The sequence below is a fragment of the Mercenaria mercenaria genome, unplaced genomic scaffold, assembly GCF_021730395.1.
Source record: "Mercenaria mercenaria strain notata unplaced genomic scaffold, MADL_Memer_1 contig_3712, whole genome shotgun sequence".
NCBI classification, from domain to species: Eukaryota; Metazoa; Mollusca; class Bivalvia; order Venerida; family Veneridae; genus Mercenaria; species Mercenaria mercenaria.
Window position 1 is genome coordinate 1 of NW_026461878.1, and position 68,613 is coordinate 68,613.

Here is a 68,613-nt window from a genome sequence, read left to right on the forward strand (position 1 = left end):
AAGTTCTTAAGACCCATTCTAATCTGACTGACACAGTTCTTTAATGTAATTGTGAACTTTAAGTAGCACAAAAAAAAACGTAGCTTCTAAATTCAAAATACAGTCCCTTTAAACCGTGAATACTGATTCCGTGTTGCTCCCTATGGTGGTGGGTGATTGCATCCCTGAGCTGACTTAAAGGGGATAAAAAAAAATCATCGTCTTTGGGGTTTTAAACGGCACAACCAGGGAACGTAACCCTGCGCTGGAATATCACATCCAGGCAGTGAAGACAATGAACCTCGGCATTGTACTTCCGGGTTATGCCCTCACCAGGTAAAATCGTCTGCGGAAGAAGCTAAAATATATAACTTTATGGTAAGCACCATAGCAAAAAAAATAAGCAGGGCATAAAACGCTCCTTTGGGTAAAACCATACCTCCGTGGGCTCCCATAAATAATACGTGCTACTTATACAAAATATATGTGCTACTAAGTTCAAACTCACATGATTAAAATACGTCACTTATTACTTCCATTATTACAAAGATTACTTACTTAAAAGACTAAAGTTAAAGTATGAAAAAGATATGAAAAGTATATGATGAAACATTATAGATACGGACATGATAAACTGCACTATTATTTACAACTACAAATTAACAAAATTCAATATAAATCAAACGTTATATATAGTTGGCATCCATATAATATCAAATGCCATACACTGCAACGGACATAATTGTATGTTATGCAATAGCCTGTCAAAACAATTTCATATTACAATAATATATACATGGTACTAGACTTGCCATATAAATTTATACATAACAATACAATGCAGTAATGGCGTTCCATAATAACGAAATGTTTGACATAAGTTTTTGAAACAAAGTACTTTATAAAAAACATGTTACAAATTTCAGTACAAATTTACATCTATATAAACGAAACATTTTAGATTCCTCTTTCCAAATAATTTAAAAAAAGTCGAAAAATTTAATAAATTACCTGATATACCAAAACTAGCCAAAATCACATGCTGAAAAGTAAATGTTACAAAATTCTGTAGAATGACAAAAATTTACCAAATAAAAATCGTAATGCAAAAATCATACAAAAATCTAACAAATAAATTTCTTACCCTCGATCGAGCATAAATTCTAGCAAGAAAATAATTCAGACATAGATTCGTCTATAATGTCGGAAGGTGGTGTGCGCAAGGCTATCTAGCCCAGTCTATTTAAAGGATAATGTCCCGGGCCCAAAACTAAAATTTTATGGGGTTCACGGCTAAGCCGTGGACTCCGACTATTTGTGTTTCCACGGGATTCACGATATACCGGGGAACTAACTACTTTTGGGCGGATTTAAATTGACAATTTGAGGCCCATTATAGTGGTTTTTGGGGGTAAAAACATAAATTACTGAAGTTTATAAAATATCAACTTTCTTATTACTGAACAGAAAATTTAATGAAATTTACATGGAAATTTTAAATTATGAAATACAGAAAAACATGAGAGGTATTTCATTTCGTGAAATCTGACATTTACCTCAATAACTCAAAAATTTACAAAAAGATGATGCAATACCTGCATTTATACTGCAGATACAATAAGGCCCGTATGTCAATTTGTGACAGTGAATTTACCTCTTAAACAGAAGGGGTAAAGTTAAACATCTTTAAAAATATTGAGTTACATGCGGTAAAAGTTCTCTATTTTGCTTTTACACTTTAGATTATATATTGTGGGAAGAAATTAGGTAGGTTTTATACGTCGCCCCAAGATTATTTTTGAATGAAGTAAGCAAAATTCAAAAAAGAAATACAGGATTTCGGCCTTAATTTTTCAATGTTGGAGTAAGAATTCTGTCTTATTAAATCCGTTTACTTTAGGCACACTAGAAAAAAATGATATTGACATTTTATTTTGTGTTTAATAATGTTTTACCAATAAGTTGATGTTTCTTTTATTAAAAGTAATGGTAAAATGAGTTCTCTGCAAACGTTTTGGATAATGGCCATAACTTTGAGATTTGTCACTACTTGAGCTTGAGAAGATGCTATTAGTTATACAAAATTTAAAAAAAACGGCACGGTAAAAGTTGTTTTAAAATTGCAAAACAGCGCGAAACACGGTCACCTTTAAGAATATACCAAGCAAATACCATTTTGTAAACATTACTATTAGGGATCTAACACAAATTAAGGTAAATGTCAAAGCTTCCGCATAAAATACCTGCAGAAATTTATGTTTTATCCCCAAAACCACTTTAACGGGCCTTTAATTGTCTAAGTTATTTTCTCACCGTAATGGTCCGAGTTTACAGCCATGTCGTGATTCCCGTGCAAAATCCAATATTTGGCGGGACATAACCATACAAATTGACTTTAATTTTGCTCGATCGAGATTAGAAGTTTATTTGTTTTCTATAATTTTTGAATTATGATTTTATTTATAAAAGCTTTTATTTCATTCGAAAGAATTGTGTTAAATGTTTACTTTTCTGCAAGTTTTTAGCTAGTTTCGAGACGTCTGTCTAATTTACTTATTTTTTTTTTTCTTACTTTTGTAAATTATTTATTTTGAAAGAAAAATCTTAAGATGTTTCATTTGCCTTAGTTGTAAAATTTATATTGAGAGTTGTGTAACGTGATATTTAGCAAGTAAACCGTATTTGTTAATCTTTTCGTTGTAAATTATGGAACGCAGGTACGGCATTGGATTGTACGTTATATTAGAAAAATGTATGGTTTGACAAGTAAAGTGCCGTATCTTTAATATTTCATTGCAATTCAAAGATAATGTGTGCCAGTGTATTGCATAACTATAAAGTGTCCGTTTTGTTACATGATAGTCGATGCTACAGCGTTATCGTTCATACCAGCTATTACACCAGCTATTGTGTTATATTTAATTTGCATTGCATATTTGTTAATTTGTGGTTGTAATAGCTGCCGTTAATCATCTTCTTATCTTTATAATTTCATCATAATCTACTCATTACTTTATTATACTTTTCATTTAGTTAGTCTATTAAGTAATTATCTTGCGAACTGATAGAAGTAATAAGTGACGAATTGTATTCAATTAACTTATGAACTTAATAGCACGTATACTATGTATAACTAGCACAGATTATTTATGGGAGCCTGTGAAGATATGGCGCACCCAACGGTATTTTTATTTGTATTTTCTATGGTGCTTACGATATGCTAAATAGTTTAGCTTCTTCCGCCAGACGACATTTTCCTGGTGATGTCACGACCCGGAAGTGATATACCCGTGGTTTTCTTAACTCGCCTGGATGTGAATTTCCAGCGCTGAGAGTCTACGTCCCATGGTTGTGCCTTAACCTCCAAGCGGTTGACCTTTGTAAACGACTGAGATAGCTCAGGAATAAAAACACCGGATATTGGGAGCCAGAATGGGGTCAACTTCTTCACGATTTGATGGGTCAGTTTCTTAACAAGAATTCAATATTTATCGTGCTACTCTAAGTTTAAAGTGAAACTGAAACATCTGTAAATCGTCACTTTGACATTGTATGGACATCTTGGACTCGAACATCTCTTCTACAAACCAGTATAGACATTCAGCTCATTTTTTCTTTTCTTCTATTTAGTTATTTTTTCTATTCATTGTAAATATTCATTTTCTGTAAATACATTTGTAAATATTGTAATGAGTGTTAAATTGTTCGTATGGTTGCTGTCCCCGGTTCGACAATCCTGTCACAGTTTGCGATTTTCTTGAATATGGGTTTCCTCTTGGAATTGTAGGTGAAGAAATATGGAAATATAAAAACTATGAAGTGGCAACTAAATATTCGGATGCAATCAATAACTATTTGAGAACGGAGCTCAGTGAAAAAGATATTTTTGGGCCTTTTAAGTCAGATCCATTTTGTAGTAATGCAGTGACTTCCCACTAAAATACAGTTCCAAAGACATTGCTCACAGAAAGAAGAATTATTTTAGATTTAAGTATGACCAAACCTAACTATTTCAAAGGATTATATAGATAAAGATTTCTATCTAATGAAACAAGATTCTTTATTGTATCAAAATAGATGTTAATTTGATGTTTTGCTTAAAGGTCAAGGAGGGTTAATGTTTAAAAAGATCTTAAAAAGCCTCGGCAAATATGTTTTTGTCCCTCTCTATACAATCAGGAAGCCTTTGTAGTTTTTTAGCTTTAAAGTTTTTGTTCTGAATTAATTGGATGACTTTGCAGGGGTTGAAAGACCCGACATCGCACACTCAGCTTACTTGCCTTTAGAAAAAGTTTTGTATACATGTAAGTGTGATATTGAAGAAGCCCTAAACAAAGGTTGTTCGCCAACTACCACTATGACATCTTAGATGTACTATTTAACACCCTAAAATGATAATGGAAATAATTCCTGAGAGATTATCAGAAACTCGATATCTCGTTCACCCATGGTTATTCAAGGATTGTGTTTCAAACAAAGAGGTTCAGTCGTTACTTACTAAACTGAATTTCTTTGGAGCGTGTGTCAAGTATTAATAAGTCGTTTGCTAAATTGGCTAAAGCAGACGAATGTTAAGAACAGTACAGACTTATAATATTCCTCAAGAGGTTATAAAGGACATTTTATGGTGGGATTTATTTTGTCTTTGTTGAATGGCGTTTCTTTAATTTCACTTGGTGCTTGGCCTTTTGATGTTGCGTTTTTATTTCCTCTTAAGCTTGCTAACAAGCTTGTGGTGGTTTTTGGACAGGAAATTTCTTCCATACACAATTCCAAGAGAGTATTTCACAAAAACAGTTACATATAGGTGGTTTAGAGATGTAATCGGTTGTAGTTTCACTTATGTTGGAACAATGCAGACAACATAGAATTGTCATTTTGTGTGATAACTTGTCAGTTTGTATCAATGTGAATACAGGTTGGACAAAATGTCCATTTCTGCAAAGTTGTTTGAGAGAAATCTGTTATTTTTCTGCAGTAAATGAGTTTGAAATCAGAGATCAGCATTTAAGGTCAGCTGAGAAACGTATTACTGATAATTTATCTAGATGTCTTTTAAGCAGTTACCATGAGCAGGAATGTAGAGGACTAGTCATTGGCTTAGAGTTAAAAGATTGTCATGTTCTGGAATCTGAATTTCAGTTTATCAATAGCTGGTAAAGTTACAATTTATTTGTTCAGTAGTTTGTCCAGATTTGAAGTATTCTATTTTGCGGTTTAGTTGAGTACAGTTTTCTTTTTAAACTTTAAGAGTCTCTATTGAATGTCTTAAAGCAAGATCTGAGAGCTACATACAAGGCTGCTTATGCTTAAGGCTCCAGAAGAAATCTCAATATTCCATGGACGACATTTTTAATGTTTTGCTCGTACTCTAAATTATGTTTTATCCAAGTGTCTACTATGATTCAGACTCAATCAAACCGAGTCTGCAATTTTTACTGTTTGCCTTGTTCTCGGTGCTTCCGAGGGATCTACTTTCCAGATTTTATTTACTTCACAACAGCGGGTGTTAAGTGCTGTGTGGCGGCCGTAAAAAGTCACCCCGACTTAATCTCAGTGTTGTTATATTTTCTGGTCCTTCGGGATCATTGATTTCAACTCATTTAGATTTGAAGATTGAATACTGCTTAAGCCGGTGCTAGGGGGGCGTGGGCAGTGTTGCATTTTCCATTACTGCTCATGAACAGACTCAATCAAACCGAGTCTGCAATTTTCACTGTTTGCCTTGTTCTCGGTACTTCCGAGGGATCTACTTTCCAGATTTTATTTTCTTTAACTGTATGCTCAGTTTCGTAGCAGATCCTTTAGAATCATATCAGTGGCATAAAATTATGTATTAGATGTTAGGTTGCGGTTCCAGTTATATTAAAACCTTTCACTGAATTTATCTGTACAAGGAATAGCATTCAGTCAAACAAGTTATTACTCCAGTTATATAAAAAATATGTATTTGGTATTAGATTTTTCTACAGCAGATTACATCACTTACTTGTGTATTTTTGTTTGCTTTTTTCTAATGGCCAAAAATCAAATTTGGTTTCTACACTTAAATAAAAAAGAAGATGTAGAAGTGATAGATAACATATTGTTGGTTTCTATGCATTGGACCAAGACTATTCAGACAGGTGAAAGGGTCTTAAAAATTCTTTTATCTTCTATTGCAGACTCTTGTTTATGTCCTGTGACAGTTTTCCGTAACATGGTTAAATTTTTTCCTGCTAGAGATGATGCTCCCCATTTTATTTTGACTTTTGGCAAAGTTGTTACTTATCAGTTGTTTCAGACTAATTTAAGATATTGAATTCAAAAGGTAGGTATTAACCTTGCTGATGTTTCTACTTATCCCTTCAGAAGAGGTTTCGCTACTGATTTCATTCAACACATGAGAGACTGGCGATCTGATGCATATAAGAGGTACATACAATATTCACTTAATGACAAGTTTAAAATTTCTCGTCTCGTAGGACCTGAACGTTAAATACAGTATGAATACTAAGACTCAATAGTTTGTCGCACTCAGTCGTTTTAGCGAAGAAATGTGTCTGATGTCGTTTAGATGTTTTCAGTTTCCGGACATACTTTTCTGGAGTGTGCAGGTTTCTAGTTTAGTTGTTTACATACAGTGAACAAATTTCCTAACCGTCAGTTTAATATTATATTACTATTTTGTTAAAAATGTATGTATCACAAGAAATTTCACATACCGACATTGAAGATACTGCGGCTAATTATTCATTTAGTTTTTGCGACTCACGACCAAGGTAACCGCACTATGCGTTTTTACTAATACTGCATATTTTGCACGTGTTTGCATTACTGACGGAAGTCCTACTAGAAAAACACATTCCATGGTGAAATTGCTCGAGAACAACGCAATCGAGTTGTCGGAATGTTGGTAGCCGGGACACAATTACGACACGTGCGTAATTATTTTTGCATTTTTAAAAGAATTTTTTATATAATTTGTTTGCTGTTGTTACTTTGATCGTTATTTCTTTTTAAACCTTATTTCCGTTTACAAGAACCTTCAATCGTTGGTTATCTACCATCCGTGATCTTTTGGCCCAAGTACATTTCATTGAAGTAACCGATTTTGAATTCCGTGCATATTGGTGCACATTTCCTGTACGTGCAAAATATGCAGTATTGGTCAAAACGCCTAATGCGGATTCATTGGCCGTGAGTCGGTCAAAATCAATAATTAGCTGCAATACCTATTCAAATGACCGATTAGGGATTTTGTTGAGTGTACTTTGGATATTTTAGTCTTATTTTTTTCCTTCTTGTACATAATTATGTCAGTACTTCTATTTGATTTTTTTTAGTCTTAAACATAATGCATAGGCATAGGGGTAACTCTTTTATTCAATTTGTATGGTTACACAAACACTGATTACGCATAGGCGTTTCAATTTTAAAGATATATTGTAAATTATACATCTATTACTTATGTTTATGTTACAGACATACAACGTGTTTACATTATTGTTCCTTCTCTTGCGAATGAACATTTCAATTCGGTAAGTCACACTTGACGGCGCTACTGATATCGAAAGCTGTTGTCATTACAAGCTGGCCAATTAAACTCCGTGACCTTAAAAATAAACTCTGACGTTAAAGTATTCTTTCTTAATTGAGGCGACTCTCTGACTGAACGCGTTCAATGGATTATATATTACTAAACCCGAGGATGATTGATTGATTCTTTTATTTCCTTCATTCTTGAAGAACATAACATATGTACATTCAGTCGACCAGATAGATATATATCAGCAAATTTAAATGTAAACAACTAAATATTATCGTTACCTTCAAATGCATGGTTAATATGTGAAAACAAACCCCATTGCGACCCTCTAATTATGCGCAACAAAATCACGCATCGAATCGTAATGGATTGACCGGGTCAATGTCTTTATTGCCGTATTTACTCTACTGAAAGTGGTAACAGATTTAATTTGTTGTTGGATTTAACAATTTATGTTAAATAACTAGCGTAAATACTTACACGACATTTTTTGGCAGTATAAAACAGACATTGCAACCAAAATTTTACAAGAAGGTCATTTTATATTTATATAGATGTGCCCTAGAAGGAACTTTTGCTATGCTTTAACTTGTTCTAAATTCTGTTATTAAACATCTACCTACCATTCACGGTGTATGTGTATTTGCCTTTCCGGGTGCTACGATTGGCAAATTATCATTTCTGGTCGATCTGAGGGCAGTCCCAGTCGAGTACTTTAATTTCGTGATTATTCACATGGAACTAACAATATTGCAAATGGTAATTCGCTGGAACACATGTCTTCTGATTTTGCCAATCAGGTGGCTTCGATTCGCAAATATAACAAAAAAATTGTTATTATAGTGTCTTCCATCTTACCCAGGCCGGTCGATCACTCGCATACTCGACACAGTTATTCACCAGTTCAACTTCCATTTACAAGTTAATTTGGCATCTGAGTTGAACTTCAATTCATCAGGTCTTATAGACCTTTTTGTTACAAAGGCGACATCCAACGTTTATATTCGCCACACGGGATGATGGTTCCTAAACACAGAAGGTTCGAACCGTTTAAGATTTATTTTTCTTAGAGTTATATCTACTTTGACATAAATTTAGAATTATTTTTCTTAAGTCATTTTGATAACCTTAACATACAGAGCCAAGCGTCTATTACTTTTATAACTGTACATGATTTATTGTGTTTCTTGCAGACTAGATGAGGTAGGAACTTTCGTCACTCAGTTATTAATTTTGTATTGTTTTCTTGTCTTTATTTGCCTTTGTAAAACACTTTTAGTTTTCGTTTGGTTTGGCTGAGGGTTAGCGGGTATACCAGTATTCAACTGATTTAACAGAAATTTTATCGACCCGTACTTATTTAATTGTATTGGTGTGTCGTCTTTACATGCCATAAGTGACAAGTTTGCTGACAATAAATTCCTGTCATTATCATCTGACGTTTATTTATTTATTTATTTCAGTTGAGTTTTAATTATTAAGGTGGTTACTCGCTAAGAAGTAACGAATTAAAGTGCATGAGTTTAAGGGTATATTTTATTGAATTACAATACGAAACACGTATTTAAAATCTTTCAATCTAACACCGGCATCGCACAGTTGGATCTATAGAAACATCAGTTATATTAGAAAATACATTAGCTTACCTTTTGTTTCCCCCAAAGGCTTCAACTCGTGCGTGTTAATGTTGTCTTGTCGGATCCAACAATATCAGAAACACTTGTGGAAACTGATTTGTTCTAGTACTTTGCGAAACTAAAATTTTAAAATGTAAATCCGGCAGATTAGTTTTTGCTGAGTTTAACGTCGCACCGACACAGTTATAGGTCATATTGACTTTCCACCTATTAAAAATGATGAAGAACTTAAAAAGGAAGAATCTCTGTTTAACATTGGTAAACAATGTCAGAAATATCGTCTACTACACCTTCCCCTTTCTTGTGCCAAAAGCTTTAGGTGTGAAATGTACGACACAAATTCTACACTTGAATGTAAGAAAGTTTACGGATGTATCTGTTAATATCACTTTGGTATTAGAAACCAATCTAAGCCCTATCGAACTCGTTTAGTCTATATAGACAAATTTTGACAGAAATAAATACATAAGCACTATACTAATAACAGATTAGGTTTTACTCAAGATATAAAAAGGACATTGCCTGTATGTTTCAACATTTCTGAAACTGCACGCTAGTATTATTTTTACCAATCAAAGATATGTTACACTCTTGTAACAAGGCATAAGCAGTAACACATAATGTAGACGTTGCCAAACATGCATCGCAAAAGAGGTAACAAAACAGATTTGCTTGGCAATATATTCTTTGAAATAGGTCTCACATATACACATATATTTAATTATAAATTGTACTGTTGCAACTGTATGTATAAAGCAGAGGAATAGGTTTTGGTTATTTGATTTAGTTTAGTGTGTTGTAATTCTATCTTTTAAAAATGCGGGATTCTTTCTCTACATATATATGCAAAGAGATCTGCATAATTTGTCCAAAGGTTATAGTAGATTTTTGTACTCCGGTTATACCTGCATTAGTTCTAGGAACCACAAAACTCTATCTTAAAACAGCTCGTAAAATTTCAAAAAGACTGAGAAAAAAAAAGAAGCTTAATTCTCCTAGAGTCCTTTCAGCATGTGCGCACCGAGAATTTTTAGTCAATAATTTCCGACTGCCTTTTAAAACTGTTTAGTTTTACTACTGCACTTCGTGAGCGTCCACATATCAATAACAATAGCTGCCCTGCCATTGTGACAAAGACAATCTTATTAATAACCAGTATCCATCTATTCCGTATTATCCACAAAGTTTTCAATTATCAACGACATCTCTCTATTATGAACACATAATAGGCGTGCACTGAATATGAACTTCTTTCCCTAGGGTCAAACCACTCGGATCAACTGACAATCTGGTTATAAGGACAGCAGATGGTTACAGCATGGTGAGCAACTAACCTCACTCAGTAAAAAGAGAGTGGGCGTATATAAAAGGTGGCTATAGGAGAGAGGAGAAACATCAACAACAAACAAGACGATATATGTAACATACATTTCGAAAAGACTAAAAGAACATTAATAAGTTGAAAATAGGGGCAACGAAAAAACGGTTGTATTCTAATATATGCAAGAGAAAAGACAGCCATTAGAAATTCTTCTCTTCCTGGTAGACCTTAATCGATTGCGCCTGAAAACTATAACATGCAGTACGTACTAGCTATACGATTGTATACAGCTCTTTTATATAAATTTGAGAAAAGTTTTATATTTATTAGACATACTTAATACTTACATATCCAAATATCATTGTTAAATATATGGACCGACACAAATCTTTAAAGCTGTCAGCTTGAGCTGAACGCTGTATCATATCACACAGCGTTGAATAAGACACGGAGTAAAAACATTAAATCCTTTCACCTGATTAGTAAGACTGTTGCATAAATCTTTCCTATAGCTAAAAATACTATGCATTAACAAGCAGCCTGATTTGCCAGTAGTCACGTTGCATTGGTCATTGAAGGTCATGAAAATGAGGAGATTAATACGGCTGTGCCGAAAAACACAATAGTGTTCGAGCCTATCTAAAGCTGTGTAAAGATGCTTTTTATAAGCATGAAGTGGTTTATGAGTATTAGTTATTTGAAATGTGGATTTCAGTCGATGAATAACAGAGAAAGGTGATGGACACCGGATCATTCACCTATAACAATTTATTTTCAGCCCTCAATTCAGATGAGATAGAGGTAAAGACCAACGAAAGCCTTAAAATGTATACCAGCCAGTACTAACATATTCTCCGCTTTTAACTTCCAACTTCTTCACATGAATCAGTTACGTCACGGAGAATATATGCCTTGTCAAGGGATCTAACGTACGATCAATAGGTCTGCGCTCTTCCTTCTGAGCTATGTTGGTGGGTGACCGCGATCTTTACTATGGAGCGCCCTATCAAAAATAAAAAACAATCAATATATTTTACAAACGCTTTATTAACAAAAAGCGTAGATATTTCTTTGAAACATTTCTCGTCAATTAATCAAGCAAGCAAAACAAAAACACAGACAGATAATTATCTGCACTCTGCAATATGTTACATTGATGACCTTTATGACAAGAAACCATGACAAAAATTTAGTTACGTCTTTTCAACAAAAAAAAATCAAGTTTCATCTTTTATGACAAGAAATCATATTAATTCTTTTATTACAAGAATTCATATTCGTCTTCTATGACAAGAAATAAAGTAACACCTTTTACGGCACTATACAATTATGTCTTATTTCTGCTCTCTACTGCATTCAAATTGCAAACAAAAATATAATATATATTTTATAACTCGCCGAAAAGAAACAAATTATACTATAAGTGGTTATATGTGCATTTTATTGAATGTAATACATACAAATATGAAAGAACTAAAGACTTCAAAATTTTTGTAACAACAATACTATTGACACTTTCTGATTCTGATTAATAAGATGAAGTAAAATATTCGCCCTCGTCGTCTCTAACCTGTAATGAAATCATTTTACCATTAATGCGTCAAATAAATTGTGGCAATGGTTATTTATCACAATCTTAATTTCTCTATTTAATCAATATATAAGATAACATATTTACTTATATAATATACGATAAGAATATCATTATTTAATACATAGTTTGAAAATTAAAAGGAATTTCGATTAAGTAACAAAGAGAACTTCAAATAAACCTACCGACTATAGGTGCTCCTTGGCTTCCTGTAAAATCGATATATTTCAGATTTTATTCAATCGGCAGCAAACGTTAAAATTAAAAGACAACATTTCCTCCTATTTCTTCCTATTCCAATTATCTTTTATAAACCTAAACTTTATCTACAGTTCTAAAAACTCCTAAATTATGATAAACACATGCTAGCTAGTATATTAAATTGAAATAAACAGATAGATGTTTCAAATAATTTTTCTACTGAAAATAACGAACAGACGACAGAAATCATTGAGGAATAGGCTCGAATATTTAGTGCATAAAACTCATTCATTCAATAATGAAAACCTGAGTTTCTCATTTAATTAAAATGTATTAAATACGACGTCTTATCATTTATGTGTATGTATTTGTTCACATGTATTTTACACCATGTAAACTGTGACTCTGAATAACATAAAAGAAATATAATCAGAAACACACAAACGCAGCATTCAAATTTAATGAATTCTTCAAACATACCGAATACTAAACCCCCTTTTGTCAATTTAGTACTCTTTGTATGGGATTTAAACATGCGCAGCGTACTCTACAATGATATAGCCCTCTACGACCTCAACCTATACGATACCTTGGCATGGTCCATCATGTATGATTAAATCGTCTACTGCCGTATCTCCATGATATGTTGCTCCGACGTCGGCCATAAGGACGATTTTGTAGTCATTTGGAACAGAATCTCTGGCTATTGTAACAGAAGCTTTATTCCATTGTGCCCCCTTGTCCCCTGCCTCCTTAAACAACTGTGTTTCCATTTTCCGTACACGTGTCCTGCATTAGGGTTAGGGTTTGTTTTAAATACAAAGTTAAAATGTATACCCTCAAATTCTTGGTAAGGGTTAATTAGAAATACAAAGTTAAAATGTATATCCTCAAATTCTTGGTTTAAAGATATGGATACGAATGAAATTTAATCAGACAATGCAATTCAGGTAACAACATAAGCGGTAGCAAACACGGTATTACGCACGTTGAAACCCGGTACAGTCTTGTTACTTTTTTTATTTAAAGTATAAATCAAGGTTTCTTAACTACTTTTAGTTTAAATATGGACTGAGCTTCCGGCATCAATACAATTATATGTGAGGGACGACTGTCTTTATGGAACTGTGATCATATTTCACAGAATTTAAACACACACGTAGTTCATTGTAGCGACACATGTAACTCTGACATTCCGACGTAAAAATATATTATCTATATGTTTAAGTGACTCCAAATCGAAGAAGCACTGTAACTGGCCATATTCATCAAATGTGCCCATTTCATTACCTGTCATAAACCAAGCCTGCTACTGAAATATGGTGTGCATTGAAGGAATTATAAGTGTAGAACAGAATTCTGCTTAATCCGGTACTAGGGGACGCAAGGATGGAGCTCATTTTATTACCTCTCATCTAAGGACTCGGTTTTTCATTGGTTGATTGCGTTTTATGCTTAAAGTATTGTTTTACATATTCAAAAGACATTAGAGAGTTAGAGATTTCAACCTTCGCCTTCCCCTTCAACGTCTCTCATATATATTTCGGATAAAACGTCACCGATATGCGTGTATTTTATTCATATCAGACGTTGCTACTAAAGTTTTCCATGTAATATCAAGTAAGCCTAAGACTTCTCTTTATTACTATGTGAAGTAAAAAGCTTAGTTTCAGGATTTCTGCTTATTACCTTATTTGATTATCCATATATATAATTAGACTAAATATGATGCGAAACACTATCAATAAGTATAAAAATAATGATGTTTTATGGCTAATGATTTTGACTAAATACATTGAATTGAACCTGGAAGTTTGAAGTTATCAACTGATTTTCAGAAACTTTGAGATTTTGTTCAAACTTTAACTTCTACGGCATATTTGTGTCCCTAGGCGGTATCGATTATACCAGATGGGCCTTTTTGTCGTATGAAGTGGAGTTTTGAACGTCCGAAGATGTGATATCATGAAAGTCAAAACCTCAGTCTTTTTACATCTGCTCTGTCCATATACTCGGCATCAAAGACTGAAATCTGGATGGAGGCACATGGCATGACAGTCATTTTTCTTGAAAAATAAATAATTACGCGCGATAATCATTTGGTGGAACATTTTATTTTCACATCCAAATAAAATCAATCCGTTTCTGTTGGACACTTAATACGACAATTGCGTTTTAATTATAAAAATTAAATGGTACTTGTAAGTCGGAATATTCTTCTGAAGTATCAGACAATTTCAGATCTATGATATCTTGATGTGAGAAGTTTCCTGTTAGCCGTACGGGATAACTCCATTCTTTACATGCACGGACCCAGAGCCTGGAAGAGGGGCATTTTTGGTTAAATCCCCCTTTGATTCTTACATTTTACGAAGAAAATCGGTCTTGAAACTCGGTGTGACCCTACACCCACGCCCACCCCCTCCCCCTCCCTGAAACGGGTGACCCCCTCTTTAATGTTGGTGCCCGTCTAACCAAAATTCCTGGATCTGCAGATGCTTTACTTATGAAAAAGTATATTTTAAAAAAAAGGCGTGTATATGCCCACATGTTACTTTGTGCTATAATATTCGTCTCCACCTAACATTTCTTGACTGTTTCGCCATACAATTGGTGACTTGGCACGACTACATTGTGCTGTTTGAGAGTTTGGCATTATACAGAATCATACAGAGTGTCATGATGCCAAAACGTATGATATCACGAGTGTATTTTACATTTGTTTCAATTCGCTTGTTAAATGTATTCATATATTGTGTACATTGTCTCAAATTGACATACGGGCCTTATTTTATCTGTAGTGTAAATGCAGATATTGCATCATGTTTTGTAAATTTTTGAGTTATTGAGGTAAATGTCAGACTTCACGCATAAAATACCTCTCATGTTTTTCTGTATTTCATAACTTAAATTTCCATGTAAATTTTATCACATTCGGTTCAGTAATAAGAAAGTTGATATTTTATAAACTTCAGTAATTTATGTTTTTTTCCCCAAAACCACTATAATGGGCCTCAAATTGTCAATTTAAATTCGCGCCAAAGTAGTTAGATTCCCCGGCTATATCGTGAATCCCGTGAAAATAGAAATAGTAAGAGTTCACGCATAGGCCGTGAATCCCATGAAATTTAGTATTTGGCGGGACATTACCCTTTAAATAGACTGGACTAGATATGCCTTGGGCACACCACCTTCCGACATTATAGACGAATCTATGTCTGATTAATTTTCTTGCTAGAAATTTATGCTCGATCGAGGTAAGAAATTTATTTGTTAGATTTTTGTATGATTTTTGCATTACGATTTTTATTTGGTAAATTTTTGTGCATTCTACAGAATTCTGTAACATTTATTTTTCGGCATATGATTTTGGCTAGTTTCGGTATGTCAGGATAATTTATTAAATTTTTCAGACTTTTGTAAATTATTTCGAAAGAGGGATCTAAAATGTTTCGTTTATATAAGATGTAAAATTTGTACTGAAATTTGTAACATGATATTTATAAAGTACTTTGTTTCAAAAACTTATGTCAAACATTTGTTAATTATGGAACGCCATTACTGCATTGTATTGTTATGTATAAATCTATATGGCAAGTCTAGTACCATGTATGTAATATATTATTGTAATTTGTAATTGTGTGCCAGTCTATAGCACATCTAATTAATGTCCGTTGTAGTGTATGGCATTAGATATTATATGGATACCAACTATGATATAACGTTTGATTTATATTGAATTTTGTTAATTTGTAGTTGTAAATAATAGCTGCAGTTTATCATTTCCGTATCTATAATGTTTCATCATATACTTTTCATATATTTTTCATACTTTAACTTTAGTCTTTTAAGTAAGTAATTTTTGTAATAATGGAAGAAATTAGTGACGTATTTTAATCACGTGACGTATGAACTTAGTAGCACATATATTTTGTATAAGTGGCACGTATTATTTATGGGAGCCTACGGAGGTATGGTGTACCCAAAGGCGCAGTTTTATGCCCTGACTTATTTGTTTTGCTATGGTGCTTACCATATGTTATATATTTTAGCTTCTTCCGCCAGACGATTTTACCTGGTGATGTCATAACCCGGAAGTACAATGCCCGAGGTTCACTTGTCTTCACTCGCCTGGATGTGATATTCCCAGCGCAGAGCTTTCGTCCCATGGTTGTGCCGTAAACCGCAAAGACGATGATTTTTGTTATCCTCTGAAGTCAGCTCAGGGATGCAGTCACCTACCACCATAGGGAGCCAATACGGAATCAACGTATTCACGGTTTAAAAGGGACTGGATTAGAAGATATGTTGTCATATATTGTTTGTGCTACTTAAAGTTCGCAATTAAATTAAAGAACTCTACCACGTCACATTAGAATGGATCTATACGAACTTTGTATCTGGTGATACTGAACTTTTATTTTTTTTTCTTATCAGTTTTTTTTTTTTATATCATCTATTCACTGTAAATAATCATCTTATGTAAATAAATTTGTAAATATTGTAAAGGGTGTTGATTTGTTCTGATGGTTACTGTCGCCGGTACGGCCATTCCTGTCACATACATGTTATCAACATATCTGTTTTATCAGGTACATTGTTATGAGTGTCTACAAGTAAAACGCGTCTTTTAAGGAATTCGATGTACAAAGTACCAATTCAAAGTAAAAAAAAAATACCTTTAAGAAAAACTATAAAATACTAGTCAACAGCATGACGGCTGAATCTGTACTTTATATTTTATTGTCATGCCTTTTGTGTTTGCTTTATCACATTTATTTAACTTAATTTCAAAGTATATATCGAGAAATGCGTTTGTAATAATTGGTGTCTCGTGTTTTTGTTTAAAAAAAACAATTAACTGCATTATCTTTCAAGAATACAATCGACAATAAAATACGTTGATATGATCATCATTTTTATTTCCTCTCACGTATGATTTACAATCGTGCATTGTATACTGACATCAATTTATATGAAACCTAAATGTTTGGAGCAACACTAACGAGTGTTTACATTGTTCACATTGTTTCTTTTTTCTTGTTTTTTTTGTTTTTTTGTTTTTTTTTTTTGTTTTTTTTTTTTGTAATCGCTCTAATATCCATGCGATTATAATAATTGAAATGTTTTGGTTTTTTTGGGGTTTTTTTTATTTAATTTGGACATCGGACATTATGCTAGGGATTTTGCACTAAGTTCAATGCTATTTCTTGACTTCAGTAGTTGATAGTTTTATATTACAGCTTCAAATCTGATAAATAAGTTATATTCCTATCAAACTGTCACAAAAAATAGTTTTATTTTATATTCGTTTTCTTGAAATTCGAACAGTTTGTAACTAAGGGTCATATTTTTGAAAAATTTAAAATGTGTATTTTTAGTTAAAATAAGCATTGGTATTTAAGGTATGTCTACTATGAAATATTTTAACACAATAAATAAACTGATACCATGCAGATTATCAGTTTTATTGACATTTTTCAAAATAAATGAACCGGAAAAAATAAAAGTGGAACAAAACATTTGGTCCCTAACTGTACTTCAGTTATTTCCACCCGAGTGCCCATGATAACACTGATGCATTGATCATATCCTATTGTTTGTTTTCTATACATCTATTGCTATACTGTATTTATACACATGTACAATACTGACCGGGCATTATGTGGAGGATTATTATTGAATACATGCAGTGGTGTAGCTGGCCATACATTGGCGTAGTTGGCCTTTTTCAGTTGAAACGGAGGGGTGCAGGAGACTGTCTATTCTACTGCGGGTTCAGGGATGCCTTGCTTTTAGCATTTTATATCAGTGGAACTTCACTAGCTAGTATCAACATTTATATAGATATTCTTGGGGTGTCTGTGTTAGTTCTTTGAGGTCCTTACTAGTATTTTGGGTGGCTTCGAAATATGTTTCAGACGTGTGAGCGAATTGATGTTAATTCTGGGGGTGTCAGTGTTAGTTATGGGCGAGTCAGTATTAGTTCTATGGGTGTCAGTGTAAGTTCTAGAAGCAATTAGGTTAGTTAATGAGATGGTGTCTGGTGTAGTTTTTGTTAGGGTATAGGATGCTGGATCGAATAAAAGCAAATGTTGCTCTTAAAATACATTCTAGGTTCGCTTCAACTGTGTCCTACAAAAGGTACAAAAGTTGCACCTAAGTGGCACTATTCCCATAGAAGTTCGTCTGTATTTCTTTGTCATGTTTACATTGAAGACACATAATTATGTAATATGTCGAAGCCACTTGCTCGGTTCTTGACTTATGACAGATGCAGTTGTCTCAATCCTGATAACACTCAATCGACGGACTTACACTGTCAAGAGGTAACAGATCTGATTGAAAAATTCATAAGATATACTTATAAGGATCTGTCTGCTTTCTCGCTTCACTTTCTATGTCCCCTATTTATTCAGTTTAGTGTTTTCTCTTCTTGAAATATTTACAAAAATGAATAAAGCTGTATATATGTAAGGTTTAGGAAACACATGCAATAAGTGTCAAATATTTATGTAAACATTTATTTGCTGACACCCTGTACGTAGTTTTTTTTTCAATTTTAAACACTTTCCCACCCGTGACCAAGTGCCATTTTTGCAGCATACGTATATAATAATAATTTACAAAGACATGTGAACTATTTTGTTGCATCACGGGTGGGAAAAATGTTTAAAACGTAAAAATGATTTATATTCATATTTTAATAGAAAAGAGAATGAGAAATGTCTGCAAAGTCTTCTTTTTTGTTCATAAACTTGTAAAATGAAGTCGCATTTGTCAAGAAATGGTCTTCAACTATCATAACTATGCAATTTCAGAAGTCTATCACGTTTTCCTTAATCGGATAGGCAATCCGAATAGGAAAATGTCCGAGGTCCTTTGCATTTTTAAAACCTCTTGTTAAAAGTCCTGCCCTTTCGGACAATTGATATCACAATGCACGAAAAAAAACGATTATAATCACGGATAAATTGAATGGGCGGATTAAAAGAAGTAAGGTTCATTCTAATGTTTGAAATCTGAAGGAATTTTAATCGAACTTCAACTTCATACGTCAACTTCGCAAGAGACGTTGAAGGGGAAGACGAAGGTTGAAATCTCAAACTCTCTATTTTCTCAATGGAACGTTACTTGCGTCTAAACTACCAACTAGACATTTTAGACTTCTTAGCTGCAGTTTTAGATTTAAATAATTTATATAGATAAATGTTTCAGTTGTCAAATATTTACCTGTACAAATACGAATAATCGTCCAGATCCGTCGCCAAACATATAATACCAAAACTCGAAACACATCGTCCCGTTTGCCGGTAGGACAAGCGATGAAATACTGGCATGTTCCCCAAATTTTCTTGGTGATGACGATTCTACATATATGTACTTTCCCTGTGCTGTAAAATAATCAGTTTAAGCATTATATTTATGTTTTGTTTCAATATATTACTGTTTGTTATAGGATGCATATTCTGCTCATGTTTTCAATATCATTATCAAGTATAAAAGCAGAAAATGGTTTTATCAACGTTAAAAACAAGGAAGACTTGCAGAACAAATTGACATTTGAAATTTCTGCATCAATTCATTATCTTAATATCAGGTTCCAGCTTCTCACTTAATTAGTTTTTATCACATTATGTTGTATTTGTATTATTTCATAATTGAACTCGCACTAATACTTATACTAGAAATGTTCCGTCTTACACTGTTTGATCCACTTTTTCCGTAACAAGCTTCTTTAAACATAGGACACTTACATTTACATTATACATCGTTAGAATGGTATAAGAACTTTTCGATTTTTTAAAATATCTTGATTAATTCACCAAAATGTTTTAAAATTCAAAGGTTGGCTTTACTTATGTGAGGACTATTACACATTTTCCTGGAAAGCATACAAGCAACCTTTCTACAATAAAAGCTGAACACATCTTACTTTTGATATTGTCATTTTAGCCATAAAAGTTACATTTTCCAAGATATTTTGAAAACCCGAAATGTTTCAAGTACATGTACCAGACTTGGGCAATTTTGTAATGTTGTGTACATGTAATTTAAATCAAGATCTTGCATATTAAAACAGGAATTCAAGAAAACTTTAATGCGGAATAGGCGGAACAAACAGCAAGACCTTAGCCCTTTTGAATCGCTTTAGCTGCTTTTGCTCACTTCATTAATTTACAAAATAAGTTATTTAATGTCGAAAACAATATTTAAAACACAGCCACTTATCCACATATCAATTTGTTTTTCTTAGTGGCACTACGTTTAAGCGTAACTACAAAAATATCTGCAGAATTCTCTAAACTTGTCACATGTATAGTTGTTGAGTTCTTCACAACCCGGCGCTAGAGGGCATGGACGGTAGCTTGCATTTCCACATTTCCACAGTCGTTTTGGGTAACCTGTGGTTTTCCACTTTTTTGTATTTCGGAGATATTCCTGGAAAAATATGCTTTGTTATAGGAAAGTAAATAAAAGTGTATAAATCATTATCCGGAAATGTATCATTAAAATACAACACCTGTTTCCAGTGTATGATCGACATCTTATCATGCACAAACAGACTGGAACCATTCCCATTAATATATACTACATGTTCTTAGCGTTTGATCAGCATCTGATCCTGTACCAACAAATTGTGCTGGCACATTCCCATTAATATATTATACCTGTTCTAAGTGTATGATCGACATCAGGTCCTAGACCAACAGAATAAGTTGGATTATTCTCATTAACATAAAATACTTGTTCCTAGTGTGTGATCGACATTAGATCATGTAACAACAGATTGTGTAGGGACATTCTCATTAACGTATAACACCTGTTCCTAGCGTATGATAAGGTCCTGTACCAACAGAATGTGTAGAACCAATCTCAGTAATATATAATACCTGTTCCTAGTGTATGACTGACATTAGATTGTCAGTAATTCTCAGTAGTATGCAATACCTGTTTCTAGTGTATTATTGACATTAGGACCTGTACCAATAGATGGTGTAGAACCATTTCCACTAACAAATAATACCTGTCCCTAGTGTGTGATCGACATCAGGTCCTGTACCATCAGACTGCGTTGGGCCATTTTCAAAAGTCCAGTCAAAATTGTCATTCTTCTGTTGTTCCCAGCCACACAATGTTCCATCATCAAAATTACAAACTTCTTCTTTGTGTAAAGCTTTAAAGAAATCACTAAAAAGTAATTACATTGGTTTTTTGCATACTTTTCTTTATATAAATTTAACAGTGTTTGCCGTGTGGCGGTGTAAAATGTCGCCCTGTACTTGGATTCGGTCTTGTTATATTTTCTGTTTCTTTGCGATCATAGAGTCAATCCAATATATATGTTATAGAGTTCCGCTTAAGTCGGTGCTATGGGGCGTGAGAGGTGTTGCATTTTCATTACCTCTCATGAACAGACTCAATCAAACCGAGTCTGCTATTATAATTCTTGGTTACATTCTTTGCTTCTAAAGGATCTTTTTTATAGATTTTATTAACAATCACAACAGCAACATTTTAGTGCCGTGTGGCGGCTGTAAAATGTCTCCCTGTACTTAGATTCATTGTTGTTATATTTTCTGGTTCTTTAGGATCATGGAGTCCATCCAACATATGTATAATAGAATTTCGCATAAGCCGGTGCTAGGGGGCGTGAGGTGTTGCACATTTCATTATCTCTCATGAACAGACTCAATCAAACCGAGATCTTTCTTCTTGATTGCATTCTTTGCTTCAAAACGATCATTTTACATAATTATTTAATTTACTTCATTTTCTATTAGCTAGATAATATCATTTTACAAAAAATGAAACTGAAATGAAAACTAAATATCTTCAGTTGTTGTGAAGTGCACCGTTTAATCCCAAATATATTTTTGTTCAATTTTAATGATTATTCCAAGAGTAACGTCCTAGTCCACAATATGGCATATATGATGGTTCTGCAATGTGTTATTTTTCGAAGAAAGTCAGTGTGTACTTTGTCTAAAATTGCAAGTGTAACCAACATACCTACCACCAAACTAAAGAGTTATGCGTAAAAACAGGCAACATTCTTTGGTCAAAAAGATAAAGATAAAAAATGACAAATTCATCTTATTTATATTCATTTTGAATTCCTAATTTTAGAACGCAGTTAATCTTGAGAAGTCATCTTGACAGTCTGTCTCAATGTAAATGTGATATTGCTATTTTTGAATTAATCTAAATTTTTCTGAATATAATATCATTATAATATTAACATCTGTAATATAATAACTGAAATCTTTTACATCATTCTGTTACAGATAATTTATATTTCGATTCTTAGGACTTACTTTTAATCTTGGTATCAAAGACTTACCCGTAATGTCCACATGGAAATATCTGGTAATATTAGGACCAGAACCGTCTGAACCAGCGCAGATATATGTTCCAGAATCCCCTATTGACGCATGTGGTTGACGGTACACTGAGGCTAGATGTACATACATAGCAACATTCATTGTAGTTATATAGAATGTTTCATATTAAAAACCTTTAAGCCTTTAAGATTCAAAAACATAGTTTAGATCAATATGAACAGTAGTTAACAACTATGAAAGTGGGAACGTTGGTGGCAGTTCTAAGTAACAGAAAGAGGGCATTCAAAATTATTTCAATTTATCAGATACATAGTTGTAGAAGACTTCTTCAAACATTATTTCTAGTATATGTTCTAGAATTCATGTATGTGTTTAAAATATTACGTAAATCCTCAAACCTTTGATATTTTCATATTCGAACCCGCAACCATTTACTTTTGACCAATACAGTATAGGCTGATGCAGCCAAGACATGCTGCAGTTCAACGTTAGTTCACTACCGACAGGTACTTTCAAATATGTTTCTTTTGGTCCATTAAGCGTGTTCTGTACTGAGGGCAAAAACAGATGTTACAAAATTAATAACGCTCATAATAGGCAATATTTAAGAGAACATTTATGTACAAATATTTGTTACACGTTCATGTCAAATTACTTTTCCTCAACTAAAAGTAACAAAACGGAATTATTATTACATTCAAATGCAACATGGTTCATTGATTAGTTGACATTCTTTGTGTTAATGTAGAGGTATGACGAACAAATAAATTGTTCTCTTCACACTGAGCGCCAGATGGTCTTCCCTAATGGAGATATTAGAATTATGTAAATATGATAACAATTAATTCGAAGGAACCATTACTGATTGGTAGTATCACATAGCCCTCCCATAAATCCCTTCGGACATTTACAAAGGAAAACCGGGACACATGGGAAAAACGTATTCCTCTTACACAAGGACTACTCATGCAGGGATCAACAACTAAAAATAATGCGAAAAAAACAACAACATTTAAAGCCATTTAAAACTAGCAGAACGAAACTCATTTTTGATTGCTTGTTAGCATGTCTTATTGTCTCCAAAGGAAACGGCTCCTAGGAAGACGTTTAGTAATTTTAGCTTAAGAATAGTGCAAGACTTAAAAGACGCTCCAATTCAAAAAGTTTCCCTGATTGTTTTGGGTTTCAGGTTTGAAACACTTATGCAAGGAACTCTTATCCCAAGGTAAGAAATTTTAGTTCGAAGAGCGGAGCCTTTAAGTCACGATACCTGGTTTCTAAGTCAGGCGATGTAACTATTGGACCACTTCACTCGCTTTAAATAACATACAAAAAATTGACGAGGAATTGTATTTATCATTCAGGCACACCATCAAATCATTTTTTCTTTCAATTTTATTTTTTTCTTTTCTCCTTTATAACATGCATACGTATTTTACAGTCATGTTATTATCTTTAAATCAATTTTAACGATTTGTCAAACAGTAAATTTCCCATTCAATTTTTTAAGTAAAAATGTGTACCAACTTAAAATGATAAAATATTAAAAATCACAAAACTGTCATAAAGACGAAGAAAAACCCCTATATATGTGACACCACCACCCACCATATGCCAAACATCTAAATCCCTATTAAACAGGATCCTGTCTGGTCCAGTCTGAGAAGGGTCTATAAAACCCCTGTAGACTTGACATGTAGTCCATGTCAGAGGATCATAACTTTTATTGACATGTACAGATAATTGGTTATTTCCTGTGTTTTCCATTTTATTGATTAAAATGCAGCTTTTACCAGAATATGCACAAATTTTTAGTTGATAGGATACTAATTGTACTTTCTCAGTCATTGCCAAAATAAATTATAACTTTTACAGCAAATAGAATCTCTTACCTTTATTTAATAATAATAATAAAAAGTAAAAAGTATTTAAAACTGAATATGAGAAATGACAAGTATTTTTATTCAATTATTATATTTTTTTTTTATCTAAGTAATAAAATAAAACCAGAAAAGTTGATCATTGCTGGGTTTTATTAGAAATTAAAGAAGCGTTAAGATGCATTTGTAATAGATATAATTGTAACAAATTTTGATTTATTAAAAGATAAAAATATTGTTGTATTTTATCACTTTGTTTGTTCAGCCCTGATTTAATCAGGCTTTCTAAATTCGTTATAAAGGTGAGAACTGGTTTGCTATAAAAGGGAGAAATATCGCATGCAATCTATGTGTACTGCATAGTAACTATACAGTAGCTCATTATCATAAAAGAAGCAAGTCTATCAATGGTCCAGTCTTGTGTATTGGTCCTTACCGCGAATACGCAGATATCATTCCTATAGGCCACATACCTTGCATACCAGAATCAGTGTCTTTAAGTTAAAACAACAATAAAGAAATGAAACAAAGGGGCCAAGACGGCCCTAGGTGGCTCTCCTGAGTAACACACCATAACATGTTTTACCTAGTGATTTCATGGAGAAAATTAATCTGACCAATTTTCATTGAGTCAAGTCAATACTTTTATTCAGAGTCATAGTTTACATGGTGTAAATCCATGTGACCAAATAGATACACATAATTGATAAAATTCATACGGGAGTGGTAATATTCATGTTAATTGTTCTGAAGAGGAAGTGATCAAAACAAGAACACACTTAAAATAGAAAAATTGATATTATACGAAGAAGAATATCACTAATATAATGTTAGATTTTAATAGCAAATAGGAATAAAAAGCAATAACAAAAATAGAAGTTGAAAAAAAACACTGCTTTTAACTTATATGGCACGTTATTTTTGTCGTGTATTATAAAGGTATCTGGGTTTGTTTATGCTCTGTTTTGACGAGTTCGCAGGGCGCGCGATGATCACTGAATCCTTGTGTACAGTTTATGAGTGGAGGTCACTATCGAGATGTGTTTATCGTACATTGTAATAATAAAGTAAGTTCGAAAGTACATTTTCCTTAAGCTGATATAAAAACGGATTAAGATTTCGGAATGCGGACTTACACGAAGGTACTTTATTCTATTTCTTATCTGAATTAAAACGAACAAGAATTCGTAATGCATGGATTTACATTGGTTAAATTTTATTGAATTCATTTGGTACAAAATGGACACAGTTTAAGAAAGGTATGTATATAAATAGGAAATTACTTAAATTCTCGCATTACATGTTTATCAAATAAACATAAATTATGAATAATTGTTTCATCAATTCTTTTTAGACGGGACCAAAAAAAAAAATATATATATATATACCGAGGACTCTTGTGTGTAAACAAGCATTTTCTTTGATTGGACTAGTAGCCTAGTTTTTATCTCACATAACCCAGATTCAAACATGTCAAAAATTTTATAAACACAAACATTCTGACAAAATTTCGGGAAGACTTGATCAAAAATTTGCATCAAGATTGTATAAAAGCGTCTCCTTTTATTTGACCTTGTGATTAGTTTTTAATCCCACTTGACCCAGATTTAAAATCAAAAGACTTTTTGATAACAAACATTCAAGTGAGATTTTATGTAGGAAGAATAAAAAATGTCCAACCGCCCTATATTGTTTACAACCTTTTTCTTTGATTTGTCCTTGTGACCTAGTTTTTGACCACACAGGACACAGATAAAAATTCGTGCGATATTTTATGCAGAAAAACATTCTGACCAAGTTAGATGTACATTAAATGAAAAAGAGTGTTAACAAGCTTTTCATTTGATTTGTCCTGTTGACCTGCTTTTTGATTAATTATAACTCCGTTCCAAACTTGGGCAAGGAATCATCAAGATTCTGACCAAGTTTCATGAAGATAAGGTTTTAAATGTGACCTCAAGAGTGTTAACAAACTTTTCATTTGATTTGACTATATGACCTAGCTTTTGACCTCATATGACCCATTTTCAAACTTTGCCTAGAAATCATCAAGATAAACATTTTGACAAAGTTTCATAAAGAAAGGGTCGTAAATGTGGCCTCTATGTTGTTAACAATCGTTTTATTTGATTTGACCTAATGACCTAGTTTTTGACCCTACATGACCCAGTTTCGATCCAGGCCTAGAGATCATCAAGACAACTAAATCCTCGTAGTATGCGGGGTGTGCAAGCCCAAGTTTTAGAACTGTTTTGAAGTTTGTTTTATAGTTCTTTAATAGTTTGGACAATACTTAGCAAAATTTAGAATTATGATATCGGAAGCCATTGATGTTACAACTATTTTGGTAATATGTAGATTTCTATCATCAAAATCCTCTATATTTGAGCAAGCTCCTACAAAAAGAGTAAGTTGTAAAATATAGATACCGTACGATGCTCCCAATAGGGGTAACACAAGTTTGAAATTAATTGTTTATTTTGAAATGGATTAACTGTTGGGTGGCTGGATATATTAATGTGATAGGGTTGCCTACAAATAACGGACGGTTATTTTTTCTTTTCTTTCTTTTTTTCTTTTTCTGTTTTTTTTTTCTTTTCCTTTCTTTTTCTTTTCTTTTCTTTTTCTTCTTTTATTTGCATTTCAACGACAGATTTTGAAATATCGCGAAGTCACAGGAGGAATTTTTATTGCCATCAAGAAATAAGTGTTGATTTTCCTAATGAACACTAAAACATCAAATAAAGCTTCAACTATGCCATGAAATGAGGTCGATTTATTCTTCAGCTAAAACCTCATAATGCCCTTGTTATAATGTTGCTGCAACCGTTTTTGTTATAAAAATAACATATCACAATTTATTGTTAATAAAATCTGTAAAAAATGTCCTTTGGAAGAAAAAAATGCAACCAAGAAGAATAATAGACCCGGTTTGATTGAGTCTGTTCATGTGAGGTAATAAAATGTGCAACACCTCTCACGCCCCCTAGCACCGGCTTAAGCGGAACTCTATTACACATATGTTGAATGAACTCCATGATCCATAAGGACCAGAAAATATAACAACACTGATATTTATGTTTTAATTCATATAATTATTTTCCGTAATATTTGCCAGGTTTAATTTTGAATACCAAAGTAGACAATGTTATTGAATCCATTATTTTTGTTTACCTCCCTTTATGGCTCTCTGCTTCCAAAGGGTATTTTTACAGAATTTATTTACTATCACAACAGCAATATCTAAGTGCCGTGCGGCGGCTGTAAAAAGTCTCCCCGTACTTTGAATCAGTGTTGATATAGTTTCTGGTCCTTTGGGATCATGGAGTCCATTCGATACAAGTGTAATAATGGTCCAATTGATCCTGTGCTAATCGGCGTAAGAGGTGTTACATATTTTATTACCTTTCATGAATCAAACCGAGTCTGCTATTATTCTTTTCTGGTTGCAATCTATGCTTCTAAGGGATTTTCTATAGATTTTTTTAACTGTGCAAGGCCATATGCAGTTTTAATGGATTTTATCTAACGACATTATTATGCATTATATCTGTTTGGACAGTTGTTTTGTCTGTTTTACGTAAATTTTAAAGCTATATGGAACTTTGAAAGGTTTGGGTAGTATTATAGGTTTCTTACTTGAATTAAGTGCATCTTTCAGGAGATATACCTCATTAAACAGTATCTTGTTGCAAAATATTCGCTGTTGATTATTTTCAGTTAAATACAGAAATAAGTTTCAATTCAGTACCTGCGGGGCAACTCATGTTTCCAGCAGATTGGGTTGGGCATTTATCTGAAATATAGCAAACAATATGTTTTCAACTGTATCTGTTACAATATTACAGCTTTAATCATTGACATCCAGAGTTGTTTTCTATTTTTCAGACAGCATCTTATGTTAATAGTCTGTCAAAATAACCTGGAAATACCGTTATTAGACTTACAGCCAGTCATTGGGCAGTAAAATAATTTCAAGATATTGATTGACTTACCGATATTACGATTTTTGAATAACCGTTGTCATTTATCTTTGAATTTTGTTATATGTACTTGAATGAGAATAGAATGCATCAAAGAGCTCATATACAAACTTACAACTATACAAACATAATTTGAAAATCCTTAAACCAATCTTACCAATCTCGCATTTTGTTCCATTGTAACGTGAGAAACATTCACAGTCAAACCCATTAACCTTGTCCTTACAGCTCCCATGTCCGCTGCATGCACTGGCATGACAGTCGTTAATGTCTGTTAGATAAAACATTGAAATTTCAAATATTAAATTTCTGTTGTAAAGCGAAAGTACACTGACTACGGTATGTACTAATAAGGGTGAGTTTTGCTCACATCTTTGACATAATGCATATAAAAGATTTCAAAAACAATGGATTACACTGAATTGTCAAAACAACTGGGCATTTACGACCGTTACAGTGTGCGCAGATCTCACAGTCTTAATTCTCCCACGTAGGATATCAGGAGTTTTACAGTTTCCTGAAAAACTTCTAAATGTTATCTACAAGAAATTCCTTTGTAAACATGAGAAACAATCAAGAAAATTGATATCAGACTACGTTTGCATGAGTGCAGATTACAGCACCTTGGAACATAGTAAACAACCAGACAAAATAATATCATGCATGGGCAAAAATAACAGTACGCTTGAAGCATATTAAACAAGAAAACTAACTGAATAACACTTTAAAGGGAATTCCTATAGTTTTTATGTTACTTTTTGCGCAGCAGACACTATCTATGGAAAATTGAAGTGAAATCAACATTTGTTGAAAAATGTGACAGACAATATTAAATATGAGGAATCTTGAATTAAATAACATTTTTAATAAGTTTTATCAGTAATCAAATGTTGATACTGGTTTATGTTGTATTGACATGTATCATGCCTAACATGTATCTTGCCATTTTTGTGGCTGTGTTTTGACAGCGCATTTTAGTACAAAAACAAAGAAAAATATCAAACAGGGAATGCCACGCACCAAAAGCGCAGCCTCCTCAAAACGAAGACCCCAGCACGCAAACGCGTGCACCACACACACACACACACTCAAAGCTTACACATAAGGACAAAACAAACAACACACACACACACACACTCAAAGCCAACACATAAGGACAAGACGAACAATAAGCATACACAAACGCGCGCACACAAAGTCAACACACAAGGACAAAACGAACAAACAAAGGAACACAGTTGGGCACCGCCTTGGAACGGTCAGTGGCAAAAACACCACTGGGGAGCTTAAACCGGTTTATGGTGCGCATCCAACCTCACTCTTACAGACAGTGTTGTACATATAATGTTAGACAATTGACTTTGTATAGATCAGACAATATCTCCTTTCAGGTTATTTAATATTCAGTTATAGAAAGAATTAAGAATTTTTAAAACTTTATTTTTTAACTTCTAGCAGATATACATGTAATCAATTTGGTCAGGTTCGCGCCATTTTTCGTCCGAACAGGTGTTGTATTCAAGCGGTCTTAACATAAACTTTAGCCTAGTGACCCATACATATTAGCCATTTTTATGTTCATAATACACTTATTTATGTTTTAGATCTGTGTTAGATCATACAGTACTAGACCTGTTAAACAGTTCCTTATCATTGGCCACAAAACAATCATACCAGAACACATAATACATAGCACATATACATAATAAGTAACAAAAGCAAATGGGTTGGGCTACAAGTTATTGCAACATTAGAAGTCAGCCCTTCCCAAGTGCGTAACATTAATAGCAAATGAAAAATGAACGAGTGTATTAGTTTAATTATGTATAAGGAATGCTTAATTAAACTAATACACTCGTTCATTTTTCATTTGCTATTAATGTTACGCACTTGGGAAGGGCTGACTTCTAATGTTGCAATAACTTGTAGCCCAACCCATTTGCTTTTGTTACTTATTATGTATATGTGCTATGTATTATGTGTTCAGAAGCAATAAAATATGATTAAATCAATCATACCAGAATGCCTTTCAACATTTCTGTGAGTTTTCTACCCATACTTATCCAGGCAAACGCATCCTCCCAATAACAGAACATAAATTAGCCCAGCACATAGCCTTCTGTCATTAACAAGGTTATCGCTACTCAACCATTCGTTCAAGATTGTCCGGTCTAGCATATCTGCATAAAATAAACAACGCTCAAAACCCAGTCGATACATTCCTAATTTCAAAATTAATGTACGCCCTGAGAACGAAAACTTCTTCGACAAACTGCCGTCGTCCGATTACTTTGCCAATCCTACTCTCCCTTGTAAGATCGTTAAAAGAAGTTGTAAGGTCATCTTATGATAGACAACTGTTTAAGACTATTTTCCTAGTGTCGTTTTTTGGTCTACTAAGAATTGGGGAGATAACTCTTACTAGGACAGGTTCTCAGAACGTCATACAGATAGAAAATCTGGTTCTGCACCAGAAAAACAAAATGCTTCACAAGGCCACAATTCACATGCCAAAATATAAACATTTCAATGGTAAACCTTCCAATATCACCCTTCAGTCAAACAAAAACTACCGACTTTGTCCGGTTATTGCTCTTGATAGATTCCTTCGCAAAAGATCCTCAAAACAAGGCCAACTGTTTTGTCGAAAACATGGCCGTCCCCTGTACAGTGTAACGCTACGCACTGTTTTGAGGGATTGTGTGGAAAAAATAGGCTTAGACCCCTTACAATATACACCACACTCATTCAGGATAGGCGGAGCAACCCACGCCTTTAAATGTCAGTACTCCCCCTTACAACTGCAACAGTTAGGCCGTTGGAAATCAAACGCTTATAAACTTTATATCAGGCCAGAAGACTCACAGAAATGTTGAGCGTCATTATTGCCAATAACGGTATATGAAGGGATGTGTCACCATACACCTATTTCTATTTTATTTGAAATTTTGACTGGCTAATGCAGCAAAATATCACTCATGTACCATGTATGAACTGGAAACATATATGTATACATACAGAACAATGGACATGGTTGTACATAGCTTTGTTTTCAATCCTGATTGACTGAGGCAACAGGATACCATGATCTTGTCTTGTTGAATAACATTGTTTGATTATTCAGGAAAATTTTATTTTATGTTTTACTTAACTGAAATCTGATTGTAGCGACAGATCTCGATACATGATGTAAATTTATTGAATCAATGTTTTACTATTTTGCGCAATTTAATTTTAAGCCTGACGGGCTACTGCAACAAGACAAAATAACAGTGATGAGTTCTGTTGATAGGACAGTTTACATTTATAGGTGCTCAAGTTTTACACATATGTTGTGTTATACCTCACTTAAAGCACTGGAACTGGAATATAATCACAAGGTGTACGAACACTTATATGTAGCTATTTTATTAATCCTGATTGGCTGAGGCAACAGGAACTATAACACATACTTGACAATCCTGTTTATAGATGACTTTAATTCCTGATTGGCTTAGGCAACAGGAACCGTAACTCACACTGTACAATCCTGTTTATGGAGGACTTTATATCCTGATTGGCTTAGGCAACAGGACATGATTTTATTGTTTTATTTCGCTAGTCAATGTATATACACTAGTCATTTACCTCTATTTTTTACTTTGTGTTGTTGAGACGAAATTTAAATATCTAGTCGCATTACCTTAACAGGTATACATACCTCTCAATACATTTCAAATACTTTTCACAGAATGGTACATCATATTATTTCTGAGTATGTTTTATTAAGTATATCCTCGCCTCTCACTAAATGCTTATTCTTGTCTGGCCGTCTGTGGGTTGTTTCCCTATTACGAAACCACCCACGCTGTGGCGTATTTTCATGGCCAGATATGTCTAAAATTCTATTTGTATAACTCGATTTTTATTTCACTCTGTTTCATTACATCTCTTACGGCTTAATAAAGCCCAAATATCAATCTATACCTAGTCTTGTGTTGAATTTTACCCATACTAGCTTCTAATGAGCATTTGGTGGTTGTCACGGATAACATAAATGTATTTTATGTGCCATAAAATTATTTATGTGCCGGACGACGGATATTAACTCGGCCCGCAGACTCTTACTGTCCGGCCGCAAGTTAACTATGTACATATAATTAGCTTGGATACTTATAGCAACCAATCAGCGTTTAGTTAACATTAATTCGGACGAGAAAGGATCTGCAATATTTTTCTTTTACCCACCCAACCTCACCCTATTTTTTAATTAAAATCAGAAATGTTTTTAATTTTTTATTTGTCTTGACATTTTGTTTTGTTTGTCACTTACTGGCGTATTTTCATGGCCAGATATGTCTAAAATTCTATTTGTATAACTCGATTTTTATTTCACTCTGTTTCATTACATCTCTTACGGCTTAATAAAGCCCAAATATCAATCTATACCTAGTCTTGTGTTGAATTTTACCCATACATGTACTAGCTTCTAATGAGCATTTGGTGGTTGTCACGGATAACATAAATACACAAGAAAAACAAGTTAAAAAAATCTATGACACAGTTTTTTTTTAAATTTAAAAGGATCTTCTTCGCAGTGGATATTTTTCATTGAAAAAAGTTCTCAAAAGTGAATATGAAACAAGATTATTTTCTTTCAATTGTACCCATTATTGTAAAGATATAGTATTACAAATATGACAATGATATCAAATAAGTATATAATAAAATCTGTAAAAAGAATAAACCTTACTGTGCTGTCTTGATGCATATTTTGGTTGGTATTTATAAAAAAGCGGAAAATTATGAAAATGTTGATAATTCGCTGGCAGTTTCAGCAACAGTGGGTATGTTCAAAACAATTTTTCACAAAAACAAGTCTGGTGACCCATTGTTTTATTTGTTCATCTTTTTCAGCATAAATTTTCCTATCATATATGTAAATTTAAAAAAAAATATATGAAAGGAAAAAAAAATTATAGGAATTCTCTTTAAAAGCATCGCAAATTGAAAACACAACAACAACAACCACTCAAACTAATATCAAGTTCGGTTTTCTTGAGTAAAGGTTACATCTCCTCTGATAGTTTATTTGGTTGCTTTGCTGCTTCCGAAGGATGTTCTCACAAGTTTATTTTACGAAGTTCGCAGCAGGTATACACAAGCTGAGGCTATAGTCACACGCTAGAAATGCGGTATTTTCTTTGGCAAAATACCTTACAGGAAGTAACAATCTTTCAATACCTTCCATCAGTATTTTATACTACTTTAAGGCAAGGCTTATTCTACAACATTCAAAATCTGATTTATGAATGGTAATATTCTGTGGGAATCTTCTAAAACTTTTTATTCACTTTTTTCTTAAACTAAAGTAATGCTTATCAAAGGTTCATAATTTTCTACATACTGTCACAAGAAAGCATACAAGTAAATGATATTTACCACTTTCAAAACCTATAGAAACATATATAACTATAACCAGACACATTAATGAGCAAGACTTTTGAAAAATAATGCCGACTCTTATCATATATGTTTCACAAGTCCTTAACCTCCTAAGTCATAATGTGAAATACGCATATGTTAAAATACGCGTTATTGATAAAATATGCATTTTAAACATGTAAAATACTCAATGACTTACTTATGTCGCACGTATCTCCAGTGAATCCCGGTTTGCAATAGCACAATATGCCTCGAATACCCGCACAAATAACTGTGTTTTCTCGAACACATGGATCTGGTTTACATACATCTTCCTCTGGACATTTGAATATTGACGTATACTGAATAACATGCTACTTGAATCATATACTTTCTAATGAAATACTTAGATAAACTGACGGTAAAATATTATGAAATTTTTCGTGTATTCATTTTCCTCTGCAGTGAAACATATATTTTTGTCACAGCAGTGTCATTTCAATGGTTAAAGTAGAAGAAGGCCGCTGCATAACAATTCCACCTAAAGCTCGGCTGGACCTTTAATTCGTTTTTGAGTTTATCTGACGAATCTAGACGTATTTGTATAAGCCAGCTGAAAGGAAAGCGACTTGACACATCACCGTCGTGACAACGCACTGAATGTGAAACTGTCACTTGTCAATGCCTTGCCAAGAAGCTACTGATCTGATTGAACTGTTCTTGACCTATGCATAAGAAGAATCTTCATTTTAACTTGATTTTCTAAGTCCAATATTCAGTGAAAGAACATTATATGGACTGGCCAGACCAAGTTTCAGTACAAGCTTGTGTGTCTTGGTCCAGTTTAAAACGCAACAAATGTGAGGCACTGCTTGTATTTTGGGTCAAGCTGAAAACTAATATTTCATAACATCAACTAGGGTTTATAATTAAAGAAGGAACTGAAAATGGATGCAGAGCAGCTTCGCGTGTTTCAGGACAATTGCTACGGATCTGGACAAGCACTTAGTCCCTTTATAACTTGGAACTAACCACCTTCCAAGACGAGTAGCTCAGATTAACCATATGACAGCATACTTACTGGTCCTATATGGCGGTAAACTATACGGAATTAAACGTATTACTCCATAAAAATGTGGTCAATATGCTTTTGGTAGAAAAACAATCACCGGTCAGAAAAAAGACCTCTGACCCAGCCAGCATTCTACACCGGCCCGATATCAAACCGACGTCGTTGTCTATAACGGCCCGATATCGGCTTCAATGTCGGCTGCAAATAGGAATGATGTCGGCCCAACGTCTGAAGACGATATCGGGCCAACATCATAATGACATCGGTCCGACATTGGCAAACGATATTTGGCCAACATCAAAATGATATCGGCCCGATATTGGCAGATCATATCGTTGTCGCGAAATATTGTGGCACGCAGTGCTTCATCAAAGTTTTCTTCAAATATACACTTTATAAATTCTCAGAGTAATTTACTTGAGAACAGATGTGTCTCGCATCATGTGTATGATGGTTATTTGATTTTATTGATATAATATTTTTCACAACTATATACTACATGTTTTATGCAGTTTCTGTATATTCTTAACACTATTAAAATTGTTCAATTAGAATGTTAAACATATTTATATTTTCATTTGTTTTGTACATATAAATATTTCTATGGCGGCATTCTACATAACATAAAAATGCATCTTAATTATAATCTTCCTTTATTACATATAATATTTAGATAAATACCGTCTACAAATTTTGTTTGGAACCTAGTTTGATTAATTCTGGCATACATCATATTTGCTTAACAAATTAGCACACATAAACACTTAGATTACTTTTTCACGTTTATCAATAATATTTTGAAAAATATAGCTATATAACAGAATCCAATATCGGCCCGATGTCAATCCGACTTACGAAATAGTTACACTGATTGATGTCGATCTACCGATTTCAATAGTTTGCGGCAGTTCAACGGTCCGATCTCGGCGATATATGATCATTTTGTGTCGATTCGCCGTAAAACCTAACTCACTCACTCACAACGAGCCGACGTCGGCCCTACATCGGCACATTTTGCCGACATTCTGACATTATACCTATATCGGGCCGATATAGTCATGCTGGATAGGGATAAAGTTCATGTCTTGCCAGACGGTTATGTATTAGACTCTGTTGTTCCTTACCTTGCCGATGGCAAGAACAATGATGCAGGTAAAACGGGGCACATTTTATTCTGCATGGTGACTTCATTGAATGGTTTCAGGAAGGTGCTGTTTTTATAGTAGGCCGAGGTTACTGTGAAGTACTTGTATTTGAATACCTTGGTTTGGAACCAAAGATGCCCTCCTTTCTAAAGGTTGGGATGACAAAACATTCTATCGAGGAAGCAAACCAATCTCGGCGTGTGACAAAAGCAATGTCGTCAGTAAAAGCATATCATTGGCGAATGAAAAAGCGGCTATTCTCCGATCATGTCAATTACCGTATTTTGGATCACATTCTCGGATCCTTGAACTGAATAGTTGATTGCGGGAGAACTCCGCCTTACGAAGCATATCATTTGCAAGGGCTACGTTATGCTCATTGGTTTGTATTAGTGGTGGACGAAAGGCATTCATGTCGGCTGTCAGATATCTGTTTAAGCCATGAATGCCTTTTGTCCACCACCACCAATAAGCATGACGTAGCCCTTGCAAATGATATGCTTTGTAAGACGGAAGTGTCCCGCAATCAACTATTCGGGTCATTTCTCAAGCCGTGACAGGTGGTCATTTATTGATGCTAAGGATGCGGTTCCAGCTACATCCGCAACAGCTCCAGCCTTAAACATTTGACAGTTATATAATATAATATTGATATTTACGCCCTGGCACCAGGCCTGCTTAGGTCATGAATCAGTCCAGGCATATCAATGTCAAGTGTTATTTCTATTGGATAAATCTATAGTCATGATCAGACTAACGCTTGGTAATGCAAAGCTGGGCAAAAAAGTTTGGGCTGATGTGTGCACATACTGCCTTCTTTTGTGGTATTTTGTCCTAGTCCGCCGCAATGAACAATTTTCAGTTACAAATAAAACATGAAGGAATGAATGCAACGCACAGAAAAAAAGAAAAAATATAGAAATAAAATATATATAAATAATAATAAAAAAAACACATTCTTCACTACTGGTGGTGTGCGCGTCGCGGGGACGGCTATAAACAGTCTAGTGTGTTGTTACATGTAGTACTTAACAACACACATTTGCCAATCTACTGTAACCAGGATAAATCAAATTCAATGAAAATTCGACCCAATGAATAATAATGATTTAACAGTGTTTACTTCTCTCACTATTATATATGTATAACATACCAATTATATGCTTTGCAAACATTTGTATGTCATTTGAGTTACAAACAGATGTAAAAATATGTGACTATCAAATTATTTACAATTATTATGAAAAGTATTGGTTAGTTTACATTTGGGAACACTATGTAGTTTTTTTGTTTGTGTGTTTAAAAGTACCATACCCTCCGCACCCCCCCCCCCCCCCCCCCCCCCCCCCCCCCCCCCCCCCCCCCCCGCCTCCCACACACACACACCACCACCACCATCACTTGCATCAACACAATAGTTACAGAAAGTGTGTATTATCAATAAATATACTGGCCAAATATAGCTTTTATATGTATATAACAGGGTACGTAGTTTCATTTAACGCAAAACATCACAGTTTTACGAAACAAATATTAAATATCTGACTTAAAAATAATCTCAAATTTATATTTTGGTGGTATTTTTACTTAAATGTCATTTCAGAGTGCTTTTTGTTTCACTCTTGGTGTCGGCAAATTCATATAGAAAGTGTCCGAAATCCTTGGCCGTACATTGCATAAGGTATGTATGCGATGGCCTTCCGCAAAAGGACATTCTTCGGGAGAACATTTCACTATCGTTTTGAGAAGTCGAAACTATCAGCTCCAGATCTTCGCCGGTGCAGTATATGTAACGTCTTTCAAATATTTCGAATATCAGTCCAACTTTTAGTTATACAGATATGTGCTGTTCTCATTAGTTCTAGTGTTGATCGTCAAGTTTCCATTAACCTTACGCAAAAGCAGCTATTGAAATATAATAACAACAAAAGAAAATGTTGAAATAAAGTTTTTAAGTGATTTTATATGAAATGAAACAGACAGATGAAGTGGCCCATCTTAAAAGTAAATTTACCGTTGTTACTGACGTTTGAAAACTATATTACAGGAAAGAGCTTTAAACAAGCTCAAAGTTTTCTACTCAATCGTGTTTGAATTTTATAATATATAAAAGTCCTGTATTGCGATTATATATTTGCAAATACGGAATAAATAAAAATAGTTTAAACTTTAAATAATCAAGCTTAAAATAGACAGTTCGATTTCATTATTTGTTACGATTCGACACTTATGTGTATTTATGTATATGAGGAGTGTTGGAAAAGTATTGTGTATTGTAGTCTGAAACCTTGAAAACTGATGAGAAACGTTCATGTTGTCATTTCATACCCTAAAAATGTTCCCAGTGGTGAGAAATGCATAATTTTAGTTTATGGATCCATTTCCGGAAAGCGTCACGGTAGGCTGATTTTGGTATACTACGGAGGTTCTGATGGACATCAGAACCAAGAGCTGGTCGCGATATTATCTACGAACAGAAAGGAAGTCTTTTTTCTGTTTTACAAATAGAAAAGTCGCATGTTTTATTGTACCTAAGGTGTGTGCTGGAGCATTGTCGTGCATCAGTCTAACATGTTTGAAACTTGTGACTAGGCGACGTTTCTTATAGTACTTTTTTTTCAAAATAACGTAACGGTAGTACCTACCAGTCACACTTCTACCTATTTTACTGGAATCTCTGATAGCGCATTCGAAAAGACTTTAAATAAAGAGTTCATAAAACATTTATATTTCCCGTCCTGTAAAGTTTTATATTTTGTATATGTTTCTGATCATGGCTGTATTATATACTTTATTTTTCTTATCAAGGAATAAAATATTTATCTGTATGCTACAAAGGTGGCCAATCACATCTGAGTTGTATATTTTATATGATTTTTCAGTTTTTGATACGCATTTGCTTTTGTATTCTGATAGAGACTTTTTTCAGGAACAAAAAGGCCCATAACTTAGAGGTAGATGTTTAATGCAAATGAATATAACATGATCTGAAATTTTGAATTCACGACTTTTTAACATATAAGTATGTAAAAGTGCTCTATTTCTTTTGATTTAGATATTATTTCTATTTTACTTTTTAATTTTATAAACATTGAGAAATTTCAACTAACTGATTCATAAGGCAATTTTAAAGCAGATGTAACTTCAGAATTCTCCTTTCTTATTTTTTTAGTCTGGCTTGGTTGCGCAACAGAATTAGACAAAGGGAGGTAATAACAACTTTTTAAACTTGCATTTCTATTAATTTTGACAATGTATGTATTTTTGATGCGTATTAAGAAATCAGTGAACACAATTAAGTTTAAATGATCAGTTCATTAAGTTTTGAACAAATCCAGTTGACCAAAAACTAATTAACTACCTTTAAGATAAAGAAAATTTGACAATACAAGAAAATATTTTGATATTCAACGAAATGCAAGAGTTAATAAATCATACAGAACAGTTTCAATTATACAATATTTAGATAAAATATCCTCTTTATCCTCTAGCGGAAACGCTTTTTCCAAGATCAAGTAAGAACTTGAGTTTACTTAAATCAATTATAATCAATTATGATTATAAGGAAATAGGTATTTAAGGCCTTGAAAATAAAAAGACAGCAGCACTGTTCTATACACAGATCGCGGAACGAAACACATTTTTAGCAGCCTTTCCTGTTATATACACAGATAGCGGAAAGAAGATTTAATTAGCTGTATTTCAACTAAAGTTCCCTAAATGCAATTAAAAAGTCACAAAATCATGTATCATTGTCCTCAGTAAAATGAGACAAGCTAACATTGAATGTTCTGTTTTTCGACATTTCGATTGTCGATTCGAAAGGACATAACCGAATGTTGCGATTTTGTTTGCTGCTCGAATAGACCAAAGACTGTCATCTTTTCACAATTACTTAAATAATTGGCAGAAAATGTATCCGAGTGTTATACGAACAAGAAATATCTTTAAAAAAGATGGTCGGCGTGATGTAACTGAAGCACAAGTTATATATGGGCTGAAACCTGCATTTTAAATCTTTTAGCAATGTTGAAAGGGGCCTCTGTGAAGTTTTGTATAAATGATGATAGTAGTTCTGAAGAAGACTGTGTTTAGAAATTGTGGAGGGACACACAACGGACACCAAACAATCACAAAAGCTCACTTTGTGCCTTTGGTGCTTAAAAGATGGTAACAGTAAGCAAACAATATTGAAATACGTTCTATACTATATTTCTGGAATTGTTGGAAGCAACATGAACCCTTACCCTACTTCAGCTTATTATCATATGTGTCTATCATTCAGAATATTTAATTTAGTTTAATTTAAAATTTAGAGTATCGGACATGTTGTTGCAGGTTAGTAATGATTTGCACTGGTTAGAAATTGGTCCTGTAATGCAGGGTAAGGGTTAATGACTGTATAAAACAAATAACCTTTTTGTAAAAACAAAACTTAAGGAAAGGAAACTTAACAAAACAGAAACAACTTAACAAAAAAAATTAACAAAACAGAAATATGCCCGGATGAGCAGATGAATATATGGTTGCGCACACCTGTTCAAGTGGTACGCATACAACCCGATGGTGCTGTACTTATAGAGGTTATAGATGACGAACGCGTTGTCATTTCACTCAGTGTCACATATGACTCAGAGTGAAGCATTTTCAGCCTTTCCTCCAATCAGCGCCACTCTTACAAAATCTCTCTTTATGGCTGAAAATACCGAGAATACCTTACCAAGCAATCCGACTGGTACATTATTTAGGCGGCATAAGGTCATACGAGGTCATAAAATCGTGCTTAATACGGTACGCCGAAAAAGGAATTAAACACATATCTATCGTGAAACATTTTCCCGCCCTGTATGTTCATACACCAACATCCCCATCGTGATTCATAGGATGTTGTTGCATAAAAATGAACGTGCTTACGCTACAGCTCATTGTTCAAATAATTCGCAAATTTTAATATATTACTAAAGCATATTTGAAATCGATGACAGTTTTAACAGATGTAAACATTTTGTTTTGAACATTAATGTTATGAACTTACTAATTTGACACAATTTCCCCGAAAATCTAGGCAGACAATGACAAGTGAATCCTCCTGTATCTGTATCCATTACACAAGTAGCTGAATTCGCGCATGGCACAGATATACACGGATCTATAAGGTAAAAGGTATATAAATAAATTATCAACGTACGACATGTCCTCGTTAAATAACTTCACTCGAGCGCACACCAGAGCAAACATGTTCTTGTTGCTGCTGAGGAGGAAAAGCAAAGGTTGATGCTCTATAGATGCTTATTTATTAGGAATATTATAAATGAGAGAGAGGTATTTGTTCTTTGTATGCGTTCTAAACAGTTTACTTAATATAAAGACATGGAATAATATGCAAGTTCTTCTGACTAAAATAACGGAACTTGACGGTATTTATATTTTCTGATGGTCGCGTCCATTAAGTTATGTCGTAACCCAATTTGATAACCTAATTAGTGTCAAACCTCAATATCTCGACTCTCGTGAGAAGATGATGACGTCATGCAAATTACATAACACAGTTATTTTTGAAAATCAAGAACTGTTGGCAGTTTGTATATTTAAGAATTTAACTGAATTTTAATTATAACCATTTCAACAAAGTTCATAAAAAATTTACCTAAGAAGGTTTAAATGCAAAGAAAAGGATCAATAAAATACAATTCTTTTCCACCGTTTGTTTTCAAAATGCGGAGTACCCTGATCACGTCACAAGTGCAATGGTGGGTAAAATATTGCAGACAGCGGTACCAATTTGAAACGTGTGTGTATAACTTGTTTTCAGATTTTGTTGCACGATTTACGATTTGTCGGATCAAAAGAAAACAATGATTAAAATATTTTGAAGTACAGGGTGAGCCCATGGCAATACTGGGTTATTTTCATCTCAGGGACCCGTAACAGCATATAAACATGTCTGAGGCTGAAATTATTAGCTATAATGCAAGTTTTCCTTTTAAAGTACGGACGTTAAATTCGATACAAGAAACGTTCATACATAGCTTTTTATTTTTCAAACACACACTTTTCTCCTTACCTGGAAGTTCAATTTGCTCTGTATGCAAACATTCTCACTTTCACCTCTGTAAAATAATTCAAAAAAACCGATATACAAGCGAAATACATTGAATATTCAAATATTATTCTCTAAATGAAATCATTGCTTTTTGAACCCACCAACCGTAAGCAATTAATGTATTTATATCGCAATAACTTATTTATGGATCTAAAAGCATTCCATTAAAACTGGTAAGGCATACGAGCCCACAGTCAATAAAAATTATCTCCAAAGATACCTCATGTCAAGAATTGTATTAAATCCCTTCCTCAGAGGGTTTTCCATAAGTTGAATAGAGTCCCTGCGAACAAACAGAGGCAATTAAAAGGGCCAAACGAGAAGGTAAGAAGATATAATGATTTTGTTTTGACCTTCATTTCATCTGCCAACGGGAGTTGATTCAGTGCTGAAAGATTTTAATTTAGTTATTATACATTGTAGACGACTCACTTATCGAGTAGTTCGTAAAACAGAATATTAAATTCTTATTCAATGAAAATATAATATGGCAGGTTTAATGATCTAAATCTGGTCTAACAGTACAATTTAAGCAACTACATTTATAAATAAAACAAGACGAAGTTAGTGCACCCTGGTTTATTATTAGGCCAGTAGAGGTAATTGATTGAGAGTGAAAGATGCAGAAAGGTCAAACCTGAACTATAAAGGTACAGAATGCATTAAAAGAAGCTAAAAACACAAAACACAATTTGATATTTATTTATTTGGTCCGTTTATTATACATATATATTACATAGACACATTATTTCTTGAATGCAGTCTCTGTTTTTGGTAACTGCTCCGCCTCCTTGAATGTGGGAAATCTATAGTAGGCAGAATAATGAATACTCATTAATTTTAATAAACTACTTCATGATAAAGTGGATCAAATTCTTCACCTATGCAATAATTTAAAAATGAGTTGGTTACTTTTTTGAAAATCCTTCGCTTGTCACTGGATAAAAACGATGTTTGAACTATAAAAGCACTTAGCATTCAATCTAATTAATCACTGGTCACTCATCTAATTAGCATATTCTGACAGGTAGCTCCTCCCGTCCTTTGGTGAGTGACCAATTTGTCTAATCAAAGCTCGTTAAAATTTTGATATTGTTAACAGGAGCAAGAACATGATCCATTTATTGGTAAATGTAATCCAATAAGGTAATAAAAATGGTCTTTTGATCTTTTTTTATGAGGGGGTGATTAATTTGTTTATTAGTTTATGCTCCTGAAGTCCAGTGTTTGTTTGTTTGTTGTTTTTTTAATTGATCAGGCGTTATTCACACCTGGTACTCTGCTGCTCTTTCTGCCCCCAAGACATATGTTAGTTTTGGCTTTTTTTATTGACTAAAATGCACAGAAAGGGTTGCATGGTAAACCTATTTAATTATAAAAATAATTTAATTGAAAAATCTTTGACATAAAATTAATGAACAACTGTCCCTTTTTGGCAACATTCCTCCCCGTATTTATAGGCATATAATGAAGACATTGTATTGTAGTTTAAATTTTGTTTTTGTTTCTTGATTATTTCCATGTAGATATTGTTCAAAATAATGCTTTCTTATTAACTTTATCTATATCTCTATTTTTAATTTCATTCTTTCCCCCTAAAATGACGTTTTGTTTATTCTTTTTATGAATAAAGAAAACACAGCAAATGCTTCTAGAAACATTTTAATTTTTAAGAAACAGGAAAATACACATTTTAAAAAAAAAGACAACTTTGGCCCATTTACTACAATAAGTATATAAATATTAAGAAAATAAATCACTTGATATTATAAATACAGTGATCCTAGTTCTGATACAACAATTCTCTGATGTTTCGAGGGAAAAAGCTTTTTTAAATTTCCAAACAGTAAATCTTTAAAATTACAAGACTGAATTTAGATTATTAAATGTGTTGATTTAATCAAATATGGTGTGATTGAATCAACTTTGACATCACAACATAAACTGAACTGACATTAATAACTATCTTAATGCCAGGCTTCAGTACAGAACGAAGCCAGTAATTATACTAGTGAATGAAAAAAAATGCTGTTCGAGTCTGGCCCTAATGTGTTTATAATTTGCAGTGTCCGTGGCACATGGACAGACCTTTTAATACTAACGGTACATCCCTTTAACATTAAATATAATCCGGTAAGAATTGAGAAAACATGGGTACATTTTGACCTGCAGGCGCATAACTGAGCGAACTCGTGAAAAAGGTAATTACATTGGCGTATAGTACCGTATAATCAAATAATGTATGCGTTTGAAAAGTCGAGCGTGCTGTCTTATGGACAGCTCTTATTCTAACTTTAAATTTCTAAATGGATTAAATTTGTTGAAACAATGTCTCAATTAAGGCCTGAAATGGAGATTAACATGCATTAACTTTATTCTACTCGAGGAATGGACAATCTGAAGATCTAAATTGGTCCGAATACTACTCATATTGTAAATTCTCTACCCCGTCTACTTATTTAAACGAATGCGGAGCGTTTTGACAGGAAAAACAGAAAAGGGACATACATCAATACGTCTTTACCCTAACCAAAATAATGTAGATTGATGTTTCCAAATAAATTAGAATGAGTTTTCATCCAACTTTCAATGAAATAAATCTGATTTTTGTAGCAACGCAATTCGCCAATCATTTGAAGAAAATGGCGTAACTGCATAAGGGGAAATAACATTAAATAAATATAAGTATCATGATGCGTGTTAGTTGTATGTATTTAATGTGAATAAAGTCCATTTTAGAACAACATGGGTTTTGAAGTTTACGATTAAATACCCCCAGACACTGCCTTACAAAAAAAATAAAATAAAAAAAACTGAATGCAAACTATCTTACAATAAAATTTAAGGTTAGCAAGAAAAGAGTTAAGCGTCATACATGACACTTGGAAACAAACAAAAGACAGCTGTGAAAATACAAACTTGTGGATGAACCTTCCCCGATTTGACCAAAAATGAACTAAATATGGTCCAATATTCAAATGGCCACTGTTGATTTCTCAGACATATAATCACAAATTAATTCCTTCCCCTGTTAAAAAAATACATATAAAAAACATTAAAAAAAACAATTTACATTATAAACAAACGATCTGATAGAAACGACAAAAATTTTCATCCTACTGCTTTCTGTCAAATTCTGTTCAGTTTAGTCATATTTTATTGCTCTGTGTTTCAAAGATACACACGATAGTATATACATCATTGTCAAATTCTGTAAAAAAATTGACGAAATCTCGTCAAAATTTCAAACAACCACTGTTGTTTTCTCCGACGTTCAATCAAAAATTCATTCTTTCCCCATGTAGAAGAAAGCAACAAAATTTAGAATATAATATAAACATTATAAATAAATGACCTGAACGGAAGTTTTTCACGGCATTGGTTAAATGTGAACTAGTCTTTAAAAGACATAAAATATACCATCAAAGGAAGCTTGATTATACGGTGATAATCAGTTTATCCATGAATAATTGACCGTGTCAAATCCTTCTTTTGCATACAAAATGGCGCGCGGGGAGCGCGTCATTTCTTGTAAACGAGATCTCGTTCAGTTACCACGTGGTCTTGACGTGATTCGCTCTATATGCCTTTGAAGTTGCGAATCTATTTATTTTTATAGCTTTTTGATTATGCTAATGTAACATACCCATATTTGTCTTTTGCCATGAAGCAGATCTTTTCCTTCCCGTGCAATGAATGCTCAAATGAAAGATCCGTTTGGTACATTGTTTCACCTTTATGTGTCACGATCTGTACTGGACCAAACTCAAACTTATCTATGAAGCTCTCAGTCACGTGTACGTCTACAACTTCGCTATAATCAAGTACAATAAGATATTATAAAGAAATATATATAAGTTAACAAAAGAGTTCAATATTTTATGATGTACATTTAATATGCGCCAACTGTAACGTCTAAACGCTGATGTTTGTTTGACGGCATTTGCTTATTTCTTATTGTTTATATTTAAAAATTATTCATCTGAAGAAGTTTATAAAAGCGAAACAATCATGCATTTAAGAAGAAAAATAACACATATAATCATGTCAAGAATATTGTATTTGACTTACATCGTTGATTTGACATATAACGCTACCACACATGTCGAATGGACTTTGCAGTCGACAAACTGGTCTGGTGACGGGATGTCGACAAAGTATGGTTTCCCCTGAAACAAAAAGGAAGAAATGCGATATACAATGTATGCTCAAATTTTGATACATCTTAGTCCCTACTGTTTGAAAACCACTTACTGAGTCTTAAGGTTTGCACTGAGTAGTAATGTATTATGACGGTTCCAGGCCAGTTTAACTCTATTTTAACCCTAATCTTTGACCTAAAGTGACCAATGCTGGCCCATTACCCTTGGTACAGTAAAAAACCTCCGGTTTGATGGACGTAAGTCCCTGGAACCAAGGTCCACTCACACAATTAAAAAACCCACAGGTTTTGAACCCAGTGAAGAAAACATATATTTTATATAAAATATATTTCATTAAAAACCCGGAAGTAAACTTTAAACTCCACACTGAAAAACAATTTACAATAGTTTTGTCCTTACTGATTGATGACGCACGGTGTTTATATATCCGCTTTACTACTTTACCGATAAGTAGGCCACGACTGTTACATGATCCTTAATATGTTACAAAAAAAGGAAAATGAAATGAAAAAAGATATTTACCCGTTCATATACTAACTCTATAACCTATAACTTCATTTTTATAACTCCATTTTATCGTGAACATGTACACAAGTTAACTTTGCTGAACAGGTGGTTATTGGTTTCTCACCGGAGAGAATTGATGCTCTTGAATTAAGTTACTATTAAGTAGAGTTTTGTCCCTTTGACCAAATGAAAACGATAAATCAGAACAGCTTTAGTAATACGTGAAATAGGAAGCGATAGTGTTTTTATTATACCCCGGCATCTACTGTTGCGGGCGGCATATAGTGATTGTCCTGTCCGTTCGTTCGTCCGTACGAGGTTAACCAAATGGGACCGTTTCGTCTAGCATCAATACCACTTAAAAGAATAAATTGATACTAATACAGATGTAACCTGTGACCATTTCTCATCTTCAAACATCACCTGACCTCAGTTTGACCTTGACCTTGACCTCGTTTTGGACTTAGGTTTCTTTGTATCAACAAGGATGCCACCGGGGGCATCATGCGTTTATTGAACACAGCTCCTTGTTTTGTCAGTAGTTTTTAAAAAAAATTATAATTGTTTGGGAGTAGTATAGAATATAACGTTTTTGACACATTTTGACAGTTGTATAGAATATAACGTTTTTAACCTTTATTATGAAAATAACTTATAATTGTTTGTTCATTATGTTTTACATTGTTTACTCTTAGTATTTTATACAATAAATCATAAATGTCTATACCATCTTGTAACATTTTTATGAAAAATAAACAATAATAGCCACACAACACACTTATTTTTTTTGATATTGTATGCTGTTATACTTTACTCCAGGTATATAACTGATTACTTCTTTTGGCGGAGGAAGTCCAAATGGGTCAAAGTGTTTTATTTACATAACATACCCCGTGTGTTCCAGACCCAACAGAGTTACCTAAATTGATTATTCCGCATTCAACCGGAGACTTTGTATTTGATCCTTTTGTTTCTGGTAGATTATTTCTACTAAATACACCCCTAAAGTTTTTAATTTTTAATTGTTTTACCCATTGTTCAATTTCAAAGTTAGAGATTGGTTTGTTTATAATTTTTTTTTTACAATAGGAATTTGTCTGTAATGTCTTCTTTGAGAATCTAATCTATCTGTATACCTTTTCCACTAAGAAGGGATGTAATCAAAGGTATTCCGAGACTAGCAGCTAACATACCTAGGAAGCCACCGTTTTGTTTCTGTTTTTGAGTTAGCTTTATTACACCAGTCCCCATTAATTGTTTTCTTTGATTAGGTGTAAGATATGGTGATATCATATTTCTCTTATCATTAGCTACCGAAATCATACCATTTCCAAGTATTTTACTAACACCAGTACTGGCAAGACCGTACAAAGCACCGACGCCTAACGGCTCTAATATTTTGGGAGCCATTTTTGCAGCTATTGGAAGTGCTGTTCGACCTAACAGACCAGCCAAAGCTCTCAAGAATCCTCCATTTTGGCCTTGACTGGACATTTGGTTTTTTTTTTTGAAATTGTAATTTCTAATCCCTTCTTATTCCTAATAGACATTTCATTTTGATTAATCTGTGATTTGTTAAAAGTAAAGGAAAGTGTTCACGTAATTGTTTATGTTTTAATCTAAAAGTATATGGGATTTTATCACTGTAAGCTTGTGCTTTTTTTTCTGTCCATCTGTTAAATTTACTTTATTATCGATATAATTTGATATCATTATATATTTTATATATATTTTATTTAAACAATAACAAGTTCATTTCCAATAGTATTTATTTCAACTGTTTCTTCATAAATACAATTGCGTAAACACGGATATTAGCTGCCGGCCGAACATTTAATTTAGCTGTTAATGTAATGTGCTTAGGATCTTCTGTTATTCCTTCCTTTTTAAATTCTAAGTTAAAATGAACAAATTCAAACAAACTTTGAAAATTGAATATATTTAAGAGACTTCCAATGGTTTTATTAATTTGTTTATGAAAATAATTAAGAACATCATCATAAATTCTTGATATACATGTATATTCTGTTTCTGGATAAAAAAAAAAACACACCATTACCAACTTCAAGACGGCAAGATTCCAGCCTACAATTATTATCTGCTGTATTAGCTTTAAATATATCAAATAAATGTGGATTATGTTCTTGTGAATTACTTTTATCAGGTCGTTGTAAATAAACAAACACATGTTCGGGGTTTTTTTACACCGGCTGTTATTCTAAAAATTATATTATTTTGTTGTGTATCTACAGATTGTGTTATCATTTCACGAAGGTATTTCCAACTTTTTGCTTTCATATATCTTTCAGAAATTAAATTAATTCTATATAGATTTAAAAGTAAACGTGGAACCCACAAAATTAATTTAGCAACAATTAACCTACCTGCATCGGCAGCATTAGCTCTGTAAATTAATTCATCATCATTTATTAATTGTAATGTTATTTGCATTTGACTTGGGGGTAACATGTTTTGTTCCAAACCCTAAAAAAAGGAATAATTATTTAACGGAATTTTAGCATTTACCTCATTACCACCTTGGATTAATACCTTTATTATATCCAGCTTGGTCATCCCTACTCTCAGCACTATCGGTATAATCTAAATAAATAAATTCATTTGTTCCAGTTGATTCTGCATAATCCTTAGATAGTTCAATTAAAATTTTTTCATTTATTACCTTGTATAAATTATTACAATCATAGACAATTTTTCCATTTTGTTTAATTATTAGCTGATCAATTATTAAAGCTGCATTATTAATTAAGGCAATTTGATCATCACCGCCATAATTATTACCATAAGCAAGTTTATTAACTTTAAAACTTATTCAAAATAACCATTAAACCAATCAAAATATGAACTTCTATCATTAATTGTAAAGTGATACCCACTTTTCTGTTGTTTAACATTATTTCCCAAGACAGAAATTAAAGGTGTATCTAATTGAATAGGAGTTATTTCGTATCTTTCACAATACTGTTTTGTTCTAAACATGTATATTATATATTATTTTATTTTTTTTATAAATTAATCTGTTAATACGTTTACGCGTTCCAGATCCTGACAATAATTCATTTAATCTTATATTAATATCCTCCTCATTATTTGAATTTGTTTTTTGTAATTCCTTAGCAATTAAATTACCAACAGCAGGTGTTACAGTTTTTTAAAACTTTAGATTTTTTCTGTTATACTATTAGCAGCTAAATTCCCGACTTCTGTTCCAATCTTTTTTGTTCCACTTTCAAGCGCAGTTTTTCCTGCAGTTTTCAGAGTTTTTTTTCCAGCACTACCAATTGAAGATGCAACAGAAGATGAAAACAATTTTGTTAAAGTCTCAAACATACCTAAACCTTGTATAATTTCTTTTCCAGTTTGAGCATCAACATAAATAAATATTCCTTTATTTTTATCATAAACTTTTTTGTACATTATATATTTATATTGCTTTTAAAATTAGTGTAAAACTTGTTTCAACTCCATTAAAATTGATTATTCTACCAAACACATCTGTAATATATATTCTAATTGAATTGATAATATTTTTATTAATTTCAGAATATCCAACTTTCTGTGGTTCTTTTGTAAATGGATAAGCTCTTGTTAAATCTGCAGTACTTAAAGCATAGATAATATCACTAAAATTACCATCAACAAGTGAATTATCAATAAGATCACAATGAATGTAAGTTGTATCCACAGAGTTAGTTATATTTGGTGTCGTAGTTCTCCATTCAGTATTTCTCAAAGCTTTTTTCTCAAATCCAAGCAATGTTTGAAAATTTGACATTCTCAAATCCAACATAAAATTATCATGAATTGAAATTAAGATTTCAAAACTACTTATTATCTGATTTATCAAATTCAAAATCACCATTGCTTATAAGTGTTTCTTTGATATAATTATTGATGTCTGTATAACTGTAAGAACCATTTGTAAATAAAATATCTTTCCAATCTTTACCATTATTATAACGAATTCTTTTATTGTCATATTCATCACTAATATTATGCCAAGAGTAGGTCATAGTGTTAATACTATTCAAACCAACAACATAAGTTTTATTTAAAATTAAAGAACGACTGAATCTGACTGTAAAATCGCTTGGAGTATTTTTATTATCGTTTTTAACTGCTTCAGAACTTAACACTATTTTTTGTTCCATTTATATTCAAGAAGAATATTTTTTTTATAACATTTCATGTTCTTTTGGTAACAATTCATTCATTTTTAATAGTTCATCAATTATGTCAATACCTTCATTTTTTAGTTTTTCATTATTATTTCCAGCATCAATCGAACCACAAATAAGCTCTAAGTTATTAACAAGTTCTTCTGGATTGCATGGACAAACATCATAACCTTGACCCCTAATTATATTTTTAAATTTCATACATCTTTTATTGATAGGTAATCCTGATTTTTTCTGTTAATTCTTTAAATATTTTCCTAGAAAATATTTAATGTTTTTTATTATTGTTATATCTTTTATTAATTAGATCAATCAAATCATCATCAACTTTAACGTTAATAACTTCTTTTCCAGTGTTTTTATTTTTAGCAATCAATTTGTTTGACCATAATGTTTATTAAGATCAATCAATAAATTACCGTATTGTCCATTTGGTGAAACTTTATATGAGTTATGATATCTTATTCCCTTTCCAAATATCTCTGAGTCTTTAATCATTTTTGATAAGAGATCACTGTATTTTCTAAGATTTTCTCTGTGTAATTCTAACTCCAAAACATACTCACCTGCAGCAATAGGTTCTGCATTTGTAAATTCAATGGTTTTTCTCTACTATATTTATTTATATCACGAGTACAGTTCTTTAAATACTCGGTAACCTTTTTTCTTGTTTTTACCCAATAGTCTTTATCTTTGCTTATTGCTAACTCTGATAATGTAGGTAATTCATATTCTGATAATATACCTTTATTGATATTTATATCTAAATTTGCTTCCAATTCTTGTTCTGATTCTTCTAATTCATCATTTGTTTCATCAATTGTTGGAACCGGTGTTTTGGTTATTCTCATCTTTTCTCTTCCGTAATCTTCTAATTCTTTTAATTTATTTTGAGGAACCCATCCAACAGGTTCATCTCCCCAATCTATTGGTATACAGGGAGCCGGTTTTAAAGCTTGTTGTTTTTTAGGTTTTTTCCTGCATTCCTTTAGTTAATTCAGTAATACCTTGTGCTAAATCTTCTGATATACTTCTTGGAAGTAACGCTAATTGCTCTTTGATTCCAGGTAATGCTTTTAACTGACTTGACAATTCTTCTTTTTGACTTTCTATTCCTTCTGTAATTGGTTTATAAATTTCACTATACATTTCTCGACCAGTAGCTTTTCTTACTTTTTCTCTCATTATTTCCCCTCTTTTAGCTCTTACTTTTTGTCCAACTAGGTTGTTTATTTCTCTCATTTTTTTAAGTTTTGCTAGCATTTATATAATAATATAAGATAATGTAAGATAATGTAATATTATTATATAATGGAAATTCGAAATTATGATACAAAAAGTGATAAATCTAATAACTTTAAGCAATTTTATCCTTTATGCCAGATGCATGTTATAGAATGTTAATATGTGGATCTTTCGGATCAGGAAAAACAAATACACTAATGCATATGCTCCGAAAACCTCTTATATATTATGATAAATTATACCTATATGCTAAAACCTAGAACAATCTAAATATCAGGATTTAATTAATTTCTTAAATAAAATTGCAAAAAGAATTAAAGAAGATCCAGATGAAATACTTGAATTTTCTAATTATGAAATAATTGATGTTAATCATCTTGAATCAGAAAAACAAAAGGTAGTAATATTTGATGATTTTATGTGTGAAGAAAAACGTTTCAAAATGAAATAACAAAATACTTTATTCAAGGACGTCACAAAAACTGTTCTGTTATTTATTTAAGTCAGTCTTACTATAAAACACCAAAAGATATTCGAATTAACTGTTCACATTATATTCTATTTGAAAGTCCAGGTAAAAAGGAAAATGATATGTTTTGTAATGAACAAAATATAAATCATGATTCTTTTGCCAATGCAACAAAACAAAAATATGATTTCTTATATGTTGACAAACCAAGGAAGTTTTTAAGAAAAACCTTTACAGGAATTATATAGGATGGGAGTTTTAAATGATGTCAAACAAATAAGGGAACCCAACAGCATAAGTAAAGTTAAATCTGATATTGATTTAAATGAATATGCTACGAGAAAACAATTCAAAAAGCTTAAAAAGGACATGGACTCATATCTTCATAAAAAAAGGAACTTGATAACACAATGAACAGACCATTAGATATGGGAGGTAATGGAATAATTAATTTAGGAAATCCAGATAAACCCAGTGATGCAGTTTCAAGACAGTTTATATTTAAAAAAATTCAAAGTGTAATAGAAGACTATAATCTCGAAGACACCAAAAGTATTAAACATACATTAGAAGAAAAAGTAAAGAATATTGAAGAATTAGAAAAAAAAAATAAAAACAATTCATTATTAATACAGTGAAACACCGCTCGCTCGAGGTCGCAAGGGGATGAGCAAAATGCTCGAGTTATCCATGATTTCGAGCGACCCAAACATTGACCAACATACGAAGAAAATTTAAGTTTGTTTTACCAGTTGTCATAGAGACCATTTGCAGAGGAAACGGTGATGCGTAATAATAACACACTCGTGACATTTTCACAAAAACATATTGCAAACGTTAACGTTATTTATGACAGATCGTTAATGGCACATGTGAAGAAACAGCTAAGACATTTTATTTTCATGGTTTTTTTTATTATTTTTTTTTATTTTAAATACTGTAATCGAATTCGCAATTTTCTTCTCCAAATTAAGATCTCATAATTATTGTCTCAACTTTATGAAAAGACTATCTTATTTCCTTTATTTGCATGCAAACAACTGTTGATTAAAATATTCAGACCTCATAATTATCTCCTCGATCCCGCAGAAAAAAGTAATAATTAATAACTTTAATAATTTTTCTTCCACCTTTCATCAATAATTAATCTCATTATCAGGTCAAATATATACATTTAAGATAGTCGGGGAATTGGCCATGCAATTCTCACGGCGTGCGAAAATTTTAAATTAACCGATACATTCTGACCGCCGAAGGTGTGAAAAATTTTGACACCTCTGCTCGAGTTTGCCATAAGCAACAAAGAGTAAATTAATACACAGGGACCAGGTGTCATGCTCGAGCGATCGAGTTATCGATGCTCGACCCAGCCATGGTAATTTCACATAGAAAATAGAAGGAAATCGGCCGGGACCACACGAATTGCTCGAGCGAGCCGGGTGCTCGAGTCATCGATGCTCGAGCGAGCGGTGTTTCACTGTAGTTCAATTATAAGGTAAAATTGAAAAAGAAATGAAAGCTATGGTTGATTCTATTAAAGAACTTGAAGAGAAATCTGATTTGACAGATATTCAGATAAAAAAGTATTTAGAACAATTTTTGAAATAATATACAATCAAGTTCAGGAATATTAAAAGATAGACTGATTAAACATGAAGAACTAAAAGAAAAGATTATTGAATCCGAGAAAAAGTTACAAAATATGTATCAGTTAGAAGTTAGAACAGAAATAAATAAACTAAATACTGAAATGATAAAAAAGAATCAAGATTTGTTAGACACATTTTCAAATAAATTTGCAGAATATAAATCTGAACTTGAAAAGGCAGCTTCACAAAGAGGTGATGATCATGATACAGCATAAGATAACCTTAAAAAAGAGCTTAATTCTAACATAGAAAATTTTAAGAAACAACTTCGGATCTTGATTAGTAATGTTGACACACGTCACAATTTAAAGTACGCGGCCTTAAGTACACTTACAGGTCTATTACAAAAAGATATTAACGAATTTAATGCTAAAATTGAAAACATTAAAAATAAACTGGACTTTGTAGTTGAAAAATCAGTTAAACAAGGAGAATCAATTACCACTACCACTAATGCCGAAGAAATTACAAAAGTAAAAAATGCTTTTTTAAAACAAGAAACACGATTAGCTAGAACAAAAAATACTGTTGACAATTTGTCTGCTTCTAAAGTTGCTACAACAAAACGAGTTGATGATTTAGCTGAAGTAATTATTGAACATGAAAATAAATATAAAGCAATAGAAGAAGAACCAGAAAAAGTAAGACGCGAAGTGTTTCTTTTCGAATACTACAATAGCAAACAACTACATGTAAAATATTATCTTGGAACAAAATTTGATATTGAAGATAAACTGTTACAACAAAAAGTGACAAATACTCGAGATTTTTTTGTATTATTTGGGATACGAGTTTATAAGATTACAGATTATAAAAGTTTTATTAAAAAAGATAATCTTAAATTTGAAATCCAACAAGATGGGGATTACATAATTGAAATGAATATTATCACTGAATACTCTGGAAAGAATTAAGATTGTTTATTTTTGAATGGTGGAGCGAATATACAAACGGATATGAGCATATATCACCTGAGTTTAAAAATACAACACTGTTTTTTTTTTTTAAGAAAAAAATTGAAATAAATTTAAGCAAAGGAACATGGTTTACAATTTTGCCAAATTTAAACATTAGAAACACACCGATGGATTTTACTTTAGAACCAGGAAGTTATGTCAGATTCTATCTTGTTAATTAATTACTGTGTTTTTTATATAATGTTAATATTTAATAATATAAACGAAAAAGTAAATAAAATAGAACGGCAAATAATAAGAAAACCTTCTTTGTTTTTAACATCTGCAACAGAAGATGTTGCTGGATTATTTAAATGGAAAGTTGTAAATGCTAGTCCTGGTTTAGTTCAAAATGGTAATAATGTAACAATTAAACAAGATTGTATTTTAATTATTCTTATAGATGCAATTAAATTAGATAAAGGAGAAGGGAGTATCCAATTAAAAAATAAAGAAAAGAAAATTCTTCAAAGTTATAATGTAAAAAATAACAGAATAAACGAAACTATTTCTATTAATTATGCTGATCAATTTAAAACAAATGATGTTATTTATATAGATGGTTTAAACGTTAAAAATATTCAATTAACAATTGATGGTTTGACCGTAGGCTCATGTATTAATACCATTATCAAGAATATATCCTTTATCGTCATAGCATGATAAAGATGTTTTATTTATAACATAACTGGAAATATTGTACTTATCAGAACGAATAACTTTAAAGGTATGGTTAATTTCGGTTGAATTAAACAAAGTATCTTTGTAATTTTCATGAACTATTGTTTTCTTAACAATATGTTTTTTATTCCTTTACATTTTTTAATGTTAACCTGAGCTTTATGCTCAGATGAAGTTTCTAATAAATCTGAATACATTTTACTTCTTAATCCAACAAATTCAAAAATGGGAATGCCGGCAGCCTCATCTTTGAATTTTCCTATTACTTTTTTGTTGTAATCAAAATAAAACTTTGAATTACTATCATAATCACTATTATCAAATAAATCTTTGTCCTAATAAAAATCCTCATATGCATCTTCAGTCTTTATTTCATAACATAATGAATCAATGTCAGTGAATAGTAATTTACAATTACCTTTATACTTTTCTTTAATGTAATTATAATGAAAATCATACATTAGATATTTTGATAAATCTAGAATACACATACCAACATAACAAGGTCTGTTTAATAATAAACTTTTCTTTATTCTATGAATACCAAACAAATTCTTATTAAACATTGTTGAACTAACAAATGAAGGTTTTGCTATATACTTTAATAAAATATTTACATCATGTGTTAATTTAATATTGATTATTTTGCGTAAATTCTACATCGTCTTACCGAATACAGAGTAATTCATGAGTTTAAAAAAGTCTTTTTCAAATGGATTTTTTGCTTTAGATCTTTTTTGAGTATTAAAATCAATATATCCTTTTAACCAAGGACTTTCGTCAAAAGTTAATATTCTGTGTATTTTTGTTACTTTTAATCCTAATTGTGCATACAGTTCAAGATATTTAAAATGAACAACATAGTTTTGTTTTTTCAATAAAGTTGGAACTAATTTGTTTACATTACTTTTTCCTATTTCAAATTCTTTTTTGATATTTTTACTATAATTTGAAAGCCATTGATCTTGAATGAGTATCTTTTCAGGAGCTAAGGGATAATCATTGTGAAGATCGTGTAATTCTTTCGGATATTCAAGATCACATTCAATTATAAAGTTAGTTTTAACTTTTGCAATTAATTTCTTATATTGTTTTAAAGTGACCCATTTAAAATTTCCAGAGGGTAAAGGTCGGCACATGGCCCAACCGCAAAGATTATTGGCGTCGAGGTACATAATGTATTTAGATTTTAATTTTGGATTATAGTTTTTCATATATTTATTGTTTGCTTTGCTGTAACGATTAGCTATATAACTTATTCCTCTTCTCAGTCCCTTTTCAATAAAAAGATACATATCAATATCAGTTATTAAATCCAAATTTATTCCAGTCATTTTTAACATTGCATCCCAAGTAAATAATGACAAGGGTCAAGTTTATAATATTCCAAACATAGTTTCCTAAAATTTTCAAAAACATCAGCTAAAAGTAATACGTCAGTTTTCAAATATAGATCATGATATTCTCCCATTGTTTTATTTCTAAATTTATTCCAAACATTTTTAGCATGATCATATTCATTGTCAGATATATGTGTTTCGTTTAAAATTGAAAAAAAAAACTATTCTTTAGGAGATAATTTTGTTTCTTTAAATTTATTAAATGAATCCATGTAATCATATGGATAAATACCTTTTGTTTTAATAATTCAACGTTATCACTATCAAATTCTTGAGAAGTGTACTTAAATTCTGAAATATTTTTTACTAAGTTATCCAATGGTTGAGACATAAATTGAAAACCATCTATAAAAATCAAATCACTTACCATAAATGCCATATATATTTCCATATCATTAGGAATAACATCTATTTCTTTTTTAAATTTTCCTATTTGTTGCATAATAAAATGACCATCATAACCTCTTAAATTATGATAAATAACAGGAATTTTATGTGTAAGTCTAAAATTAATATTACATTCTGAGTGAGCACTTCCTCTAAATTTTCATGTTATATGACAATGATCTCGTACAGGATTTTCATTTTCCTTATATTCTTTTCCACAAATATGACAAGAGGTTTGTTTTTTAAATAAAGCTTCATCTTTTTTAGACATTCTCAAATCTTTTTTAAAGTTTTCATTAAATATGTCCTTACAATACTCTTCTTCCTCAAGCATTTTTTTAAATAAATTTATAAACTGCATTAGGACCTCTGTAAACTTGTGTTGGTTTAGTATATTTATCATCATAACAACAAACAACTTTATAACCGTAACCACAATCTATACGTTTTTGATATGGTTCAGTAAATGAAGATTTAGGTGATGGTAAAACAAAAGATATTTTTCTAGTTATTGATTCAAAATCAGCATAAATTACAAAAGATACGGCTAAGCCTTTATGATAATTTTTAAAATGTATTTTACTTCCATCTTTTGGCATTTTTACAGCTTGAATACCATTAATAGCTAAACAATTTGGAATATGTTCATTTAACATTCTTTCTTGTGATAAACATTGTAAACATGATTTGCAAAAAAATATTTTTTATTTTTATGTTTTGTTTTGTTAAACATTAATCTATTAAAGTCTTTTATCCAAACATAATGGTTTATCTTATCATTATTAATTAACAACATGTCACAGTGTTCTTCATATTGATATTTTGATACGTACAATAGATAAATTATTATCTTCATAACCAAATATATTAAATGGAATATAATTCTGAGTTTCTATTTTAGGTATTTGATTTAATGTTACAGGAAATTTTATTCCTTTATAATTGAGTTTTTCTATATTTTTTTTATATTTTGAAGCTCTTTCAGAATGTTTTGTTACAGGAAATTTGTAAGCTAAATGACGCCATCTAAAACATTCATTATTATCATTCTTTATATTTATTAATCCTTTCAATGAATTTTGTAATGGTTTTGGTATTTCTAAATAACTAGAAGCAGCCAGTGGTGTATATTTATATCTATTTATATAATGAGCATCAACTGACTCTATTCTCCAGTCACTTCCTTCTGAAATCCAATTACCAATTCTATTTATTATTTCATCAAAAGCTTGACGTAAAGTGTTTTTTATTTCGTTTGTATTAATAATAATTAAAGCCTTTGATTGAAAATAAGCTGATTTATATATTGTATCTGTTTTACTAATTTTTGCAAAAGTTATTTACAAAACAACATTTATTTTTATACCTTTTAAAGTTTTAAGTTCAGATCTAAGAATATCAAATGAATCTTCTATATTTGAATATAACTGATTTTTTGGATCTTGTCTATATGTAATTTTAATTTCAAATTTCTTAATGTATTGATTTGAACACCTCCCAGTTTCTCTAACAGCCATCTATATATTATATTTAGAAAAAAAAATCGCTAAGTCAAAAAATAAATAAAGTTTAAGAAATAAAATATGTAAATTTATATCTTTTTCCATTAGTTTCTGATATTCCACTTTTTACTCTATTTTCCCCTTCACAGCACATTTTTATTGACCCAGAATTAATATCAAGGTCTTTAAATGCTGCGTAAGTGCTTCTATATATTTTTTCTTCATTAGTGTCACAATCGGTTGCAATAACTTATTTAGGATTGTTTCGATAATTATTTGGTCTGGGGCAATCACATCATATTTCATTACTTTCCTCTTCTGACATTAAACAACCACAATCCCATTCAAATAAATACTTTTTTAAAAGATAAGGATCTATAACATTTTGTAATTTATCTATCACATGTTTTTTTGTATTCATCGCTAACTATTTGATCAAGTTTTGATTTAATAACGTTTCTTTTTTTTAGTACTTTTTTATATGAATTTCTATCTTCATTCATTATTTCTCCTAACGTGCTAGTTAATTTTAGCATAATCATTCTATCTACCTTTCTATTTACCATTTATATAATATACTTATAGAAAAAAATCTTTAAAAAAGCACATAAAGAAATAAATTCAGCAATCTAAATTTAATACAACTCTTCTTCTTTTTTATTTCTGTATCCGTTAAGTTTAAATTCCTTCATGTACATTTCAAGAGGCATCGAATAGATTTTTCTCTTTCTGCATTTCTAACAGTATTGTAAAAATATCTTGAATAACTTTATTTGAATCTTCTTTATTTACTTTTCCAATCCGTGCTTTTGTTATTATTTGTTTTATTTTGTGGTGATGTAATTCTAAAATAGCTTTTTTGTCTTCAACTTTTAGTCTATTAATAAATATTGTAATTACTGATGGAACAGCGCCAGCAACTGCTACAAATATAGGAATAGCTGGAACAAGTGCTAATGCAGCCGAGCAACCAAAAATACCTGCTGTAATTTGTAATCCTGTATTTACTCTTCCACAAAATTTATAACTTTTTCTGTAAGCAGCAGCAAGTTTAGTCAAGTGGATAATTAATTGATCTATTGTTTTATTACTCATTTATATAATATATTTTTTTAAATTTCAATTTCTTCCAATTCACTAAATGGAACCCAACTATTAAATTTTTCGCTATAACTTTTCCACTTTACTAAAGCTTGTTTTTTCTTACAGTCTCGTCTAATAACTTTTTCTATTCTAAAAGCCTCTTGTTTAGTAGGTAAAAGTTCTTGCTCATAAAAGGAACCCTGAATTATTTCATTATTCAAATCTTTTATAGTGTATGTTCTGGGATTTGTATTATGAATTTTATCAATTATAAATATTTCGTCTGTCCAGTTTGGTGTATATCCTTTTCCAAAATGTCGCTTAAGTTTGCTTAAGTGAACCCGATCACCAATTTTAAATTTTGATTTACTCTTTGGTATCTTTAAATTACCATATAGATTAAAGTAAACAGTACCTTTATTTAAGTTTTTACTAGCTTCAGTCGGTGTCATTTTTATACTAGAATGTTTTGTTTTGTTATATTTATCAACCATTTCCTGTAAATTGTCTAAATAAGTGTAAGTATTATTTGCTGTAAAATATTTCCACATTATTCGTTTAAGTGTTCTATTAAATCTTTCAATTACTACAGCTTTTCCTTCATTAAATGTATGATACATGTTAATCTTATTTTTATTCAAAAATGATTCAAACTTTTTATTATAAAATTCTTTTTCTTCATCTACCCATAAATTTGTAGGTGTTCTACCTTCAGAAATTATTTTTTCAAATGCTTCAGTAACAGATTCTTCAGTTTTATTTTTTAATGGAATAACCCAAGCATATTTGCTGAACACGTCAATAACGGTTTACAAGTACTTCACACCTTTATTATATTTTGAAAAAACTTGCATATCGATTAAATCAGCAGACCAAGTATCATCAATATCACTAACTATCACTCTTCGTTTCATAAATTTTCGTTTAATTGGTTTATGTAATTCTTCTGCTAATTCATCACTCCATGTTATTTCGGGGGTCATTTTGAGTGAGCTTTTTACCCAAGAACTTACGTTCAAGTAAATACTCTACCCACTTTTTCAGTTTTTTTATTTTTGTTTACGCCCGAGTGAGCTTCCAGCTCCCGAGGACCTACGTCCAAGTCCAAGTTTATATTTCGTTTTTTTTAATTGTTGGTTTTACAACTAAATGTTTTGCAATCTTTTCTCCAAATGTTTTTGATTGAGTTTTATTTAAGTTGGAAAGCATTTGCTTGTCACATATACCCTTTTTTCACCACTGTGGTAGCAAAAGTCATGGTCCATACATACTGCGTCTAGTTCATTAACAGGAGGCCCATTTTCTAAGGGATTTCCTGGTCCACAATAGTTATATCCTGGAAGTGTTAAACTTTTCTTAAGGTAACATTGCTTTATGAATATCTAAATTACCCCCTGTACTTTTAACAAACTTTGATTTCATTCTTCCACAAGATGAACAGGTAGCCATTATCATTTTTCCCCGTTCTTTTGCTGTAACATAATGAGGATTTATATTATCAGTAAATTTTCTTTCTTTTAAACAATATATTTTATTCTGTAAACTCATTTGTGTTATATGTATTTAAAACATTTTAATTTTTTTCACTGGGTTCAAAACCTGTGGGTTTTTTAATTGTGTGAGTGGACCTTGGTCCCAGGGACTTACGTCCATCAAACCGGAGGTTTTTACTGTACTAAGGGCAATGGGCCAACATTGGTCACTTTAGGTCAAAGATTAGGGTCAAAATGGGGTTAAACTGGCCTGGAACCCTCATAATACATTACTACTGCACTGTCCGTGCGTCCAGCTCCTTCTTTTGTTATCCATTAACGGGTTTTGAAATACATAGGCACAAACGATTCCTGAAATAAGACGATTTGTCAAGCACAAATTTAGTTTAATGTCAAAGTTCCATTTAGATATCAATGGTTAAAAGCAGCACCAATTTGGCCTTTTGTACTTTTTATCAATGAATGGAAATTATCTTGACATAAATATTCTCTAGAACAAGACGATGTGTCGCATGTAAAACTCTGGCCCATCACTCAAAGGTCAAGGTCAAAGCATTTTGGTCAAAATAATTTTTTATATCAATCATTTTAAACAAAAACATATCTTTGATACCCAATTTACTAAAGAGAATTTTAGAAAGAGAATTTTAAAATTATACTAGACTTTACAAAAGGTTTAATAACCAGAATTACCACTCTTTTACTATTTAATATTTTAAGAGTTATTAACAGTCGTCAATTTCTCGTTTTTATTTCAAATACGCTACTGTAAGAAAGAGTGCTACGACGCAAGTCTTTCGTGTTGGCATATTTATTCTCACACAGACCATAACTTTATCAGATCAGGTGGTTTCAACGTTGTTTTAGAGGACGAAATGAAACTTTTCCCCGGTCAGAGTCTTTTTACCGCTCAAACAGTAAAAATCTATTTATTTAAACAATGGTAGATATTTATAGAATAAACAAGGCCAAACAAAATACTTACTTTCTTCGTAGCACTCTTTCTAGTTGTTGCGTTTTTTTTAAACAAAGCGCGTGAAAAATTAGCAAAATGTTAAAAAAAGGCAAGAATTGATTATTACTCAGAGAAAATAGAATCAAGTGAACGAGACCAAAAAAGCTTGTTTAAAATAACGAAACATTTATTGAACGGTCCAAGTGAAGCGGCACTTCCATCAGGCAAGAACCCAGAACTACTAGCACAGGAGTTCAGCGATTTCTTCATAGATAAAATAGAAAAAATCAGAACTAATATTGCATCCCAGGATCAGAATGAATCATTTACTCCAGAAGACGGACGCATATCACAATGTGATACCGCGCGTTTGACTAGTTTCAGTCCAGCAACAGAGGAGGAGGTGAAAAAGCTTGTTCAAAAGTCAGCTAATAAGTCATGTGAATTAGACCCTCTTCCTACATGGCTCTTGAAATCTTGTATAAACGAACTTCTCCCAATATTGACGAAAATTGTTAACATCTCTCTAGAAAGTGCAATCGTGCCAGAATCATTTAAAACATCACGAATAAGACCATTGTTAAAAAAGCCAAGTCTTGACCAAAACACACTCAAGAATTACAGGCCTGTTTCCAATCTGCCATTCCTCTCAAAAATCCTTGAAATAGTGGTAAACAGAAGAATTGAGGAACATTTGACGAACAATCAATTACATGAAAAAAACCAGTCAGTATACAGAAAATTTCATTCAACTGAAACCGCATTGTTAAAAATTCAGAACGACATTCTCGAATCCCTTGACAAAGGTGACGTCACAGTTCTTGTGATGTTGGACCTGTCGGCTGCATTCGACACCATTGACCATAACACCCTTCTTCACAGACTCGAATTTAATTTTGGATTTGCCGATAAACCCCTTCAATGGGTGGCATCATATCTAACAGACCGCTACCAAACAGTATGCATCGATGGCAAACTCTCTGAACCAGTCCTTATGAAATTCAGTGTTCCTCAAGGATCTGTTCTAGGCCCAAAATTCTACACGATGTACACAAAGCCTGTCGGGTCCATCTGTAGAAACCACGGTCTAAACCACCACTTTTATGCAGATGACTCCCAACTCTATCTATCGTTTAAACCAGTTGACCAAGCATCAAAGGCAGCCACAATCACACGAGTTGAACAATGCCTAAAAGAAATCATCTCATGGATGAATTCAAACATGTTAAAATTGAATGCAGACAAAACTGAAGTAATTCTTTTTTCGAGTCAAAAACACTCCAAACATGTTGAAAATCTAGAACTGAAAGTTGGCGAATCGAGCATAAGACCATCAAAAACTGTTCGAAACCTTGGTGCTACGCTTGATTCGAACATGCACATGGACCATCATGTTAATTCTGTGACTCGAACATGTTACGGCCAAATACGACACGTTGGTCATATTCGACCATATTTGACAACTGAAGCCACAAAAACCCTGATAAACTCGCTTGTGACCTCACGATTAGATTACTGCAATGCTCTTTTGTACGGCGTGCCAAAATCAACAACGAGCAAACTGCAAAATGTCCAAAACACAGCTGCACGTCTTAATACGAAAACAACCCGTTTTGTAACATATAACACCAATCCTTAAAGATCTTCATTGGCTTCAAATACAAGATAGAATCAAATACAAAATTCTCATTCAAACATTCAAGGCCTTGCATGGACAGTCGCCGGTGTATATGAGAGACTTACTGGAGGTGTACGTGCCAACTAGAAATCTGAGGTCAGCAAATGCAGCAACAACCCTTGTGCCATAAAAAAGTCGACTGGTTACCTATGGGGATAGAAGTTTCAGGGTTGCCGCCGCAAAACTATGGAACTCTCTCCCTGACAATCTCAGAAAAGATTCATTACTTAATTCATTCAAAAGAGCTCTCAAAACACACCTTTTCAAAATTTTCTACAACACATAGATACCAACTGTGACTGTTTCTACTCATTATTTTTGTAATACAGAACTACAGCAAGTCATTCGTCGCTGACGAAGGTCTCTTAACAGTACAATTCATTATTATTATTATTATTATTATTATACCAGATTTATATAGCGCCCTTTTCATGATCAATTTCACGTTCAAAGGCGCTTTACATAGTTCAAATGCAGCCACACAGGGCGCATAATTCATCCTCTACTAGTACAGACACAGAGCGATCTGACCAGAGGGACAGAGAGATCAGAAATCAGATACAGGCTTATCCGGCTAACTTAGCCTAGCTCGTTACGAATAGACAGCCTGGTTCTTTAACGTGCTCAGTGTATAGCAAGGATTGCCTGGGTTCCTGACCAGTACACCTCTAGTTGGGTGGGAAACACTGAAAAGCGTTTCTGAAAATTCCCGAGTAGCTGCCGGGGATCGAACCCCGACCTCAGGATTGGAACGCCAGTGTGCAAACCGCCAGTGTGCAAACCACTGAGCTATCCGTCCATCCAATTCATCATGTAATTAACTAAATTGACAATCCATCTTTTATTTCATCATGTCACATTTTAAGGGTTATGACGTTCTATGTGTGTGTTTTTCGCAAGACTTGAGTTTCACTTGAAATGTATGGTATTTCTATCTAAAACAGTACATGATGGCACCATTTACCGGGAGGTTGAACCACTATATGCAGCCCGTCTGGGCATACCAGATGTTTAAAGCACTGGTATTGGCAATAAGGGTAAAACGACCTCGGGGGTGGGGATGTGGTCATGGCTGTTTGTTACAATAAGGCTGTAAATATTATCATTGTTCATTTATGATATTGTTGTAATAACTATTATTTTTTATTATTATGTACAACGCCGTTGAAAATATATTTTATAAAAAAGGCGATTAATCAAATTGTTCAGTTTCAGTTTTATGATTGCAAATGTCATGTTTTGTTATTTTCCTACATATCTGCGATGTGTCACATGTTTAATTGTAAAGCGCCTTTGAACGTATATTACATATGAAAAGGGCGCTCAACAAATCTGGTATAATAATAATAATAATAAAAATAGCGTCCGTAAACAGCAATGACGCCAGGACGTTTCAAAGACACACAACGTCAAAGTTCCGGTCTAGTTTTATCATTTGTTCTCTCGTAAAACGACATTTACTGACTCGAGAACTATCTTATAATGAACAAAGAACATAAACAATCCTGGTACTTAATTTGATTTTTATCTATTTTTTAAAAGATTTTTATGTTGGATAATCAGTGCACGAAAAGTTGGTTGCCATTTATAGCAGTGCCATCTAGCGTGGGGGGATCGGTTTTACCGGCTTGGATAAAATCATTGGAAACCATTGTCCGGTGTGCAGTAAACGCTAGTTGAATATGTAAGAAATTGTTGACACCGACGCAATACGGATGGAAGGACGTTGTGTGGTCATAGTTTAATTTAAGCATAATACATGCTGGTGACCTAAAAAACCATATCAATGAAAATTTTATATGTCTTTACACTTACCGCAAATGCTTGAGTGGTATGGCTGAAGACATCACCTGGAATTTAAACAAGATATCTATGATGGTCCAAAATTACTCAACTGATCATGACCATTCGACCTTGGATATGGCATGTTATACTGTATCATAAAAATGACATCGTTTAAATTTTAACGTCGGTTAAAAGAGGTCAAGCATAACCAAACAAAAAACATAAATAAAACCCAAGGCATGCCAATAATATGACGCTATTGATATTGCGGTTGAAGAAGAGGTCTTTCGTAGCTTTTTTTCTATTTTTTGATCTGGCGGCCTCTAACTAGTCGCCGGTACCTACTACATTTGATACGCTTTAGGATTTTGCCACTGGTATAGAGAAATTATTAAAATGTGACAATGAAAAAAATAATATTATAAATAAAAGAAATATAAAGCAATTATTGAAATGCTTACATAAAGGAATAAGGAGCTAAAAACTGATAAGATTTTTATTATTTCAAAAGATAGCATCTTTAGGAAAACAGGAAAACTGTTTTAAGAACGTATCCCTATGAATAAATTAACGACTGCTAGAGGTTTCCAACGAGCAGTGATTGGCTGAGTCTTTACCTGTGTCTACGTCACGCCGCGTATATTTAGAATATACTACTGCAGAGGAAAACCAAATCTACATGAGCGCATGAAAGCCATGGGAAGTAACACAATCTAAGGTAGCAGGGTACACTTCGAATTTTGGCCCCCGTTAAATTCTATTATAATTAGAAGTTCGTGATTTTGGATGTCTGTAAATAAAGGTGAGAGATAATGATTGTTAATTCTTTAGAAAATTCAAATAGCCGATTCATGGAAAAATTCTGATGTCAGGTGTAAAACTAACTGCTGACAGCTTTGTATAAATCGATACGTCACCTTAGCGCGGGAAATTCAAATCATAGAAGGATTCCATGCTTGTTGATTGATACTCAGGAACATTTTTGCTATTTTGTGAAAAAACGAGATGGATGGGCCCCAATTCTATTAATATCCTGTAGTTCAGTAGGGACTATTAAACTGAGAAATGCAATAAAATTGGACATTATTCCTGCAACGGGATCATTGCAGGCTGTTAAAAAGTGCAAAGTTGATGATTTTGGTATGTTATTTTTAATGGCTGATGTAAAACTTTCGTTTTGATAACATTCTGTATTCTAGAAGCTTGTATGAGAATTCTGATCTTGTCATTAATTAAAAGCACAAAACATGCACACAAATGTATAAAATGGCCATCCTGATTCTGCTCATTAGGGAAGTGCAATATTACGACTCGTTTACATGTAAGCCTGGCCGTGCCCAAAATTTTCTAATCTAAGTGTACCCTGCTACCTAAGGGTATAATTTGTTGAAATAAGGTCAGTAATTCGTGGTGTAGTTGAAAGAAGTCCATAAAAAACAAATCCTAATTTTCCCAATTTTCCAATCCAATCTTCAAAATATTAGCCGACAGTTGCCGGGCGACTTGATGCTCTGCATCAAAATTTTACTTGTCTTATTTGAGTACACATAACAGATCTTCGTACAAGTAAGTTAAAGTGTAAAAATGGTAAATGTATCAAGCGATTCATGAGAATAAATCGCTGAAGATATATTCTGTTTAGTTCCGACAGCGCCCCAACGTGCTGGAGCAGAACCACTGAAACAAACTTGGAAGAGGCCCGTACAAAAATACTACGGACCAAGACTTAGGAAGAACCATCAAACTTTGGTGAGACAAAGATGATGCAAGATTTACGTCGGAGCATACGCCTGTTCTTGCTCAACAACAATATTCATTAAATCAGACAAGCAGTTTCTGACTGTTTCACTATATACATTTAGGGGAAATTACCGCGCCCTCGGGTGGTCACTGTTTTGACTAATCTGGTGTACTTGAATAATCTTGGAAGAGGGTCCCAAGGAACATTTCAGAAGAATAGCTAGCAGTTTCTGATTTTTCTGGCAAGTAATGTTTTAATTTCACACTTTATGCATAAAAGTAACTGGCAGCCAAAGTTCGATCATAATTCAAACACGTTTAGTAGAGGGTTACATAAAGAACATTCCCCAAAACCTATTGGAAATTGGCTAACTGGAAGACTTTAAAAAATTTAACTGAATACATATATCCTCTCCACTGGTAGTCATGTTTCTGACCTTTTAAGTTTCTGGTTCATACATGTTGGGAAAAGTGACCACGGCCTCAGGTGGGCTTATTTCGACGAACAAGAACAATCTGAACAAACTTGACCGAG

The 68,613-nt window shown here is 32.6% G+C and overlaps 2 protein-coding genes across 2 annotated transcripts; both read right to left on the minus strand.

The window, feature by feature from the left end:
• Nucleotides 1-12,835: 12,835 nt before the first annotated feature.
• LOC128553335 (MAM domain-containing glycosylphosphatidylinositol anchor protein 1-like) lies at nt 12,836-19,704 on the minus strand. The gene is made up of 2 exons (XM_053534471.1): nt 19,491-19,704; nt 12,836-13,046 (listed from the first exon to the last, which is right to left on the minus strand). The coding sequence occupies exons 1-2, from the start codon at nt 19,595-19,597 to the stop codon at nt 12,836-12,838; spliced, it is 318 nt and encodes a 105-aa protein (XP_053390446.1). The 5' UTR covers nt 19,598-19,704.
• An 888-nt stretch (nt 19,705-20,592) lies between these two features.
• On the minus strand, nt 20,593-41,241 carry LOC128553336 (delta and Notch-like epidermal growth factor-related receptor). Its single transcript, XM_053534472.1, has 8 exons — nt 41,122-41,241; nt 34,090-34,206; nt 28,624-28,737; nt 28,235-28,279; nt 23,002-23,154; nt 22,603-22,716; nt 21,286-21,435; nt 20,593-20,699 (listed from the first exon to the last, which is right to left on the minus strand). The coding sequence occupies exons 1-8, from the start codon at nt 41,189-41,191 to the stop codon at nt 20,593-20,595; spliced, it is 870 nt and encodes a 289-aa protein (XP_053390447.1). The 5' UTR covers nt 41,192-41,241.
• Nucleotides 41,242-68,613: the final 27,372 nt, after the last annotated feature.

Bases quoted from the DNA above. Each gene is read 5' to 3' on its own strand.
- LOC128553335 (XM_053534471.1), bottom strand. From the start codon at position 19,597: ATGCCAGTATTTCATCGCTTGTCCTACCGGCAAACGGGACGATGTGTT. The intron at 13,047-19,490 runs GTAAATATTTGA...ACCCTAATGCAG, and splicing joins GATTATTCGTATTTGTACAG to GACACGTGTACGGAAAATGG.
- LOC128553336 (XM_053534472.1), bottom strand. From the start codon at position 41,191: ATGGATACAGATACAGGAGGATTCACTTGTCATTGTCTGCCTAGATTT. The intron at 22,717-23,001 runs GTTTGAGGATTT...ATGTACATCTAG, and splicing joins CGAATATGAAAATATCAAAG to CCTCAGTGTACCGTCAACCA. The intron at 21,436-22,602 runs GTAAGTCTTTGA...ATTTCTTTAAAG, and splicing joins TTTCCATGTGGACATTACGG to CTTTACACAAAGAAGAAGTT.